The sequence below is a fragment of the Phyllobates terribilis genome, unplaced genomic scaffold (assembly GCF_046119375.1).
Source record: "Phyllobates terribilis strain yellow unplaced genomic scaffold, ASM4611937v1 Scaffold_1__5_contigs__length_1240528914, whole genome shotgun sequence".
Classification (NCBI taxonomy): domain Eukaryota; kingdom Metazoa; phylum Chordata; class Amphibia; order Anura; family Dendrobatidae; genus Phyllobates; species Phyllobates terribilis.
In genome coordinates this window covers 725,289,341-725,361,429 of record NW_027362761.1, presented here as the reverse complement: position 1 = coordinate 725,361,429, position 72,089 = coordinate 725,289,341, and positions in this window count along the sequence as shown.

Genomic DNA, 72,089 nt, shown 5'->3' with positions numbered 1-72,089 from the left:
GACTGGCTGGCAATCCCTGTATGTTCATTGGCTCTGTAAAGAGCGCCAAACGTGCAGGGCGGAGACCCGAGCTCCCGCCCGAGTAACCCGGAAATGCTCGGTGCTCGCCGAACATCTCGAGTAGTGAGATGCTCGGGCGAGTACCGAGTAGTGTCGAGCATGCACGCTCAACACTAATATCTATCTCAACAAACAGTCCTTCTGAGGACTAATCCATCTGCAAAGATATCAGGCTGGCAGTGTATATAGGCAGGCAGGCAGGGTACACAGACTGCAGTGCATATAGCACAAGAGGCTCCATTCCAGTTCTGTCTGCTGCTGCTGTTACATTTCTAGAAATAGGCCCAGGTCTCAGGGGCCAGCAATAATTTTTTTGGGATCTTAATCCTCATTATTTGCTTAAAAAGCAATCCAGAGAGTACAGTTTTTCTGCACCATTTGCTTGTTGGCACTGCAGAATACAGCCAGGTCCTTTCCATATTACAGCGATAAAAATCCAGCTATTTAAAACAGTGTTTTCCCCATCACACAGATCACATATACGTTTTCAGAAAATACTGCCATTTCTGGCCTCCATTAAAAATTTGTTGCAGTGTGTCAGTGAAGCAATTGACACCAGATTGCTGTTCAAAATAGTTACCTACAGGCCAGGTATTTAAAACTGTGTTTTCTCAGTCACATGTATCACATATGCGTTTTCAGGAAATACTGTCACTTCTGACCTTCATTAAAAATTTGTTGCAGTGTGTCAGTGAAGCAATTGACACCAGATTGCTGTTCAAAATTGTTGCCTACAGGTCAGGTATTTAAAACTGTGTTTTCTCCATCATAGTTATCACATATACGTTTCCAGGAAATACTGCCATTTCTGACCTTCATTAAAAATTTGTTGCAGTGTGTCAGTGAAGCAATTGACACCAGATTGCTGTTCAAAATAGTTACCTACAGGCCAGATATTTAAAATTGTGTTTTCTCCGTCACACGGATCACATATACGTTTTCAGAAAATACTGCCATTTCTGACCACCATTAAATTTTTTTTTCAGTGTGTCAGCAAAGTTTTTGACACCAGATTGCTGTTCAAAATAGTTATCTACAGGCCAGGTATTTAAAACTGTGTTTTCTCCGTCACACGGATCACATATACATTTTCAGAAAATTCTGCCATTTCTGGCATCCATTAAATTTTTTTTTTCAGTGTGTCAGCAAAGTTTTTGACACTGGTTTGCTGTTCAAAATAGTTACCTACAGGCCAGGTATTTAAAACTGTGTTTTCTCCGTCACACAGATCACATATACGTTTTCAGAAAATACTGTCATTTCTGGCCTCCATTAAAAATTTGTTTCAGTGTGTCAGTGAAGCAATTGACACCAGATTGCTGTTCAAAATAGTTACCTACAGGCCAGGTATTTAAAACTGTGGTTTGTCCGCCACATGGATCACATATACGTTGTCAGAAAATACTGCCATTTCTGGCCTCCATTAAAAATTTCCTTTATTGTGTCAGTGAAGCAATTCACAGCAGTTTGCTGTTCTAACTACTTACCCTACAGGCCAGGTATTTAAAACTGTTTTCTCAGTCAAACGGATCACATACAGGTTGTCAGAAAATACTTCCATTTCTGGCCTCCATTAAATTTTTTTTTCAGTGTGTCAGCAAAGTTTTTGACACTGGTTTGCTGTTCAAAATAGTTACCTACAGGCCAGGTATTTAAAACTGTGGTTTGTCCATCACACGGATCACATATAAGTTCGCTGCAAATTCAGTCATTTGTTGTGAGCGTGGAAGATATTGTCCACCATTTAAAATGGGCAAGGCACGTGGCAAGGGATGGGGAACTGGACGTGATGGTGATGATGGTGCATGCAGAGGCCAAGGTCATGGGCTAGCTGAAATTGTGCCACAACAAATACCCACATCTTCTCGCTCGACCTTCCTGACCCAATTAATAGGGAACTGCAGAACACCACTATTGAACCCAGAGCAGTGTGAAAAGGTTGTTGGTTGGATAGCAGATAATGCTTCCAGTCACTTAGCCACCACGACCACCTTATCTACCACACGGTCAAGTCTCAGTAGCTGCGAGTCTGGACCGCATATTCCTCACACTGAACCTCCTTCCTCCCACCATGCAGAGTGCCCAGAGACAACTGATCCCACACTTGGACACTCTAAAGAGCTGTTCACTTTCCCATTTATAGATTTGGGCCTCTCGCCTGGTCCACTTGAAGCGGGGCAAGAGGAGATCGCATGTAGCAATGCCCAAATATTTGAGCAGCCACGGTTACATGAAGGCGACTGTGGGAAAGTGTCACAAGAGGTGGACAATGATGAGACACAATTGCCAGAAAGTCAGGAGGAGGACCAGCGTGCATAAGTGGAAGATGAGGTGGTGGATGATATAGTAACTGACCCAACCTGGCAGGAGGACATGCAGAGCGAGGACAGCAGCACACAGGGGGAGGGAGGCAGACAATCCCAACAGGTAAGAAGAAGCAGTGTGGTGGCCACAGAAAGAAGGCAGGCAACCTTCCCCGTAACACCAACATGAAGGAAGCTGCCAGTACAACTGTTAGGTCTTCCCGAGTCCGGTTGTTTTTTAAAGACTCTGCCGATAACCCCAAAAAGGCCTTTTGCACCACCTGCCAGGCCAGCATCAGCAGGGGTGGCAAAACAACCAGCCTGACCACCACCAGCATGATCAGTCACATGGCAGCAAAGCATCCGACTTTGTGGACCGAACCCCAGGGTCCAGGAGCAGTGTCTGCGGGTGGCACCATTGCTTCTTCCCCTGTTGTGCATGCAAGCCAATCCCCTGTCCCTGGTGCATGCGAAGATGCCTCCTGCCCTGCACCTGTCGTTGCACACTCTCAAGTAGCAGCATCAGAAGCACGTCCATGTCCTTGTCCCAGCGCAGCGTTCAGTTGTCCATACCCCAGTCCTTGGAACGCAAGCGCAAATACGCAGCCAACGCCCCACAGGCCACAGTACTAAATTCCCACATTTCACGACTGCTTGCGCTCGAAATGTTGCCTTTTAGGCTCATGGAGACGGAAGCATTCTGCAACCTGATTGTGGCGGCCGTCCCTCGGTACTCGGTCCCCAGCCACCACTATTTCTCCCGGTGTGCCGTCCCTGCATTACACAAGCACGTGTCTGAAAACATTAGCCGTGCCCTCAACAACGATGTTACCGGGAAAGTCCACCTAACCACGGACACATGGACAAGTGCTTGTGGGCAGGGACGGTACATCTCGCTGATGGCACACTGGGTTAACATAGTGGAAGCCGGGACCCAGTCAGACCTTGGGACGGAACACGTCCTCCTGACGCCAAGGATTGCGGGCACTAGGTCAATCAGGGTTGCCCCCACAGTCTACAGCTCCTGCACCTCATCCTCCTCAGCCTCCTCCTCCTCTTCAGCTTCCATCTCCGAAATGACCACATCAGTCACAAGCTGGAAGCACTGCAGCACTGTGTCGGCCAAGAGGCAACAGGCTGTGCTGAAGCTAATATCCTTAGGTGACCAACCGAACAATGCTGAAGAGTTGTGGACAGCTTTGAAACAGCAGGTAGATCTGTGGCTCACACAGCTGAACCTACAGCCAGGCATGGTCGTGTGTGACAATAGCCGGAGCCTGGTGGCGGCTCTGAGGCGAGGCTAGCTCACACACGTACCATGCCTGGTCCATGTGCTTAACCTCGTGGTTCAGCAGTTTCTCAAATCCTACCCGGAGCTGCTGGATCTGCTTGTTAAAATACGCTGCCTGTGTGTCCAATTTAGAAAGTCACCTACAGTTTCCGCCGCCCTTGCGGAGGAGGAGAGCATGGTCAGTCATCCTCTTGGTGAGGACACGCAAGTCTTGCCTGTTAGCAGTCTGGCACGCATGACTGAGTTTATGTTACGTTGCCTTTCCCATGACCCTCGCATTCACAAAATTTTGGGTGACAGTCATTACTGGTTGGTGACACTTCTAGACCCACGCTACAAGGAGAACTTTCTATCGCTTATTTCTGAGGCGGACAGGTCTACAAAAATGGGGCTGTACCAGAAGGCCCTTGTTGCGGAACTAATAAAGAAATTCCCATCTGAAAACTCTGGCGGCAGAGGGCACACTTCGTTCGACAACCAGTGAGTACTGGTGAGAGAGACACAACTTCAATCCAGCAGTGGCAGGGGAACACTGTCAAAGTTCTGGGACAGTTTTCTCAGACCCTTCCACAGGCCCTGAGGTGCAGGGTACTCTCACAAGGAGTGAAAAGTTTGGGAAGATGCTGAGAGAGTACCTTGCCAACCGTACCAACGTCCTCCGTGATTTCTCTGTGCCTTTTAATTATTGGGTATCCAAGCTGGATACGTGGAATGAACTGGCTCTCTACTCCTTAGAGGTCCTGGGCTGCCCTGCCACTAGCGTTTTATCAGAGCTGGTTTTTAGTGCTGCTGGTGGAATTATAACTGATAAGCGCATCCGCCTGTCAACTGAAAATGCTGACAGGCTGACTCTTATAAAAATGAACAAGGGCTGGATTGGGCCAGACTTCTCAACACCACCGAATGATAACAGCATAACATAAACTCAAATCTAGTGTCTTTTTTTGGGAGGTGTATTACCATGCATGGGTATACACTTCCTGATTTTGGCTATTTGCTCTTGTCCTCCTCCTTCTCCTCATCCTCATCCTCCACCACCATATCACCAGGGTGACCGTGGTCCGTGATGCAACACCCACATAATTTTTTTAAAGGGTGTTTATGATGCCCATAAAAAAAAATAAAAATTGTACAGTATGTTCATGTATACCCCCCAGGAGTAAATGTTTGTTAGCCCATACACTTAGTGCAAGGGCATTACAAGTATAGGAGACCCACTCCTTTCTAATGGGAACATTTTTTTGTGAGGCCCTCTAAGTGGCATTGGAGTGCCTCCCAATTTTTGGCAGCTCTTGCATTCACTGCATAGGCGAACACTATGGGAGACCCTCTCCTTTCTAATGAGAATTTGTCATTACTATGGCCCGGCTCTATGTGTCTTTAAATTCTTAGTGGGGTTTTTCTTAAATTTGGTCAGCCGTTGGACTCACTGCATACCCTATAACTGTATATCAGACTCTCTCCTTTCTAATAGGAATTTGTCGTTACTGTGTCCCTGCTCTATGGGAGACCCTCTCCTTTCTAATGAGAATTTGTCATTACTATGGCCCTGCTCTATGTGTCTTTAAATTCTTAGTGGGGTTTTTCCTAAAATTGGTCAGCCGTTGGACTCACTGCATACCCTATAACTGTATAGCAGACCTTCTCCTTTCTAATGGGAACACGTCATACTTGTTACTGTGGCCCTGCTCTATGTGTCTTTAAATTCTTAGTGGGGTTTTTCCTAAATTTGGTCAGCCGTTGGACTCACTGCTAGTGTTGAGCGATACCTTCCGATATCGGGAAATATCGGATCGGATTGGATCGGACCGATACCGAAAAAGTATCGGATATCGCCGATTCCGATACCGGAAACCAATGCAAGTCAATGGGACATAAATATCGGAATTAAAATAAACCCTTTCTTTCCTTGTAGGTTATTTCTACATGAAGGAAAACAACTAAGAATAATGTAGAATGTATTGGGGGAGGTGGGGGAGACAATAAAGGCATAGAGGTTTAGCCCAGTCAAATGGAATAGCAGGAATTACTATTTTTTTATTATGTTCTGAGTTACGGAAATATTAACTATGTTAAGTATTTTTATATTTTGTCAGATATTTATGTTTCACTACTTCCATGCTCTTCACCTTCTTTTTTACTTCTCCCACACTTTCTCCTTCATCATCCTCAGCATCTTTTTCATCCACTTCTTCTTCACCTTCTTCTTCTTCACCTTCTTCGTATTATTCTTTTTTTTACATTCTTCATATTCTACTTCTTCATCTTCTTCATATTCTTCTTCTTCATCATATTCTTATTTGTGACAGGCATTCCTGTAGTTGTTATCTATAAAATGTTGGACATTACACCTTTCGTACTGCCCGTCACAAAAGATTTACAACAGGATTTGTCCGCGTTCAGTTTGGCCTGCAGCAGCAGGTCTTTTCCAGGGGCACCACGAGGAGGAACGGACTCACCCCCATACACTGCTTAGTCATCTTCTGCTTATAATTTAGATATTATCTTTTGCTCTGATTTTTAGTCTTATGCTTAATGTTCTTCCGCTTTTTGTTCTGCAGCTTCTTGTATTTCTGCTTCTTGGTTTTCTGTCTCTTGTTCTTCTGTATCTTGGTGCTTGTCTTCTCTTCTTTGTCTTCTTGGTCCACTTCTTCAGGGTCATCTTCTTGGTCTTCTTCGGGGTGGTCTTCAGGGTCGTCGTCTTCGGGGGTCCTCGTCTTCGGGGTCCTCGTCTTCTTCGGGGTGGTCTTCAGGGTCCTCGTCTTCTTCGGGGTGGTCTTCAGGGTCCTCGTCTTCTTCGGGGTGGTCTTCAGGGTCCTCGTCTTCAGGGTCATTGTCTTCGGGGTCCTCGTCTTCTTAGGGTTGGTCTTCAGGGTCCTCGTCTTCAGGGTCCTCGTCAGGGAGATCCAGAGTGATTACCAAGAACCATTTCAAAAAGCTTGAACTTGGAAATGTAGCAGAAGGTACAAGAAAGCTGAGGAACTACCGAGGACCAGCTGACGGTACTGGAACCCGGATGGGTAGCAGAAGGTACAAGAGCCAATGGAACTACCGAGGACCAGCTGATGTTACTGGAACTCGGTTACTAAGCAGGAGGTACCTGTGCCAGAAAGCACTACCAAGGACCAGCAGACGTTGGTGGAACTTGGATACCGAGAAGGAGGCACCTAATCCAAAGGCACTGCCGAGAACCAGCTGACGGTACTGGAACCCGGATGGGTAGCAGAAGGTACCCATGTAAAAAAAAGTTCAAGGCCGCGAGCCGGCCGCAGTTACCAAAACCCACAGTCCTACAGGGGGTGCTTGTCCTATTGGCACTATGGAACCAGCCTTCATTGCCAGATCCCGCAGCCCACATAGGAGTCACCTAAACTGCAGGCACCATAGAGTCGGCTAACCCGACCGCAACACGACAGGACAACGCATTGGAGGCAAAGTGACGTTGACACTACCCGGAAACAGCTGGCGTGCTGGAACCAGGCTGGGCAGGAGGGAGTACCCGTGCCAAAGACACTGCCGAGAACCAGCTGACGGTACTGGAACCCGGATGGGTAGCAGAAGGTACAAGAGCCAATGGAACTGCCGAGAACCAGCTGGCGGTGCTGGAGCCCAGGGTAAATACTAAAAACAGAGGAGCCAGAGGTGTATTTGGAGGAGGTTTTAAATCCGTAGTACAGTGGATGTGGACAAAGCAGGAGAATTTGCCGGACACACAGCTGGGGATCAGCTGACGTTACTGAACCCCAATAACACTGGAGCAAGCGTTGACTGTGCAGACGGCACTTCTGAGCAGCAACTAGCGGTATTGGAGCCCAGGGTAAATACTAAAAACGGAGGAGCCAGAGGTGTAATTGGAGCAAGTTTTAAATAAGTAGCACAGTGAATATGGACAGAGCAGGAGAAATTGCCGTGAACACAGCAGGGGAACAGCTGACGTTACCGAACCCCAATAACACCGCAGCAAGTGTTGACTGTGCAGACGGCACTTCCGAGCGCCAACTGGCGGTGCTGGAGCCCAGGGATAAGAATGAAAACAGAGGAGCCAGAGGTGTAATTGGAGCAACTTTAAAATGTGTAGTACAGTGGATGTGGACAAAGCAGGAGAAATTGCCGTCCGTACAGCAGGGGAACAGCTGACGTTACCGAACCCCAATAACACGGCAGCAAGTGTTGACTGTGCAGACAGCACTTCCGAGCGCCAACTGGCGGTGCTGGAGCCCAGGGATAAGAATAAAAATAGAGAGGAGCCAGAGGTGTAATTGGAGCAAGTTTTAAATAAGTAGCACAGTGAATATGGACAGAGCAGGAGAAATTGCCGTGAACACAGCAGGGGAACAGCTGACGTTACCGAACCCCAATAACACCGCAGCAAGTGTTGACTGTGCAGACGGCACTTCCGAGCGCCAACTGGCGGTGTTGGAGCCCAGGGATAAGAATGAAAACAGAGGAGCCAGAGGTGTAATTGGAGCAACTTTAAAATGTGTAGTACAGTGGATGTGGACAAAGCAGGAGAAATTGCCGTCCGCACAGCAGGGGAACAGCTGACGTTACTGAACCCCAATAACACGGCAGCAAGTGTTGACTGTGCAGATGGCACTTCCGTGCGCCAACTGGCGGTGTTGGAGCTCAGGGATAATACTGAAAACAGAGGAGCCAGAGGTGTAATTGGAGCAACTTTAAAATCTGTAGTAGTGAGAATGTGGACAGAGCAGGAGAAATTGCCGTCCGCACAGCAGGGGAACAGCTGACGTTACTGAACCCCAATAACATGGTAGCAAGTGTTGACTGTGCAGACGGCACTTCCGAGCGCCAACTGGCGGTGTTGGAGCTCAGGGATAATACTGAAAACAGAGGAGCCAGAGGTGTATTTGGAGGAGGTTTTAAATCAGTAGTACAGTGGATGTGGACAGAGCAGGAGAAATTGCCGTCCGCACAGCAGGGGAACAGCTGACGTTACTGAACCCCAATAACACGGCAGCAAGTGTTGACTGTGCAGACGGCACTTCCGAGCGCCAACTGGCGGTGTTGGAGCTCAGGGATAATACTGAAAACAGAGGAGCCAGAGGTGTAATTGGAGCAACTTTAAAATCTGTAGTAGTGAGAATGTGGACAGAGCAGGAGAAATTGCCATCCGCACAGCAGGGGAACAGCTGACGTTACTGAACCCCAATAACATGGTAGCAAGTGTTGACTGTGCAGACGGCACTTCCGAGCGCCAACTGGCGGTGTTGGAGCTCAGGGATAATACTGAAAACAGAGGAGCCAGAGGTGTATTTGGAGGAGGTTTTAAATCAGTAGTACAGTGGATGTGGACAGAGCAGGAGAAATTGCCGTCCGCACAGCAGGGGAACAGCTGACGTTACTGAACCCCAATAACACGGCAGCAAGTGTTGACTGTGCAGACGGCACTTCCGAGCGCCAACTGGCGGTGTTGGAGCTTAGGGATTACAGTTCAGGTGGTAGAAACATGAACAGAACAGGAGACCTGGATACTGTTGCCAACCAATTATTTATTCTGGAAGAGGACTGGCAAATTCATGAGAGATCCAGGCCTTGTTCATTTTGAGAAAAGTAAGCCGGTCAACGTTATCAGAGGATAGTCGCATGCGACGGTCTGTTAGTACACCACCTGCGGCACTAAAGACGCGTTCCGATAATACACTAGCAGCAGGGCAAGCTAGCACCTCCAGTGCATACTGACTAAGCTCTGGCCATGTATCCAGCTTACAGACCCAAAACTTGAAGGGAGAAGAGCCGTCTGGGAGTACACTAAGAGGGCAAGACATGTAGTCTGTCACCATCTGACGGAAACGTTGCCTCCTGCTGACTGGAGCCGTCTGTGATGGTGTAGACATTTGTGGCGGCGGGGACACAAAACTTTGCCACATTTCGGCCATACTGGTCTTGCCTTGTGCTGAGGCGCTGCTTCTGCTCCCTCTTTGTGCAGAGCTTCCTCCACTGCCTCGACGCACTGAGCTGCTTTGTAAAGCACTAGCAGCACTGCTCTCGGTTGGAATGGAGAACATGATGGAATGCACCAGTGCGTCTTGGTACTCCCGCATTTTACGCTCCCGGTTCAACGGTGTTATGAGGCTTTGTAAGTTGTCCCGGTAGCGAGGATCTAGGAGGGTGGACACCCAATAATCAGCCGTGTTGAGAATGTGGGCGATGCGGCGGTCGTTTCTCAGGCACTGCAGCATGAAATCAACCATGTGCTGCAGACTGCCAACTGGCCAAGAAACGCTGTCCCCTGCTTGAGGCGTGATCTCTGCCTGCTCTGCATCACCCCACCCTCGCTCTAGATACTGACTACTAGAGCATTGTGTACCTCCCTCCTCTGGACAGATGTCTTCCTCATCCATTGACTCCTCCTCATCCTCCTCACAAAGTGTCCCCTGCCTAGGCCTTTGTGAGGAACCACGTTGCGCAGACTGTAGAGAAGCAGATGGCATTTGTGACTCCTCATCCTCCACCTCTTCCAAAACCTCGTCCCTTAGTGCTTGCAGTGTTTTTTCAAGCAGGCAGATAAGGGGGATAGTCATGCTGACTAGTGCATCATCTGCACTCGCCATCCGCGTGGAATAATCGAAGGCACGCAAAACGTGGCAAATGTCCTTCATAGAGGCCCACTCAGTGGTGGTGAAGTGTGAACGGCGCGCACTGCGACTTGTTTGCGCCTGCTGCAGCTGGTACTCCATTACTGCTGCCTGCTGCTCACACAACCTCTCCAACATATGTAACGTTGAATTCCACCTGGTGGGTAGGTCACATATGATGCGATGTTCCGGAAGACATAATCGGCGCTGCAGAGCTGCAATGCGTGATCTTGCATTGCTGGAACGCCGCAAGTGAGCGCACTCTATGCGGACCTTGTGAAGCAGTGCATCAAGATCCGGATAGTCCCTCAAAAAACTCTGCACGACCAAGTTGAGCACATGTGCCAGACATGGGATGTGAGTGAGGTTGCCTAGGCCCAGAGCTGCCACCTGATTTCGGCCATTGTCACACACTACCATGCCTGGCTGGAGATTCGCTGGCACAAACCACACGTCACTCTGCTGCTTGATGGCATTCCAGAGCTCCTGCGCTGTGTGGCTTCGATTCCCCAAAGAAATTAATTTTAATACGGCCTGTTGACGTTTGGCCACGGCTGTGCTCATATCGGTCATCATAACAGGTAACCGTTCACGGGTCGATGTGGAGGTAGACCGTGACGGCTCCTGCAGCGCTGATTCAGAGGAACTGGAGTATGAGGAGGAGTCAATGTGTACAGACTGGATTCCTGCAATCCTTGGAGTTGGCAGAACACGTACAGCGCCACTCTCAAGATCTGTACCCGGCTCCACAACATTTACCCAATGGGCAGTGAGGGAAAGGTATCGTCCCTGTCCATGCTTACTGGTCCACGCATCAGTGGTCAGGTGGACCTTTCTACTGACGGCGTTTTGTAGCGCATGTTTAATTTTTCCCTCCACATGATGTTGCAGGGCAGGGACGGCTTGCCTGCTGAAATAAAAGCGGCTGGGCACGTTGTATTGTGGGACTGCCAATGCCATAAAGTTACGGAATGTGTCAGTCTCCACCAGCCTGAATGATAGCATTTCAAGGGCCAGTAGTTTAGCAATGCCAGCATTCAGAGCCTGTGCTCGGGGGTGGTTTGCCGAGTATGGGCGCCTTTTCTCCCATGCCTGTGCTAACGATGGCTGTAGACTGGCCTGGGAGTGTGAGGATGACTGGGAAAATGGTGCTGTGGGTGGAATTACACTGTGTCTCTGTACAACAGTGCCAGAGATTCTTCCATGGCGATCCTGTGAGGAAGCCGAAACAGCTGTGTGTGAGCTGGAGGAAGAGGCTACAACACGAGCTGAAGAGGTGGTAGGTGGCGCTGTAGGTTGGCCTAGGTCTTCAGTGTGTTTGTGTAACTCCACCACGTGCTTGGTCCGCACATGTTTCCACATATTTGTGGTATTGAGGTTGCTGACACTTTTCCCTCTTTTCACCTTCTGATTACACAGCTTGCATTTGACAAAGCAAATGTCATCTGCAACTGTGTCAAAAAAGGACCAGGCACTGCAAGTCTTGGGAGCGCCCGCTTTGGATTTTGGAAGAGCCATGCTCCTAATGGGTGCCGAAGTGGAGGCTACAGGCAACCAAGTCTGCCCCCTCCCTCTCCCTCCTTTTTGGGCCGTTCGGGGAATCTCTTCCTCAGAGCTGCTCCCACCACCTTCCTGTCCCTCACGCCATGATGGGTCAAGGACCTCATCATCTACACCACCCTCTTCAAACAACTGCTTCTCCTGGGTAGTCTCGACAGCACAGTATGCACCAGAAAGTGGCACCTGAGTCTCATCATCAGATGCGTACTGAGGTGTGCTGCTGACCATAGGCACTGACCCACCCGCCTCTTCAGATTCAGAGAGACAAAACGGTTGCGCATCACTGCATACTACCTCTTCTTCAAATTCTCGAATTCTGCTTGGCTGGCCCCCTCTTTCCAAGCCAAGAGATTCAGAGAACAGAAGTAGAGATGGCTCCTGTCCAGGGCTCTCTGACTGCCTGGGCAATTTGGCAGGTGGTGAAGAGACAGATGGGTGCTCTTCAGTGCTCAGGACCTGAGAGGATCTGGAACTAATTGAAGTCGATGCGTTAGCTGCCATCCATCCGACAACGGCTTCAATTTGGTCCTCGCGCAGCAGTGGGGTACGGCTAGCTCCTAGAAAGCTGCGCATAAAGGACTGTTCCCTGGTAAAACTGGGGGATGCTGAGTCACTGGTGCCCGCAGCAGGCACAGAATCCCCACGTCCTCTCCCTGCAGGCACAGAATCCTCACGTCCTCTCCCTGCAGAAACTCCACGCCCACGCCCACGACCACATGCCTTACTCCCTGCCTTCTTCATCTTGGTAGACTGATAAAGATAGGCAGAAAAGTACTAAGGGCTTAGTGTGCTTATTCCTGAACAGCTGCTAACAGGTATAAGAAACACTAATTTTATAAAGTGTGGACTAGACTTTAATATGAGCTAATGTGGCCTACACAACTGTAAAGTGGAGTGTTTGGTGAACTTTATTTAGGTTTTTTTTTGTCACAAAAAGACACTGGATGTGCCTAAAGATGTAATAACGATAGTATCACAAACTTTTTGTAGCTATTACAATGTAGGAAGGTAACCTACAATGCAATAGATGAGGCTGCAAAAAATAGGCTAATACTAATCTGGCTGGGGCTGCAGGGCCCAAGGCTGCAGAAAGGCTCCTCTATCTACTCCTATATAGTGTGTTTGGAATCAATTTAGCTGAATACGGATGGAACCACCACACTAATAGGAGATATCAGGAAAAATTATGAATTGGCAATAAAGGACAATGTATGAGGCAGTGACACACACTGAGTGCACTACAACCAGACGGGGTTGAAGCACACACTACAGGGTGAGCTACACTCACACACCAGACCTTGCAGACAGCGGTGAACAGTACAGATGCAGAGCACTGTGCACTAGCGCTGCAAGACCAAAAAAATTTCTCTATCTACTCCTATATAGTGTGTTTGGAACCAATTTAGCTGAATACGGATGGAACCACCACACTAATAGGAGATATCAGGAAAAATTATGAATTGGCAAAAAAGGACAATGTATGAGGCAGTGACACACACTGAGTGCACTACAACCAGACGGGGTTGAAGCACACACTACAGGGTGAGCTGCACTCACACACCAGACCTTGCAGACAGCGGTGAACAGTACAGATGCAGAGCACTGTGCACTAGCGTTGCAAGACGGAAAAAAATTTCTCTATCTACTCCTATATAGTGTTTTTGGAACCAATTTAGCTGAATACAGATGGAACCACCACACTAATAGGAGATATCAGGAAAAATTATGAATTGGCAAAAAACGACAATGTATGAGGCAGTGACACACACTGAGTGCACTACAACCAGACGGGGTTGAAGCACACACTACAGGGTGAGCTGCACTCACACACCAGACCTTGCAGACAGCGGTGAACAGTACAGATGCAGAGCACTGTGCACTAGCGCTGCAAGACCAAAAAAATTCTCTATCTACTCCTATATAGTGTGTTTGGAACCAATTTAGCTGAATACGGATGGAACCACCACACTAATAGGAGATATCAGGAAAAATTATGAATTGGCAAAAAAGGACAATGTATGAGGCAGTGACACACACTGAGTGCACTACAACCAGACGGGGTTGAAGCACACACTACAGGGTGAGCTGCACTCACACACCAGACCTTGCAGACAGCGGTGAACAGTACAGATGCAGAGCACTGTGCACTAGCGCTGCAAGACGGAAAAAAATGTCTCTATCTACTCCTATATAGTGTGTTTGGAACCAATTTAGCTGAATACAGATGGAACCACCACACTAATAGGAGATATCAGGAAAAATTATGAATTGGCAAAAAAGGACAATGTATGAGGCAGTGACACACACTGAGTGCACTACAACCAGACTTGGTTGAAGCACACACTACAGGGTGAGCTGCACTCACACACACAGACCTTGCAGACAGCGGTGAACAGCACAAGGAACTGTGCACTAGCACTGCAAGGCACAGCGATTTATAAAGTAGCTTGGGTAAAGCAGTATAGAGCAAATAGGTAGCTAAAACTGTCCCTCAGAACAACAGCGTCCTATCCCTAACTGAATTCACAGCAGAGTGAGATCAAAATGGCGGCGGAGGCTTTTATAGTGCATCATGACATCATTTCAGCAGCCAATCACAGCCATGCCATTAGTTAAGATGCCTACATGCCTAACAGGATGTGCCCACACTTCTTAGGATCCTCATTGGCTGAATAAAATGAAAATGTCTCATTGCATTATGGGAACTTCCGATTCCGGTATACGATATTGCAAAAGTATCGGAATTAAGTATCGGAATTCCGATACCGCGAATATCGGCCGATACCCGATATTTCAGTATCGGAATGCTCAACACTACTCACTGCATACCCTATAACTGTATAGCAGACCTTCTCCTTTCTAATGGGAACATGTCGTACTTGTTACTGTGGCCCTGCTCTATGTGTCTTTAAATTCTTAGTGTTTTTTTTCCCAAATTTTGGCAGCCCTTGCAGTCACAGCATGGCTATTACCACTATATGAGACCCGCTCCTTTATAATGGGAACATTTTTTTACTGAGACCCTCCTCTATGTCTCTTCAAAGGGGTATTGGGTTGCGTCCAAATTTTTGGCAGCCCTTGCAGTCACTGCATACTTAATAACAGTATAGGAAACCCACTTGTTAATAATGGGAACAACAAAGCATAGCCGTCTGATGGCTCTGTAACAATAGCGAGGGACGATTGCTGGCATTTTAAGAATAGTAAGGGCCGTCTGATGGCCCTATGCAAATATGCTTTATGACTTTCAGAGTCCCTCCATCATAAATAAAAAAGGATGTGTCTGATGATGTGTGACGCGCCCCCCTGGGCCATGGGGTACTCGGCAGCCGGGCAGGTCTGTGCTGGGGATGTCACAGTGGCAGTGACCCTGTCCTTGACCCAGGGCAGTCAGTAAAAGGGGAAAATAAAAAGGGAATAAAGTTTTTATAGTTAATGTTCATGACTCCACCTGTGGTATGCGGCTATATGGAGCCGCCGCTGCCGTGCAGATCCTCTGAAGCTGATGGTGATGCAGCAGAGTTGGTTCAGCTCTCCACAGGCAGAGCTTAGCTCCAGGGCAGTGTAGCGATGACTTAATGAGGTAGATGTTGCTGTGCGGTGTGGTGCAAGTGATGGCGCAGATAATAATTCTAGGACACAGTGGGGTGCAGTCTTCAGCTTTTCTCACAGTTCGTCACTTCCCACGTTGTACTGCGTTCACCAAGGAAGGGGTTCAGCAATCCCTCAGGTATTTCAGGAGTACTTAACGGGACCCCATTCTGTGTGCCTTCATCGGTCGTCTTCCTGCACTGGCTCTCACCCTCCTGCCCTGCGCCTCGCAACCAGTGTCCCAAGCCGGTAGCCACGGATTTTGGCGGGCAACCTGCAGTCCCCTGAATCATATGTGGCTACCTTTTTAGCAATTTAGTTGTGGTTGTGAGCAGCTGCACGCAGAAAGTGCAGTACCCTCCAGTTTATAGCTGAGCCTTGTAGTTCTCCACTAGTTAGGGGCCGGTCCCCTCTGCAGCCTGATCCCTCCACGTCCTGGTAGATTCGGGCGCACGGGTGGCATCTGCACTCCCCGTGCCCCTGGGATCCCCTCTGTTCCTCTTGGAGCCTTCCCTCTGCTCCCGTCCTCTTCCAGCCTGTCCTCCTGGGCCTCTCAATCTGGGCCCTCTCCTCTGAGCAGAGCTCCTACAGAGCTCCTGCTCCCCTCCTTCTCCTCTCAGACTGTCTCCTCTGTCTGACTCATCTGTCTCTCCCAAGATGATTCCCCTTTTTTATACTCCTTCTCAAGTGCTCCTCTGAACTACTTCCTCCACCCACACCCACTACATGGTTCCCCCTCTCTCGGTTCCCCACACTTCCAACCAGGGACAGGGCTCAGCATAAGCCAGTGCATCTTGCCCCACCTGCTGGTCTGGAATGGTGTAGTGTTGGATGCAGGTGGGTCAGTCCCGGGCAGTACTCCATCCTTACCTGAGAGTGGGGTACCACACCTCTGGGTGAGAAGCTGTACCTCTGTGGCGACTGAACTGCAGGGGCGCCACATACCCCCCTGGTAAAACACAGCACGTCCGTGGGCTGGAACAGAGTAAAAACAAGGTATTTTAGACATACAAAATTTTTAGAATGTTTTCACATAGAAGAACATCACACAACTTTTTCTTCCCTTAATGGGAGGCTCTTTTCTTAAACGTTACAGGTTTCCATTAGCATACAAAACATTATAAAAGCATTTTTAATAACATTTTTCTTCATACTTATAAAACATTTTTCCATATAAAACACATTTTCAGCTCAATACAGTGAGATGCATAACCGGGTGTCCATCTCACTGGGGAAGGTGCGAATTGGGGGGACCCGTCCACAACAAACCCCCAACGTAGGCCCTGGGCGTGGCTGCAGGGCATAACTAATCTAGTTGTTGGACCACGTCTTCGGCCACGCCAAACGGGTTTTTGTTCGGTGATCTTGATAGAACCAACAAGAAGCACCTTAAGAAGTGCTAACTATGTACAATTTAAAGTTTTTGGCTGTTCAACGTCCACAATCTATAAGTCTTTGTACCTTAATCGGGTACACAAACAAATAGACAAACTTTTTAAACACACACACAATGATCATTGCAATACCCTTCCAGGTAACTATATACAGTTTTAAACTTTTTAAAGGAACAATTTAAGTAGTGGTGCTCCCTCCGGGGGAACATCTGTCCACCACTGGATGGCCCAGCCGTGTCATCAGCTTCAGATGGCAGGGGTGCATTCTCCTCCACTTCCACCCTCTGGACATGTAGGGCGTACCACTCCCGTTCTCCATGGTGACGGATGTAGGTGACTCTGTCTCCGGGGTAAGTAACTGCAGCCGGAGCAGAAGCTGCTTTGTGAGCGGCCAGGGTCAGCGACACCAGTTAGCTGACCGATTAGAATGCTGACCTTCTGCCCTTCGGCCAAGGGGTAAACGTCAAACAGGCTATGCAATCTCTTTTAAATCGCTAAGGGTATGCGACTCCCCTGAGTATTTTGGTAACCAGGCCGCTCCTGGGATGTATGGCATAGACAGTGGCATTATGAGGGCTGCGGCAGCACCCGCTGTTGGAGCTTCTCCTAAGGTGGGCATCTTTCTTCCCCCCTAGTTCACCCTTGCCGGGGTAGGACTCACTGCTCCGAATGTTTATGTTATCGCTCCTTGCACAGCCGGTCACCGAGACTGCTCTGCTGGTCACTGTACAGATGCACTCTTGCTGCACAGCTTCTCACACTTGTGTTGTATTCACAGAGCTGCAGCAGCTGGGATCGTCGGATGAGTGGATGGATTGCACAGCACAGGGCTGCAGCAGATGGATTGATGGGATTACACAGCACAGGGCTGCAGTAGATGGATAGATGGGATCACACAGCACAGGGCTGCAGGAGATGGGATCACACAGCCCTCTGAAGGGGAGGTGACAATCTCCCCCCTCAGTCTGATGCAAAAGGGAAGGCTGGCACCTTTCAGCCTGAGTAACAGACAACTCTGGTACAGTCTATGCAAATGGGAGGGGCCTATTTTGGCACCGTTTCTGAGGCTCCGCCCACGATGGGAAACCCCACATATCATTAACTCTGCATGTGCTACAGTAATGGCTGCAGTTTATACTGTTATACACAGTCTTTGTGGCACACAGGACCCGGTTAACGGATCAGTTTATCCTGTTTGTGACGCCAAAATTACGCGCCCTCTTGGCCGTGGGATACTCGGCAGCCGGGCCGGTCGGTGCTGGGGATGTCACAGTGGGAGTGACCCAGTCCGTGACCCAGGGCGGTCAATAAAAGGGGAAAATAATAGGGGAATAAAGTTTTTATAGTTAATGTTTGTGACGCCACCTGTGGTATGCGGCTATATGGAGCCGCCGCTGCCGTACAGATCCTCTGGAGCTGATGGTGACGCAGCAGAGTTGGTTCAGCTCTCCACAGGCAGAGCTCAGCTCCAGGGCAGTGTAGCGATGACTTAATGAGGTAGATGTTGCTGTGCGGTGTGGTGCAGGTGATGGCGCAGATAATAATTCTAGGACACAGTGGGGTGCAGTCTTCAGCTTTACTCACAGTTGTCAGACTCCAGTTTCCCAGTACCAGGGTAACCTTCCATGTCGTCCTGCGTTCACCAAGGAAGGGGTTCAGCAATCCATCAGGTATTTCAGGAGTACTTAACGGGACCCCATTCTGTGTGCCTTCATCGGTCGTCTTCCTGCACTGGCTCTCACCCTCCTGCCCTGCGCCTTGCAACCAGTATCCCAAGCTGGTAGCCTCAGATTTTGGCGGGCAACCTGCAGTCCCCTGAATCCTATGTGGCTACCTTTTTAGCAATTTAGTTGCGGTTGTGAGCAGCTGCACCCTGAAAGTGCAGTAGCCTCTGGTTTCTATCTGAGCCTTGTAATTCTCCACTAGTTAGGGGCCGGTCCTCTCTGTGGCCTGATCCCTCCATGTTCTGGTAGATTCGGGTGCACGGGTGGCATCCACACTTCCCGTGCCCCTGGGATCCCCTCTGTTCCTCTTGGAGCCTTCCCTCTGCTCCTGTCCTCTTCCAGCCTGTCCTCATGGGCCTCTTAATATAGGCCCTCTCCTCTGAGCAGAGCTCCTATAGATCTCCTGCTCCCCTCCTTCTCCTCTCAGACTGTCTCCTCTGTCTGACTCATCTGTCTCTCCCAAGATGATTCCCCTTTTCTATACTCCTTCTCAAGTGCTCCTCTGAACTACTTCCTCCACCCACACCCACTACATGGTTCCCCCTCTCTCGGTTTCCCCCACTTCCAACCAGGGACAGGGCTCAGCATAAGCCAGTGCATCTTGCCCCACCTGCTGGTCTGGAATGGTGTAGTGTTGGATGTAGGTGGGTGGGTCCCGGGCAGTACTCCACCCTAATATGAGAGTGGGGTACCACACCTCTGGGTAAGATGCAGTACCTCTGTGGCGACTGAACCCGCAGGGGCGCCACATGTGTCACACACCACATTGCCAGATAAGGTTGTAAAATGTTAAAATGACATTTCCCGGTGAATGCATTTGTCAAAACAATAGGATCTTTCTTTAGTATAAAAAACAGCATCACCAGTTTAACCTCAATGTAATCACATTGTTCAGCTCCTGCACCTCCTCCTCCATCTCCAAAATGACCACATCAGTCACAAGTAGTGTTGAGCATTCCGATACTGAAATATCGGGTATCGGCCGATATTCGCGGTATCGGAATTCCGATACTTAATTCCGATACTTTTACAATATTGAATACCGGAATCGGAAGTTCCCATAATGCCTGCGCTCTGCAGTGTCTCTGAACGATGACAAGCTGGATGGCAGCGCTCAGCTGAGATCCAGCCTGTCATCAGAATGCCATCCCAGCGTGAGAGAATTCTCCTGATTATTTAAAAGCCGGCGGGCGGTAAAAAGCCGCCGGCTTTTAAACAATCACACAGCCCCATACTGCTTCCCCGCAGCCTCCCACCCCGATCCTCCGCTCCCCTCGCCACCTCTCATCCCGATCGTAAGTTAGGACCGGGCGGGGAGCGCAGCACCAAGGAGCGGGGAGCGAAGGACCCGGGCGGGGAAGCCGGCAGTGAAAAGACTTCACCGCCGGCTTTCTCTTTCTGTGCTGCGCTTTCCCGCCGGTTATTTCAAATGAACAGCTGAGGTATCAGGTGATGCCGATCAGCTGTTCATTTGAAGTCGCCGCGGTGCCCTCAGAGGGTTCATGTGAGTTCATGCTTCTGACGCGCCCCCTGGGCCTGTGCTGCTTCTGCTGCGCAGGGGGATACCCGGAGCCGGATCTGCTGGGGATAGTAGTCCTCGTGGCGGTGACCCGGTCCGTGCCCAGGGTGTCAAACTAAGCGGCGGAGTTTAGTATAAGATGTTATAGTGTTCGACTACGCCACCCGTTGAATGCGGTTATGAAACCGCCGCTGCAGGGCAGACCGCTGAGGCCGGTGGTACGGTTGTGCAGCGTGGATAGTATAACCCCCAACGGGAGGGGTATGGCCTCAGGGCAGCGGACGTGGATGATGGGGATAGTGGAATTGCTCGCAGGCACCAGGAACCACTCAGAGACGGTGCGGTGTAGTTCAGGGTCTTTACTGGTGGCAAACGTAGACCCTCCCGGGAGTACTGGCTAGCGATCGGGGCCTGGTCAGTCCGTGAGCAGATAGGATCTCCCCTGGCCAGGCGGAGTTGTAGGCCTCCCCACTAATTGTACTCTTCCTGGCTACCTTGCTAGAAGCGGGTAAAAGTAGCCCACGTCCCTGAGTGTACCGTGTGGTGCTCACCCGTATGGCCGGTGACTCGGGGCCTTCTGGTAGCCTCCGCTCCACGACAGCGGTGCTGGTCCCTTGCGTGTGACCGTGCCTTCGGGTTTCTTGGCCAGAGGACCTGAAATCCCCTGCCGGTCGGTTTCTGCTGCTGGGTATGGCTCAGTCCCCACAGCCTCGGACTCCGTGTCCGGTGAGATCTCTTCAGTCAGGACGAGCTCTACAGCTTCCAGTCTCTGACCCCTTTTATCACTGCTCCCACAGAGCTCCTGATCTTGCTCTCCCTGTATCAGCTCCACTCCAGACCAGACTGTGTCTCTGTCTGGGACTCCTCTTCTTCTTCCTAACCCCGCCTCAGCCCCAGTTTATATAGGGGAAGTTCTTCCCCTCCCAGGACTGGGCAGGAGATGTTGCATGCTTAGGATTCCTGACCAGGAGACCTCCCACCTGCTCACAGACGTAATATTGCTATTACTGTGGTAACCAGACCCCTGGGGTTCCACACTTCACTGCATTGCATGAACTCACATGAACTTTCCCACAGCCGCACAGGTCAGCCTCACCTCCCAGACCATCAGCCCGTCATGATTGGTGTGTGTGGGTGTCTGTGCGATATGTGCGGTTGTGCGCGATGTCTGTGCGATGTGTGCGGGTGTGCGCGATGTCTGTGCGATGTGTGCGGGTGTGCGCGATGTCTGTGCGATGTGTGCGGGTGTGCGCGATGTGTGCGGGTGTGCGCGGTGTCTGTGCGATGTCTGCGAGTGTGTGCGGGTGTGCGCTGTGTCTGTGCGATGTCTGCGAGTGTGTGCGGGTGTGCGCGGTGTCTGTGCGATGTCTGGGGGTGTGTGCGGTGTCTGCGAGTGTGTGCGGTGTCTGTGCGATGTCTGCGGGTGTGTGCGGTGTCTGTGCGATGTCTGCGGGTGTGTGCGTGCAGGCAGACATAGGCCGATGTGACACTACTACTCCCATCGGCCTATGTCTGTCCCCCGTCCACTCCTGCCAGCAGGATCAGCTCGATGGGAGCAGTAGTTCCCATCAGCCTGATCCTACTATTTAAATTGCCCTACTGTGTCCCCAATAAATTTTAAATACATGTCATTGGTGGCCAGTGGTTGCCTACAATAAATTAGTTCATACATTACCTGTCCCCGCCGATCGCCACCTAAAATAAAGTAAAAAATAAAAAACTACACCTATACTCACCTAGACACCTAATTCCCCAAAGCCATCGATCTCCTGTAATAAAATATAAAATAATAAACCACAACCTTATCCTTACCCCTCCGTAGCAGTCCACGAGTGTCCCACGAAGATCTCCAGTTCAGAGCAGCCACATAGAATGTGACCGCTCTGAACCGCTGCCGCCGCTAGAATGCTGGGGCCGTAAAGCAGCCCCGTCATTGCATAAGGGGGTTCACCGGAGTTCAGGCAGCGCTGCTCCGGTCAGCTCCTTTATGGCCCTGCTGTATCGTGAGAAATTCCCACGGTACAGCAGTGCCGTAAAGGAGGTCTCCGGAGCTACGCTGCCTGAATGCACTCCGGTGACCTCAGCCAGTGGCTCCCACTGCCGGGAGCGGACGTGTTCCCGGCAGTGTGAGCTTACAGCAGCCATGCACAGCTGTCACCATCTCCAGATGTGACAGCTGTGCATGGGAGATCAGCGCAGGAACGTGGACAGGTAACTATTTTTTTTTTTAGTAAACTAAGAATTAAATAAAATGGTGTGTTTTATTTCAAATAAATTATTTTTTTCTGGGTGTAGTGTGTTTTTTCTTTTTAACACTTTGTAGGTTAGTAATGGGGGTGTCTTATAGACGCCCATCATTACTAACCTGGGCTTCATGGCAGCTGGCGCTGACATGAACCCCAGCCCTATTACCCCCTGCCACCGCACCAGGGCAGCGTGGAAGAGCGAGGCTAAGTGCCAGAGTTGGCGCATTCTATGGATGCGCCATTTCTGGGGCGGCTGACGGCTGGTGTTTCTAGCCTGGGAGGGGGCCAATATTCATGGCACCCTTCCTGGGCTATTAATATCAGCCCCCAGCTGTCTGCCTAGCCTTTGCTAGCTATTAAAATAGGGGGGACCCCACATCATTTTTTTGGGGGGGTCCCCCATTTTAATAGCTAGTAAAGGCTAGGTATTCAGCTGGGGGCTGATATTAGTAGTCTGGGAAGCTCCGTGGGTATTACCCCCTTCCCAGGCTTCAAACATCTGCCCCAGCTGTCTGCTTAACCTCCGCTAGAGACTAAAATTATGGGGGATCCCACGCCAATTTTTTTTTTAAATAAATCCTTTATTTTAACACTAAATGACATTTGAGGAGTTAATAAAGATGCAGTCCCTAAATTATTATTTATTTTTGAATTAATTTTTCCCAAAAATTTTGACGTGGGCTTTGCTATATTTTTGTATGCCAGCCAGGTACAGCATCCAGCTTCTATGAACGCGCCATTTTCCGGGGTGGCTGCGGACTGCAATTTGCAGCAGGGGGGGGCACAGAAAGCTTGGGCCTCCCTGCGCTGCAGATTCCATCCCCCAGCTGCCTAGTTGTACCTGGCTGGACACAAAAATAGGGAGAAGCCCCACGTACTTTTTTTTTAAATTATTTCATGAAATTCATGAAATAATTAAAAAAAAATTGATGTGGGGCTTCGCCCTATATTTGTGTCCAGCCAGGTACAGCAGGCAGGAACGGGCTGCCCCCAACCACCAGCTGCCTATTTGTACCTGGCCGGACACAACAATATAGGGAAGCCCTTTTTTTAAAAAATTATTTCATGAAATAATTAAAAAAAAATTGACGTGGAGCTTCGCACTATATTTGGGTCCAGCCAGGTACTGCAGGCAGGAACGGGCTGCCCCCAACCACCAGCTGCCTATTTGTACCTGGCCGGACACAACAATATAGGGAAGCCCTTTTTTTCTTAATTATTTCATGAATTTCATGAAATAATTAAAAAAAAAAATACGTGGAGCTTCGCCCTATTTTTGTGTCCAGCAAAGGTACAACTAGGCAGCTGGGGGCTGGAATCTGCAGCGCAGGGAGACCCAAGCTTTCTGGGCCCCACCCGCTGCAAATTGCAGTCCGCAGCCGCCCCAGAAAATGGCGCGCTCATAGAAGCGCCATCTTCTGGCGCTGTACCCAACTCATCCAGGGCCCTGGTGCGGTGGCTCACTGGGTAATAAAGGGGTTAAGGCCAGCTTGGCATTATCAGCTGGCCCTAAGCCCGAAATTCATGGGGTCACGCCAATATTAGACATGACCACCATGAATTTCTAGTAAAGTATTTTAAAAAAACACAACACCCAGAATAAAGTCCTTTAATTGAAATAAAGACACAATTCTTTATTGTTCTAAATTAAACTATACTTACCATCACGCCCATTCCAGCTGAAGCCAACGATCTCCTGCAATAAAAGAAAAATAATAAACCAACATCATCCTTACCTTTCCATGGTTCCCACGACAGCTTCAGCTCTGCTACATCGGGATGACAGGCTGGACCGCAGCAGAACGCTGCCATCCAGCCTGTCATCCCGCAGACACTGAGAAGCGCAGGCATGCTTGCGCTCCTCAGTGTCTCTCTGTGACGGCATCCAGATGAGCCGAGGTCATGTCCAATGAACTCGGCTCACCTCATGCACGTCACTGACAGCGTGGGAGAATTCTCCTGCACTCAGCGCTTCAGCGTGAGAATTCTCCCACGCTGTCAGTGACGTGCATGAGGTGAGCTGAGTTCATTGGACATGACCTCACCTCATGCACGTCACTGACAGCGTGGGAAAATTCTCACGCTGAAGCGCTGAGTGCAGGAGAATTCTCCCACGCTGTCAGTGACGTGCATGAGGTGAGCTGAGTTCATTGTCGGCTCATCTGGATGCCGTCACAGAGAGACACTGAGGAGCGCAAGCATGCCTGCGCTTCTCAGTGTCCGCGGGATGACAGGCTGGATGGCAGCGTTCTGCTGCGGTCCAGCCTGTCATCTCGATGTAGCAGAGCTGGAGCTGTCCTGGGAACCATGGAAAGGTAAGGATGAGGTTGCTTTATTATTTTTCTTTTATTGCAGGAGATCGTTGGCTTCAGCTGGAATGGGCGTGATGGTAAGTATGGTTTAATTTAGAACAATAAAGAATTGTGTGTTTATTTCAATTAAAGGACTTTATTCTGGGTGTTTGTGTTTTTTTTTTAACTTTGACTATGGGGTTAGTAATGGGGGTGTCTTATAGACGCTTCTCCATTACTAACCTGGGCTTGATGTCAGCTGGCATTATAAGCTGACATCAACCCCAGCCCTATTACTCCACTGCCACCGCTACAGGGCAGTGGGAAGAGCGAGGCTAAGTGCCAGAGTTGGCGCATCCTATGGATGCGCCATTTCTGGGGCGGCTGACGGCTGGTGTTTCTAGCCTGGGAGGGGGCCAATATTCATGGCTCCCTTCCTGGGCTATTAATATCAGCCCCCAGCTGTCTGCCTAGCCTTTGCTAGCTATTAAATTAGGGGGGACCGCACGTCATTTTTTTGGGGGGGTCCCCCATTTTAATAGCTAGTAAAGGCTAGGTATTCAGCTGGGGGCTGATATTAGTAGCCTGGGAAGCTCCGTGGGTATTACCCCCTTCCCAGGCTTCAAACATCTGCCCCAGCTGTCTGCTTAACCTCCGCTAGAGACTAAAATTAAGGGGAACCCCACGCCAATTTTTTTTAAATAAATCCTTTATTTTAACATTAAATGACAAGTACAGTAATCAACACTGTCACTGTACTTCATATATATGTGACTGACATGTTTCTATCTATCTAATCTATGTATGATTCTCTATTCCTTCTATTCTAAATTGTCTGGTACAGATGCTGAATTGCCGGCCGGCTTTCTTAAAGAGACAGTGCATGAAAACACTAATATTTTTTTAAATAAATCCTTTACACTAATTGACAAGTACAGTAACCAACACTGTCACTGTACTTCTTATACATGTGACTGACATGTTTCTATCTATCTAATCTATGTGTGAAGCTCTATTCTGTCTGTTATAAATTGTCGGGTACCGCTGCTGAATTGCCGGCCGGCTTTTTTAAAGAGACGGTGCATGAAAACACTATTATTTTTTTTAATAAATCCTTTACACTAAATGACAAGTACAGTAAGCAACACTGTCACTGTACTTCTTATATATGTGACTGACATGTTTCTATCTATCTAATCTATGTGTGAAGCTCTATTATTTCTGTTGTAAATTGTCAGGTACCGGTGTATGCCGCTGATGAATTGCCGGCTTTTCGCATAATACATTCTACATTATTCTTAGTTGTTTTACTTCATGTAGAATTAACCTACAAGGAAAGAAAGGGTTTATTTTCATTCCGATATTAGTGTCCCATTGACTTGCATTGGTTTCCGGTATCGGAATCGGCGATATCCGATACTTTTTGAGTATCGGTCCGATCCAATCCGATACGATATTTCCTGATATCGGAAGGTATCGCTCAACACTAGTCACAAGCTGACAACACTGCAGCACTGCCTTGGCCAAGCGGCAACAGGCTGTGCTGAAGATAACATACTTAATGCTTACGTGACAAACCGCTCAGCTCTGCAGAGTTGTTGAAAGCTGTAACACAGCAGCCTGATCTATGGCTCTCACCGCTGAACATACAGCCAGGCATGGTCGTGTGTGAAAATGGGCGGAACCTGGTGACGGAGAAATGACAGCCGGAGTAGATACGGTTTCCCTCTATGCCAGTCCTTTCACCGAGCTAAAGAATATGGCTGTGGTGAAATACAACTCCCACTGAGAAGCTGTTTCAGATTGAAAAACATTGTGCCCACCAGAGGATTTGATTCTGAGGGCTCACCTTTCTCCTCCGCTCAAGAGCCCAATAGCAGCTGCAAAGTTAGCGCTATCATGAACTCTCCTGAGGTAGAAGCCAGGGCAGACCAGAGGATTCTCTGATGAGACCGGGCCAAGAAGCAGTCCTGGCTAAGAAAAGTGTGGGAGACGGTTCCCGGACACTCTATGGCTGCTTTTTTAATGTGGATCGGACGTGCTTGTGCATGTTATTTCTCAAACCGCATTTCAGATCAGGCCATTGCCAAACTCTGGGAGAAATGACACCCAGAGTAGATACGGTTTCTCTCTATGCCAGTCCTTTCACCGAGCAAAATACAACTCAGCAAAAAAAGCTGTGGACTGGCTCCGTACCGTCCCTGGCCACATTCACCTGTCCACGTGTTTGTGGTTAGGCGGTCCTTCCCAGTAAGTGCACTGGGGAGGGCACGGGTAATGTTGTGGGACCCATGCTTGTTGAAGGCGGAGACGATACTGGGAGAAATAGTGGCTGCTGGGGACCGAGTATGGATACCTGGTTGCTGCCGCCATAAGATTGTGGACAGCTTCCGGCTCCACGAGCCTAAAAGGACACATTTCAAGAGCAGGCAGCTGTAAAAAATTTGGCAGTATAGTATTGCAGCCTGTGGGAGGGTGGGTGGCTGGCTGCATACTTGCGCTTACATTCCAAGGAATGGGGTAGGGACAACTGAACGCTGCACTGGGACAAGAGCGTGTACGGTGATTGTTGCAAGTCTGCAATGACAGGTGCATCTTCGCATGCGCCAAGGATCACTTATCATGGGCACACTTTTAGGCAGTGACCTGGGAGTCATAAATGCTTCCAGAGGTCTTCCCCATGCTGTTCCCATGTCTTTTCAGCACTGTATGCATGTGTCTGATGATGTGTCACACACCACATGGCCAGATAAGGTTGTAAAATGTTAAAATTACATTTCCCAGTGAATGCATTTGTCTTGGTTGAAAGCAATGCAAAAGTGCAAAAACGCATCAAAAATGCTACATGTAAACATAGCCCAAGGTAAGGAGGAGTATTTGGTTGTTTATTTTGCCTTATATACAAGTCATTACCCTGTAAAGGATGTTCCTTAACATATTTCCCAGGAATATTCATTTTGGTATAGTTTTTGTATGTTTTATTGTGAGTTCGCAAAAGTGGCGTAATACTCTGACAACGTTGTTGACAGCAGTGACCTGGGAGTCAGAAATGCTTCCAAGGGTCTTCCCCATGCTGTTCCCGTCGATTTGGGCAATTTTTAGGCCCTCTGCAGACCGTCGGGGGTAGCTGCCTGAAAAATACTCGAGTTTCCCATAGACTTACATTGGGCTCGTTGCTCGGGTCGAGCACCCGAGTATTCCAATTTGCTCGACCCGAGCAACGAGTACCCGAGCATTTTAGTGCTCGCTCATCACTAGTGGCATATTCTTGAGCAAATCGAGTAAAATGGTCCATCACCACCATGATTTATTCATAACCACCCTTGCACGTCTCGAGATGTAGAAAGACTATTGAGACCATCTCAAACGGATACCTAGTTTGGATGTTGCCCATAGGTGCCCGGGTTGATGTGTTGGGATGTTTATCTTTCAGACACCCACACTCCCTGGCCACGTACCTCTCAATATCTCTCTGCATGTACGGCCAGAAGAAACATTCACGGATCAAGTTGGTTGTCTTTTCCACTCCCAGGTGTCCCATGTTTTCATGGAGTTCTTTGAAGACCAATCTATGGAATACTCTGGGTAGTACCAACTGCCGGTTTTGTCATCCTTTACGATACAGGATACCATCTTCACTGAGGTAGAGCTTCGTCCATTCTTTAACTAAAACAGATACTGCTGGTAACTCATTATCTCTCTCCCGTTTACTTGGAAACCGATTTTGGTCTACATAAAGTAGTATTGTACCAATTATCTGATCTTCCCATTGTGCTCTATGGATTTTTCCTTTTGGTAGTTGTTGAATGGACAGGGGGTGATCTTTTTCGCTCGCTTTTATGGTGGTTTCCACCATCAACGGACACCACAATGGTGTGTCTTCCTGTTGATAAGCTTGTACTGCTTGGGTAGTGCTCTCAATTGCTTCCAGACTGACTTCCTCCGAGCATTCTTTGATTTACTCCTCATGCTCTTGTGGAATTCTTGACAATCCGTCAGCATCCGCATTCCATTTTCCTAGCTGAAATTTAACTCAGCTAGTTCAGTGACCCATCTCTGACCCGTTGCATTCAGTTTGGCTGTACTGAGGACATAGGTCAAAGGGTTGTTGTCAGTGTATACCTCAAACTCTTTGCTGTAGTGGAGATAATCTCTACTACAGATAGCCCATTTCAATGCCAGGAACTCCAACTTTTCAGAATGTAGACGGTAATTCTTCTCGGCATCTGTCAACCTCCTAGAACCGCAACCGATAACTGTCAATTTTCCATCTTGATGCTGATACAGGGCAACTCCCAGTCCAACCTGAGAAGCGTCACAATGAAGAACAAATGGTAAGTTGAAATCAGGATATACCGAGATGGGTGGTTTTACCAGGTAGTCTACTAGTTCTTTCAATACCTCCTGGTGGTCTGCTGTCCAGGGAATGGGCTGTTGGGACTAAATGGCGTTGTTTCTTTTAAGCCCGGTCCTACCCGCTTTCTTCTTTTTCTCCGTGGGTGTTGTGGACTCTGTCGTCGTCCCCAAGAGGAGGTATAGTGGGGTGGAAATCGTGGAGAAGTTCCAAATGTAAGTACAATAGTAGGAGAGGACTCCTAAGATCTGCCTCAACTCCCTGACAGTAGAGGGCCGCTTGTCTTTTCAGGTCAGTACCGGAGCGATTTCTGCTGGGTCCATTGCATATCCTTCTCCAGACACAATTTTCCCTAGAAATTGGACTTGCCTTTTGAACAGTTCACACTTCTTTGGGGTCAACTTAACTCCATGTTGTTGATACCGCTGTAATACGGTCCTCATGTGTTCAACATGCTCCTAGAAGGTTTTGCTGTGTACCACATTGTCATCCAAGTACGGCTGGCAGATTTCGCCCCTCCATCCTTTTAAACAGGTCTCCATGCTCCTCTGAAATTCTGCTGGAGCTGAACTGAGCCTAAACGGTATGCAGATCCACTCATATAACCCCCACGGTGTGATGAATGCTGTCAAAGGTCTACTGGACTCTTCAACAAACCCTTGATGGTAGGCTTTACCCTGATTGAGGACAAAGAACCAGGTACTTCCTGATAGGCTCTCCAGCATATCTTCAATCTTTGGTATCGGGTGCCGATCAGGTACTGACTTTCGGTTTAGTTCACGGTAATCACAGCAGAGTCTCAACGTACCATCCTTCTTCCTAACACAGACAATAGGAGAGGAATAAGACAACTTTGACTTTTGGACCCAACCTCTGTTAATTAGGTCTTGTAAATACTCTTTCACTTCACGGTGTAATGGTTTCAGTACAGACATGTAACTTCTGGTTACTGGGGTCGTGTCTTTCAAATTGATTTTCAACTGCATCGACGAGATACAGCCTATATCAGAGTCATCTTTGGAGAATGCATGACACTCTTCTCTGAGCATCTGTTTTGCTACCGCTTGATCTTCAGCACACAAGTGTTCCAAGGGTACTGGGGGACCCGAGATGGGTCGTGCAATTTCCTCCCCTGGGCAACTCCTGTTCCTTGGTGGGGAGACTTAATTCACGGTAGACCCCTGGGCTAGTCTCACAGTGGCTGGATATACTGTTTAAATGGTTTCGATGTGACCTAACACAGTCTTTGGATCCAGTCTAATTTTGTGTTTCGTAGTATTCATCACCGGTACTGTCACTCGAGCAAACCCACCAGTAGGAATTGTAAGCACAGTCTCACCTTGAACTAGGCCTTCCGGAAGTTCTAAGGAGTCTTTTGGCACGAACAGTCTTTTCTGGACTTTTCTTCCCAGTTGGTTTGCTGGGATGATGGTTGGGCGCCAGCCTACCTTGACTTCTTTTAGGTCCATTGCATTATGTGCTTTCTTTACTCTACGAATCACATTTTCCGCCACAGAATTGGGTATGTCAAGCAATGTGGCAATTGCATCCACCACCAGTGTCCCTGACTTGTGTTTCGTGATGACCTCACTGATTACATTATAACCCAGGATAGGATCCTCTGCCACGTTCAGATCACTGGTCACGAGAAAAGGTACTAAAAGCTCAATGGTGTTGCTGTTCTTCGTGGCCCTTAGTTGGAAAGTCACTTCCACCCAGGCTATGAAAGGGATTTCGGTCTGGTTGACAGCTTTGCCGTGGAATTCCACTGGTCCTAAGAGTTCTTTTAGCGACTGAAGGCAGGTATGTGGCAGGTAGCACCATCTCCATTCTTCATTTAAAAGGCTCACTTGGGCTCCTGTGTCCCACAGTGTTTTTACCAGGAGTCCATCTTTCTGGCACTGTATAAAGCACCTTTCACCGATTAGGCTGAAGAGGCTAACTTTACTGACCAAGGAATCCTCCTTCCAGGAGTACATCGTTTGACCTCCACACTGTGCATTAAGTAACTGATGCCCCTGTCTCTCTTGAAGCTGTTGTAGACGAGAAACACACTTGGGGATAGTACTGACGCAGCCGTTTTACTTCATGCGCTGTTCTGGGGTTTGATGTGATTTGGATTTGCTTCTGGGGCCTCCTCCATGTCGCGGTTACCATTCGCCCCGCACTGGCAACCTCCTGTATTTTAGCCCAAACTACCGCGACCATTGGAACTTCTTGGCATAATGTCCTTCCTCACCACATCTTAGACAGTGGACACATACCGTACTCTGATTTGATGAATGGCACGCTTCACAAGCTGGGTATCTTCTGTTTTGGAACCCACTCTTGGGTCTGAGGGATACAGGTTCTGGCCTGCAGCGAATCAACTTTTTCACCTCAATCAACTCGGCTCGCAGTTCTCCTATTACTTCCTCCCAGTCAGCGCTGGTGGTCCTCTCTTTTGTTGGTGATTTAAAGTTTCCTCTCAGAGGTGACACTGGAGGGTCTCCATGATGATCTTCGGACTGGCCACCGAGGGTCTCCAAGTTCAGCTGACTCATTTTGGTGATTTTAGGAGCAGAACCTTTCTTTAACTTCTGTTCGCTCTCTGAAAAAATGAATGAGGCAGCTAGTTTGGAGTCAATTAGGACTTAGTCCAGAATGACAGAATTTTATAGATACTATTTCAGCTGCAACTTGATGTCTTTGCTGATTAACCCCGTTCCCAATGATCTCAAGAACTTCTTCTGAACTAGTCCAGTATCAAACTTCTCCTCCGCTTCTACGTCTCTGGATGCAAACAACAGTCTATCAGTTCAATTGCTCTGAACAAGAAACTTTGGGGTGATTCATTATTTACCTGTGAGATGTTAATGAGTCGGTGTAACAATTCTGAAATACTCTCTTCTTTATAGTGCCCTTTTAAAATAATTTTCAGCTGTGGCAAGGTCAATTGACTCTTCATTTCTAGCATACTACGGAGGTTCAGTCCTGGACTGATCGCTTTCACCACCCCCTCAACGATCTCATCTGGCTGGTAGCCTTTCATCGATCTGGTGCAACAAGTTTATATAAGACAGTTTCTCATTCTGTTCACACTCTCCAATCTGTCCCAGGATCTTGAATTCTTTCCTTATGGTGATTTGTGGTATTAGAGAGGACTGTCTTCCTGATTTATCTAACCTGGGCAGGTTAAAGGTTCTGTCTGAGTCTGTCACCCATTCAGAGGTTTTGGTCTATTCCTGCCGGGCTGTTGTTAGGGCATTGAAATGTTCTTTCAATTCCTGTAGTTCTGTCTGCGGACGGAGATTCTCACTTTTGGTAATTGGTGCCGCACCTCCAACTTTAATCCAGTTAGAAACTGTGTTAGCTCCTGAAGGAACGTCCCCATGACATCTTCAGCTTCTTTCTCCCCCAGCTCATCCATGGAGATGGAGGGGGGGCTTATGAGAGGAGATGATCCCTGTGACACAATTCCTTCTAGTCCTTATCTTCCTGCCCAATAATACTCTGCACTGTTAGTTCAGGGAGTGTATCTGACCTGTGTTTAGTTTCTCTCCTGATCTGAATCCTGTTCAGCTGTCTTCTGTCAGATACAGATAACACACTACCTTTCTCTTTGGCTTCAGCCAGACTACAATAACAAGTCCCCCACAATCCCCCTGGGGCTCTGCTAAAACACTCCCTTTCTCCTGTGACTGTGTTAGCCCCTCTAGTTGCTGAATGCTTCTGAAGCACAACACTTACTGTCTCTTGTGACTGTGTTAACCCTTTCTAGATGCTTTTGAAGCAACATCACTACTTCTGCATGTCACATACAGTACAGACCAAAAGTTTGGACACACCTTCTCACTTAAAGATTTTTCTGTATTTTCATGACTATGAAAATTGTACATTCACACTGAAGGCATCAAAACTATGAATTAACACATGTGGAATTATATACTTAACAAAAAAGTGTGAAACAACTGAAAATATGTCTTATATTCTAGGTTCCTCAAAGTAGCCACCTTTTGCTTTAATGACTGCTTTGCACACTCTTGGCATTCTCTTGATGAACTTCAAGAGGTAGTCACCAGAAATGGTCTTCCAACAATCTTGAAGGAGTTCCCAGAGATGCTTAGCACTTGTTGGCCCTTTTGCCTTCACTCTGCGGTCCAGCTCACCCCAAACCATCTCGATTGGGTTCAGGTCTGGTGACTGTGGAGGCCAGGTCATCTGGCGTAGCACCCCATCACTCTCCTTCTAGGTCAAATAGCCCTTACACAGCCTGGAGGAGTGTTTGGGGTCATTGTCCTGTTGAAAAATAAATGATGGTCCAACTAAACGCAAACCGGATGGAATAGCATGCCACTGCAAGATGCTGTGGTAGCCATGCTGGTTCAGTATGCCTTCAATTTTGAATAAATCCCCAACAGTGTCACCAGCAAAGCACCCCCACACCATCACACCTCCTCCTCCATGCTTCACGGTGGGAACCAGGCATGTAGAGTCCATCCGTTCACCTTTTCTGCGTCGCACAAAGACATGGTGGTTGGAACCAAAGATCTCAAATTTGGACTCATCAGACCAAAGCACAGATTTCCACTGGTCTAATGTCCATTCCTTGTGTTCTTTAGCCCAAACAAGTCTCTTTTGCTTGCTGCCTATCCTTAGCAGTGGTTTTCTAGCAGCTATTTTACCATGAAGGCCTGCTGCACAAAGTCTCCTCTTAACAGTTGTTGTAGAGATGTGTCTGCTGCTAGAACTCTGTGTGGCATTGACCTGGTCTCTAATCTGAGCTGCTGTTAACCTGCGATTTCTGAGGCTGGTGACTCGGATAAACTTATCCTCAGAAGCAGAGGTGACTCTTGGTCTTCCTTTACTGGGGCGGTCCTCATGTGAGCCAGTTTCTTTGTAGCGCTTGATGGTTTTTGCAACTGCACTTGCGGACACTTTCAAACTTTGCCCAATTTTTCGGACTGACTGACCTTCATTTCTTAAAGTAATGATGGCCACTCATTTTTCTTTACTTAGCTGCTTTTTTCTTGCCATAATACAAATTCTAGCAGTCTATTCAGTAGGACTATCAGCTGTGCATCCACCTGACTTCTGCACAACACAACTGATGGTCCCAACCCCAATTATAAGGCAAGAAATCCCACTTATTAAACCTGACAGGGCACACCTGTGAAGGGTTTTCACTTCACAGGGCACACCTGTGAAGTGAAAACCATTTCCGGTGACTACCTCTTGAAGCTCATCAAGAGAATGCCAAGAGTGTGCAAAGTAGTGTTGAGCCACCCCCGTAGTGTTCGAGTTCGGTTCGGTTCGTCGAACACCCGTGTGTTCGCCGAACTGTTCGTCGAACACCTTCGAACACCGTTAAAACCAATGGCAGGCAAACAAAAACACATAGAAACACATAGAAAACACCTTCAAAGGTGTCCAAAAGCTGACAAACTGCTCAGAAGACATAACTAACACATGGAAAAGTGACAAGTACATATAGTCATGCGAAAATAAAAGAGGTGGAGGAGTAAAAGGAGGGGGAGACTCAGATATAGGCATGTCATGCCCTTCTAAAATCCAAAAAGTGAGAAGCCGACACGGCCAGTCCGCTCCTGCCCGTGCCACCTCCGTGTCGCCGGGTTTGTGCCAGAGCCGCGGTGAACCCTGACGGCCAGCCCCCCTCTCCCAATACTGGTGCCTGTCCGCTGGTGGGTCGAGCGAGCCCCCCTGTGGTGGAGGCAGCTCTAAGCTTTTTAATTTAAATTGTCTCTCTAATTTGAATGAATACACTTTAAATCCATTTACAAGGATCTATTGGAGGGCAAGTCTCATGCCAGCAGCCGCGGTAATTCCAGCTCCAGTAGCGTCCACTAAAGCTGCTGCAGTTAAAAAGCTTTTATAAGGATCGAGCTCGGCTGTCCACCGCAAGGCATCCTACTGCCAGTCCCAGCCCCTATGCCTTGGGGTGCCTCCTGATGCTCTTCACTAAGTATCCCATGGTCCCGAAGCATTTCCTTTGAAAAAATTAAGTGTCTAAACTACAGGTGGTGTAGCTTGCTTAACAGCCGGGATAATCCGCTGACTAGCAGACACTGCTACTAGGCACAAAGTATTTCCTGGGCTAGATGCAGTTAAAAATTTGTAATTAGATACTCTCGTTGGATGCTGAGAAAGCATTCCATAGAGTCTCCTGGCACGCCATATATGATTCTCTTAAAAAGCTTGGGGTAGGGGTCTAGGGGACCCTTTTATAGCCAAAATCACGGCCCTGTATCGCAATACGTCACCTAGGCTGAAGATAAATGGAACTGTAGCACCCTGAGGGCTCGGTTGCTACAGACGTATTGCACCTCACCCAGAGGTGTGATATCTCACTCTCAGGTAAGGATGGAGTGTGGATCAGGACCCGACACCTGCATGCATTACACCACATTGCCGTGGGGCAGGGCGACCAATATGCCCCTGAGATGGGCACCACAGTCCCTGTCCCTGGCTGGAGTGGGGGGAGGGAACACTGAGGAAGGGGAACCCTGTAGTGCAGGAGCAGGGAGGAAGCAGTGACTGGGTGCATTGAGAAGGGAGTATAAAAGGTGGGCACCATCTTAGTTCAGTGCAGAGAAGTCTGAGCAGAAGTGGCAGGGAGCAGGGGCTCTGCATGAGCTCTGCTCCGGAGGCGGGCCTAGTAACAGAGGCCCAGGCCTGGAAGAGGGAGAAGGAAGGAAGAGGAGCGGAGAAGGCTCCAGGAACGAGGAATGAAGGGATCCCAGGGGTGCGGACGGGCGAGTCGCCACCGCACGCCCGAATCCACCTGCGTGGAGGGGTCAGGCCAAAGGGGGAGACCGGTCCCCGAACTAGTGGAGGCAGGAAACGACCCTCAGCTAGAAACCGGAGGCTCTGACATTTTATGTGGCGCAGCCCCTCGCTACACCCGCTAGGAAGGCACCACATAGGGTCAGGGAAACTGGCGCCAAGTTTACCAAGAGGAGGCCCGAGGCAGCCGGACAGAAGTGTTGGTAAGAAAGGCCAGACAAAGGACACACAAAGGGGGTCCTGTGAAGTGCTCCAAAGTTATCTGGGAGTTGTCTGAGCCCCTCACCTGGTGAGCACAGTACGACGTGGGCAGCCGTTACCTGCAGATGTGGTCTGGATAATAAGAACTGTGAGTAAAGGCCCTGGACTGCATCACTGACTCCGTGTCGTTACTGCTGCTGCCCTGCACCATCACCCCCATCCTCCGCATACACTGCCCTGAGGCTATACTCCTCCCGTGGGGAGTTATGCTACGCTCTGCTGCACCCACAACACCAGCCTCAGCGGTCTGCCCTGTAGCGGCGGTTCACTCTGACCGCAATCCACGGGTGGCGTAGTCGGACATTTAAACATCAAAACCACATAAATAGTTCCGCCACTGGTTTGACCGCCCTGAGCCACGGAACCGGGTCGCCGCCACGAAGACTACAACCACCAGCATCCACCAAAAAGGGTCCGGCTCCGGGTGTCCCAAGGCCCAGGGGGTGCGTCAGAACATTTTCATCACCTTTCACAATCACCAATGGGACAAGGCAGGGATGTCCTCTGTCCCCTCTCTTATACATCCTAGTGACGGAGCACCTGCTCTCATCAATTCGCCATAACCCCAATATTAGGTGGATTGAGGTGGGAGGCACTGAATACAAGTGCTCTCTATTTGCTGATGATGTCCTAGTATATATCACTCAATCACATATATCCATCCCTGCTGTTATTGCTGAAATAGATCACTTTGTTACATGGTAAAATTTTAAAATCAATGCAGCGAAGTCTGAGGCCCTCGATGTCTCCCTCCCCAAATCCATATAGGATTCCATCCAGTCCAACTTTCCCTTTGCCTGGCCCTCACAGGGTATCAAATACTTAGGAATTCCTATTCATAGAGACCTCTCCCATCTATGTTATCTTAATTTTGGGCCCTTTATTGAACAATTCCATACAGACCACGGTTGGCAAGTTAGAACTGTAAGATTCACTACGTGAACCACTGGTGTTTTGTGGAAAAGCACATGTACACCGCGTTCCAAATTATTATGCAAAAAGTGTTTAGGAGTGATAAGGGAAGAATTTGTTTGTTTGTCAGTTAAACTCATTGATGGTGATGTGTGTCAGGGCTCTTTATATCACTGTAAGCAATTGCAGACACCTGTGCTAATTAGTTTGGCAGGTGTGTCCAATGAAAGGCAAGACTACTTAAGAAGGCTCTCTCACATTATTAAGCAGCCTACATTTTCTGCCAAAATGGGAAAGAAAAAGGATGTGTCGGCTGCTGAGAAGCAACAAATTGTGGAGTGTTTAGGTCAAGGCATGACTACAATCAACATTGTGCGATGATCAGGATGAAGTGTCTTGGCAATCAAGAAGTATGTAGCTGATTCACAGTACACACGTGTGCGTGCTGATAAGGGCAAATTGAGGACTCTTTCCTACAGGCAATTACGTCAGGTTAAAAGAGCAGCGGCAAGAAAGCCTTGTCATAGCAGCAGACAAGTTTTTGAAGCTGCTGGTGCCTCAAACGTCCCCCGAACAACAAGATGCAGGGTCCTTCAGAGGTTTGCAGCTATGCATACGCCATCCTGTCGCCCTCCTCTATCCACTTCACACAAGCAGAAACGGCTCCAGTGGGCCAAACATTACATGAAGACTGATTTCAAAACTGTTTTGTTCACGGATGAGTGCCGTGCAGCGCTCGATGGTCCAGATGGATGGAGTGGAGGATGGCTGGTTGATGGACACCCCACGCAAACACGGCTACAGCGCCAACAAGGAGGAGGTGGAGTAATGTTTTGGGCTGGAATCATGGGGAGAGAGATTGTCGGCCCCTTTAGGATCCCTGAGCCATAATGTATATGGATTTTCTCAAACAGCACTTCCTGCCATGGTTCATGAAGAAGAACCGTGTATTTCACAGCAAGATCATTTTTCTGCATGATAATGCACCATCTCATGCTGCACATAAAACATCTGCATCTCTGGCTGATATGGGCATAAAAGGGGACAAACTTATGGTGTGACCCCCATGCTCCCCTGACCTCTACCCCATTCAGAACCTTTGGAGCATCATTAAAAGGAGTGTCTATGATGGCGGGAGGCAGTTCACATCTAAGCAACAGCTCTGGGAGGGTATTCTGTCCTCATGCAAAACAATTGAAGCAGAAACCATCCAAAACCTGACAAATTCAATGGACGAGAGAGTTCAGAAGCTCCTTTCGAACAAGGGGTCCTATGTGAAAATGTAACATCACCTACAATAAAGTTTTGAGTTGAAAACTGTTTGATTTCAGTTTCTAACAACCTGCTAATGCTTATAATTTCAAAAATGACCATTTTTTTGGTCTTTATTAAAATGAAAAGGTTGATCGAAAAGTTTGGGGGATCTAAGAGTGTGGCAACCCAGTAGTCATGATTACTTAGAATTCTGACAATATGAGGGTCATGCTGCAGGTAGTGCAGCAAGAAGGCACTTATGTGTCTTGCGCATCTCGGAGCCCCAAAATTATTTTCCGGGCTAGATGCAGCTAAAAATTATTTTTAATTTTAAATCTGGTGGAGCTTATTATAGATGGCCTAATAGGATCAGTGCTGCACACTGCTACAAAGCCCAAATTATTTTCCAGTCAAGATACAGATAAACATGATTAGTAATTTGAAAGCTTAAAACGGTTGGTAGGGTGATTTTAACCAATCATCAAGCTTTTACTCTCCCCAGGATGACACAGGGGTAGAAAAGTCGTTTCGGATCCATGATTTGTTCATCTTTATGAACGTGAGTCTGTCTACATTATCAGTGGAGAGCCGGGTGCGCTTATCTGTCAGCACACCACCAGCAGCGCTGAACACACGTTCAGACAGAACGCTGGCTGCGGGGCATGACAAGATCTCCAAGGCGTAAGTGGCTAGCTCCGGCCATTTATCCAGATTGGAAGCCCAAAAAGAGCAAGGGTCCAGTGACACAGTCGTGGCTTCAATGTTTACTTGGAGATACTCCTGTACCATCGTCTCTAGGCGTTGACTATGTGTCAGACTTCTTGTCTCCTGTGGCCTTGCAAAGGATGGGCTAAAAAAGTGGTGAAATGATTCCGCAAAATTGATGTTACCAGCAGATACTGTGGTTCTGTTACGGTTTGAGTGCTGAACACTTGACGGTCCCACGGTTGGCAAGTTGGAACTGTGAGATTCACTACGTGCACCACTGGTATTGTGTGGAAAAGCACATGTAAGATTCTGCAACAGTCTCTGCTGATACTCCTGCATGCGTGCATCCCTTTCTATGGCAGGAATAATTTCTGCAAATTTACTTTTGTACCGGGGATCTAACAGTGTGGCAACCCAGTAGTCAGGATTATTTCTAATTCTCACAATTCGAGGGTCATGTTGCAGGTAGTGCAGCAAGAAGGCACTCATGTGTGTTGCGCATCCAGGAGCACCAAGTCCCTGTTGTGTTGGTGGCGAGGTAACAATCATGCTTCCTTCCTCTGTCCTCTCCCCCCAACCTCGCACAACAGAAATGTGATCAAGGTCTCCCTCATCTGATGAGTCTTCCATCAGTTCGTCCTCCACTTCTTCCTGGGCTCCTGCACCTTCCTCACTAGTTTGGCTGCTACCATGCGCCCTGGTAAAACCATCTCCCCCACCCTCACATGCCTGCCGCCTTGGTGCTGCCGACCGTCTGGACCTTGCAGATGTTAGCCCTTCCGCATACAACTCCTCCTCCTCTACTTCCTCCACCTCCTCTTGTGCCACCACCTGACTCTGAATTCTGTTTAACATGTGCTCCAGCATGTAAATCACCGGAATAGTCATGCTGATAATGGCATCGTCAGCACTAAACATCTTCGTCGCCATTTCAAAACTGTGCAGAAGGGTGCATAGGTCCCTGATCTGAGACCACTCCTCCAGCGTGATTTGCCCCACCTCTGGATCTCGTTGGCCCAGGCTATACGTCAGAACATATTGCACCAGGGCTTGTCGGTGCTGCCACAGTCGCTGCAACATGTGCAGAGTTGAATTCCACCGGGTAGGCACATCGCATTTTAGCCGGTGAAGTGGCAGGCCCAACGACTTCTGTAGAGATGTAAGTCACTGAGCTGCGGGATGCGAACGGCGGAAGTGAGCACACAGCGACCGTGCCCTCTGCAGAAGGCCATCTAGTCTGGGATAGTGGGCTAAAAATTGCTGGACAACCAGGTTCAACACGTGAGCCATACAAGGCACGTGTGTGACATTGCCCCGGCGAAGGGCCGCACCCAGGTTTGCAGCATTGTCGCACATGGCCTTCCCTGGTTTCAGGTCCAGTGGAGACAACCATTCATGAAATTGGTTCTCCAGAGCTGACCACAACTCCTCAGCTGTGTGACTCACATTTCCCAGACATTTCAAAGTAAAAACCACCTGATGACGTTGAGCCCTACTGCCAGCATAGTAAGGAGGTGTGCAGGATCCCTTCTGCGCAGTTAGAAAGCTTGTGGCATGACCAGACAGGCTTTGGGTGCAGGTGGAAGACCGAGAGGAGGTTGAGGAGGCAGAAGCAGTGGAGGAACTTTGACATAAAGAGGATTGACGCACAACTCGTGGGGACGGCAAGACTTGGACAGCAGCCCCTTGTCCTGCTGTCACCATAGTTACCCAGTGCCCAGTCAGCGACATGTAACGCCCCTGTCCATGCCTACTCGTCCAAGTGTCTGTGGTGAAATGCACCCTGTCACACACAGAGTTTCTCAAAGAAGCGGTGATGTTGTGTGCGACATGCTGGTGGAGCGCAGGCACACCTTTCTTTGAGAAGTAGTGCCGACTGGGCATCTGGTACTGGGGCACTGCGACGGACATAAGGTCTCGAAAATCCTCTGTGTCCACCAGGCAGAAAGGCAGCATTTCTGTAGCCAAGAGCTTGCAGATGGTGAAATTCAACCTCTTAGCTTTCTCATGGCTAGGAGGAAATGGTCTTTTACTTGTCCACATCTGAGGGACCGAGGGCTGGCTATTGTGCTTAGACGGGGTTGATAAGGGTGTCCCCGGCAAACTGCCGGTCTGTGAGGAAGATGCAGGCGGACGTGTTAGGTTGCCTTGATCCAAAGGTGGTGCTATCGATGTCGGACAGCGCTCAACACCAGCTGGTGTTACCACCTCCAAAGAAAATGATGACCTGCCAATCACGCTGGCTGTTGCGGGTAAAGAGGTGGCAGGTCTGCGCCCCAAAACAGGTGTGACTGCTGTCCCCCCAGTCACAGAGGATGAAGAGGCCGCGGATGCACAAGATATGGCAGACGGTGGTTGGCCCGGCCGGCTAGGCCGCATTGTAGCACACTGAGCTTCCCACTGCAACTTATGCTTCATGTCCATGTGCCGGTTCATGCATGAAGTACTCAAACTATGTATTTTTTGGCCTCTACTTAGCTTTTGCTGACAAATGTTACAGATAACACGAGTTGGGTCATCTTTATCGATCTGAAAAAATGCCCAGGCTATGCAAGGCTTAGCACCCATGCGACCTGAAGAGCCACCACGACTTGTGGTGAGAGGCAGAGTTGTGTTTGAGGATGCAGTTGTTGACGTGCTTCCAGTACTACGTCTCTGTCCAGGAAGGCGCAACCTGACCTCGTCGTCACTAGCATCTTCCTCCACCTCCTCTGCTGACCTCATCTCTTGGCTGACTGTGGGTTGACAGTAAGTGGGATCTCCAACCTCATCATCATCACCCTGTGTGTTATCACACCCGTCGTCCTCAGAGCCAACCTGTTCCTGCCCTGACAAAAAACTAAAGTTGTCGCTCCAATCAGGTATTTGAGTCTTATCATCGTCTTCCTCATTGTCTCCACCAACAGGAGTTACAGTTTGGGAATGAGGGTCTACATTATGGTCAGAACCTTCTGCGTCTGGTCCTGGATCCGACTCATAAAGATTCTGGGCATCAGTGCAGATCATTTCCTCGTCTGGATTCACAGAAGCGCTGGAGTCGACCTCTGATTCCCAGGCTATAGTATGAGTAAACAGCTCTGCAGACTCAACCATCTGTTCTACCTCATACTCAGACGGGCAGCTGGAGATTTGGGAGCTGTGAGGAAGCAAGTGCGATTTGGGTGACACCTTTGAGGACTGGAGTATTTGTGATGTTGAAGTTGATGTGGAGGAGAGCCCACTTAAAGGAGCACTTGATATCCATTGAAGCACCTGCTGTTTTTGCGCCTCATCTGGAATTTGTAGCGATTGGCGTGGCCGTAAGAAAGGGATCTTATCACATTGTCCGCTAAAAGAAGTAGACATTTTAGTTTGGCTGGAAGATGGTCTTTCTTCTGCAGATGTTACTGTTGCTTTAACACCTACCCCACGGACACAACCTTTTTTCCCCTTCCCAACACGCCTATTCCCCTTTCCACCAGCAGCAGGCATTTTTCCACTCATTTTGGTGGTTAACTAATTCACAACTCTGGAGTTGTTTGCACAAAAAAACAATGGATGGTAACCGAGCAGAGCTGAGTGGCCAAACTGTGGTATTAGGCCAAAACTATTGGCTGGGTTAGATGCAGAAAAAAAGTATATTCAATTTGCAACCTGATGGAGGTCAGTATAGATGGACTAATACAACAAGTCCCACACACAGCTAGAAGCCCAATATTTTTTCAGAGGTAGATGCAGAAAAAAATATATTCAGTTTGCAACCTGATGGAGGTCAGTATAGATGGACTAATACAACAAGTCCCACACACAGCTAGAAGCCCAAATATTTTTTCAGAGGTACTGTAGATGCAGATAAAAATTATTTTGAATTTGCAACCTGATGGAGGTCAGCATAGATGGACTAATAGAGAAAGTCCGACACACTGCTAGAAGGCCAAATATTTTTTCAGAGGTACTGTAGATGCAGATAAAAATTATTTTTAATTTGCAACCTGATGGAGGTCAGTATAGATGGACTAATAGAGAAAGTCCGACACACTACTAGAAGGCCAAATATTTTTTCAGAGCTAGATGCAGAAAAAAATTATATTCAGTTTGCAACCTGATGGAGGTCAGTATAGATGGACTAATACAACAAGTCCCACACACAGCTAGAAGCCCAATATTTTTTCAGAGGTAGATGCAGAAAAAAATATATTCAGTTTGCAACCTGATGGAGGTCAGTATACATGGACTAATACAACAAGTCCCACACACAGCTAGAAGCCCAATATTTTTTCAGAGGTAGATGCAGAAAAAAATATATTCAGTTTGCAACCTGATGGAGGTCAGTATAGATGGACTAATACAACAAGTCCCACACACAGCTAGAAGCCCAAATATTTTTTCAGAGGTACTGTAGATGCAGATAAAAATTATTTTGAATTTGCAACCTGATGGAGGTCAGTATAGATGGACTAATAGAGAAAGTCCGACACACTGCTAGAAGGCCAAATATTTTTTCAGAGCTAGATGCAGAAAAAAATTAGATTCAGTTTGCAACCTGATGGAGGTCAGTATAGATGGACTAATAGAATGATGCTATGCCCAAAAGATTTTACTTCACTAGGTGCAGTAAAAAAATTGGTATTCCATACACAGGTGGTATATCTTGCAACACAGATAGGCTACTCCACTGACTTACACACTCTGCAATAGGCCAAAAAGGATTAGCTTTGCTAGATTCAGCCAAATGCTGTGAAAAAAACTTGCACAGCACTGGCACAGACCTGCCTGGCAAAAACTGATAGGAACTGATGTAACCTAGTCCTGAAAAGGACTCCAATTACAATTAGTCTTTACTCCCACAACCTATCTATTTAAGAGCACAGACCTGCCTGATAAAAGCCGTAGGAAATGCTGTAACCTAGTCCTTAAAAGGACTGCAATCACAACTATTCCCTACTCCCAAGCTATCTGTATATTTGTGCGAAAATTGGCTTGAAATTAACAAGGTATAGCGCACACAGCAACAGCGGTGCCGTCTAACACGCAGCTGCAGCAGTGAGAAAATGGTGGCGACGGGGAAAATGGCTTGGTCTTATAGGGCAAGGACATGTGACATACACTGCCAATGACACATGCCCTTGCTTGTGTGAAAAAAAGCACTTCGCTCCGTGTGTGCGCTGCTGATAGGCTGACAGATTGCACCTCCCCACTGTAAATGCGGGAAAGAGAAAAAAAAATGGAGATCTTCATTGTTCCTGCAGAGATCCATCCCCTGCCCCTCCCCCCACCCCGCTGTACACTCAAACTGCGTATTAACATTAATTTTCATCATTACTGAGAAAAAATCCAGTTATGATTTTGGTGCACGAACAGTTATCGAACATAACCTCGAACAGCCGAATTTTTCTCAAATTGTTCGTGTTCGCCGAACGGCTCGAACACCGCCCAAAACAGCTCGAATTTGAGATTGGCGAACAGTTCGAGTAGAACAACGCTCATCTCTAGTGCAAAGCAGTCATCAAAGCAAAAGGTGGCTACTTTGAAGAACCTAGAATATAAGACATATTTTCAGTTGTTTCACACTTTTTTGTTAAGTATATAATTCCATATGTGTTAATTCATAGTTTTGATGCATTCAGTGTGAATGTACAATTTTCAAAGTCATGAAAATACAGAAAAATCTTTAAATGAGAAGGTGTGGCCAAACTTTTGGTCTGTACTGTGTACTGCAAAAAAAAAGGTACAGAGTAGTCTAGTTGACTATATTATTCCACATAGTAGTGTCTAAAAAAAAGGCACACAAATAAAAAGGAGTCTGTCACCCCCAAAACTACTTATACAGTCCTATAGTAGACTTAACCCCTGAGTGAAGTGCGGACACCAACCTTCATGATGGTAGGGGTTGGTCTGTGCCGGGGACAACAGCCTTCACAGGGAGGGTCTGTGTCACAGATAATTGCCTTCACAGAGGGTTGTGCACTCCTTTCATGTCGTTCCACGGGGTGCGTTTTAGGGAAGAAGAGAGAATGGTGTTAGAATGTAAAAATATTGCATTAGCCAAAGTTACTATAAGAGGTCAGGAGAGAGCCCCTTATACAGTGTGGTACTTCAGCTCACTCGGCTGCTTAACAAGGTAGTCACAGGAATGCGTCTCGTTTAAATTTTCAACTGGTTTATTAAAGACAGGCTTCATAAGCCAGTCCAAACAAAAGAATTACACCTATTCCATCTTCTTGACATAAACAAAACAGCACTCACTATAGCACTTATAACTGCGGGGTCCACCCGCTCAGGAAACAAGATTCAGCTCTATTTACCAAGAGCCCAGCTCTGGAGATCAGCTCCCCTCTGGAGTCCACACACACTTAATGAGTCCAAAGGCTCCACATTTACCTTCTGGACCACAACCTGGGGTGGAGATATGGTGAACAGCCTCCCATCCACTCTTTAGCTGTTCACAAAAACTCAACGCTTAATATGGCCAATTATCCCCTCTCAGCACTTAGTATGCTGGAGCATTTTTCCAGGTTCATATCACTGAGGCTAGCATCCCCAGTAACACATATCTCCCCTGCAGTATTTTATCAGTGTCCTTATAACAGTCTGTTATAAGATTGTACAGTTATGTACAATCTGCAGTGCACACAGTGACACTTGTGCCTCATCCCATCAGTCAATCACAAACTTCACTTTGTAAGCTCATCTGTGATTGGTTGACAGTTGACAATGAAGAAACGTTTGATTTGCCTTGATGTCACGGCTTGGAGCGGGAAGCTGCAGCAGAAGAGGACTGTGGACAAGTTTGATTGAAGAAGGAAAATTGCAACCTCTCTTTTGTAGAAGATTTGTAAGAATCTTGCTTTACAAAAATATAAATTAATTTATATTAGTTAAAGGGGTGGTCCGATACATAAAGTGCACTTTATAAATTTCTTGTTTTAAGCCCTAACCACTTTTGTAATTTGTACAATTAAATTATCTGCTATTCTACCTATCCTTCTATTCCCTATATCTGTTTTTTTTCTTTTCTTCCTGTGACATTTTGTTTGAGGGGAGTCTCAGATGGGATGTCACAGGAGGATGGCCTTCCAGTCACTTACCCGCACTTACCACAGCTTCCGTCACCGCCATCCCCTGATGATGTCTGGAATCAATCGCTGTAATAGAGGCAGCCACACAGCTTCTTTCACAAAAGCAGGATGTCATCAGGGGGCGGTGAGAGAAGCAGGGTGAGTGACAGCAGCAACCTACCTGATGATGCTCCATTTTTAGGCGGTGATAGAAGCTGTGAAACCCACCTGATGATGATCCATTTTGGGGTGCTGCTGTTACTCACCCTGAAACATAGAAAGGTAAAGTTGGAAGGAACCTCCAGGGTCATCTGGTCCAAACCCCTGCTCAATGAAGGATTCACTAAATCATCTCAGACAGATGTCTGTCCACCCTCTGTTTGAAGACTTTCATTGAAGGAGAACTCACTGTTATGATCTGCAACAAGAACTAAGGAAAGAAGGGGACTCAGCTGAATCCCTACGATGTAGCGGGCTGCCTGTTCCTAGCGAACAGACCCGCCTTAATCCTAGGCTAGTCTGAACAAAGACCTATAGAGTAAAGGGAAGGGGTCCCTAAAAGAACTAAGGACTGGAACAAAAAAGGGACACCTCCTGAACAGAGAAAGTTGTTGCAGAACAAAAAAAGACAAATAGACAAAAAAGTACTAAAGGTCCCAAAGGACCAAGCGAACTGAGAGATATGCACAGAAGCACCTGACTAGCAAAACAGTCAAACAACACTGAAGTCCAGCAGAGCCAAAAAAGTCGGAGCTGGAATATAACGGCAGATGGTCACGTGACCGCAAAGCACATGATGGAAAAAAACAAACAGGAGGGTTCTAACACTCACCCCCTCTCGTGGCAACCTGTTCCACTTGTTGGTCACCCTCACTGTCAATTTTTTTTTCTAATATCTAATCTGTTTCTTCTCCCATTCATTTCATCCCATTGCTTCTAGTCTTTCTTTGTGCAAATCAGAATAACGCTGATCCCTCTACAGTGTGACAGCCCTTGAGATATTTGTAGACAGCTATTAAGTCTCCTCTCAGTTTCCTCTTTTGCAAGCTAAACATTCCCAAACTGTTCCTCATAGGACAATGTTTGCAGACCGGTTACCATTCTGGTCGCTCTTCTCTTAACTTGCTCCAGTTTCTTGTGTCTTTTTTAAAATGTGGTGCCCATAACTGGACACAGTATTCCAAATGAGGTCTGACCAAAGAGTAGAGGGGGATATTTACTTCACGTGATCTAGACTGTATGCTTCTGTTAATGCAACCCAGAATTGTGTTTGCCTTTTTTGCTGCTGAATCACACTGTTGACTTATGTTCAGTCTGTGATCTATTAGTATACCCAAGTGTTTTACACATGTGCTGTTGCTTATCTCTACTCCTCCCATTCTGTATATGTTTTTTTCATTTTTCTTGCCCAGATGTAGGACTTTGCATTTTTCCCTGTTAAAAACCATTTTGTTAGTTGCTGCCACAGTTTCAATTTGTTTAGATCTTTTTGAATTCTCTCTCTCTAATCTAGTAGAGCCTTGTGGTACCCCACTTGAGACATTCTTTCAAATGGATGTGCAACCATTTATGACCACTCTTTGGGTCAGATCACTAAGCCAGTTATGAATCCACCTAACAGTTGCCTTGTCCATTTCATAGTTAGTCATTTTTTCAATAAGGATGGTGTGAGATACTTTGTCAAATGCTTTGTTAGGCAGTCCCCGAAGTTGTGGTCACTTTTATCTCTCACAATTGATCCTGGACATCATCAGAGGACAGTGGTGACAGAAGCTGAGGTAAGTGACCACAGCATCGCCCCCTGGTGACATTCTGTTTCAGCAGGGGGGCTGATAGAAACTGTGAGGAAGTGACTGTATGGCCATTCTACTGATGACGCCTCATCTGAGACTCCCCTCCGAAATGTCACAGTAAGTAAAGTTTAAAAATAGATAAAGGGATTAGGTAGAATGGTAGGGAATGTCATTATAAAGCAAATTACAAAAGTGGTTAGAGCTTAAAAGTATGTATTTATACAGGACATTTTATGTATTGGACAACCCCTTTAACATGTTGGCTGTAATAGATGTCACCTGAGGAAAGTGCCAGTCATGTCTGCAAATTACATACCTGATTGACTCTGTGTGCATAGCAGGCAAGGGCAACAGCGACCTGTTATTCACATGCACTAGCCTGGTCTGCAAAATGAACAACATTTCTACATGCTTGAATTTTTTTTTCACACACACCAAACTATGTTGCGGTGTGAAGGTGGCTCCAAAAACACATTCCATGCAAAGGGGCCCTCAGCAATCTATATCCGCCCCTGCAATCAATATGTCCCTCTGTATGACATCCATTTTTTACATGAACAATTTATTAAATCAAAAAGGACAAATACAGTTTCCTATGTTAATAATTGTAATGTATCCATGAAAAACGTAAGACAAATAGACGGTAACCTGTTTGTGATGCTTTTTTTATGCACCTAGTGACTTTTGCAGCTATTGTGCATCTTTTTTTTTATCAACATGCTTTTGCGACTCTATTGACTTGATGTAGGAAGGTTGAACTTGATGGACCTAGGTCTTTCTTTAGCTTATGTAACTATGTAACTACAAGTGCTTTTCACTAAATTAGAATATCATTTATTTCAGTTCTTCAATATAAAAAGTGAAACACATATATTATATAGAATCATTACAAACAGAGTGATCTATTTCAAGTGTTTATTCCTGTTAATGTTGATGAGTATGGCTGACAGCCAATGAAAACACAAAAGTCATTATCTTAGTAAATTAGAATACTTTATAACTACAGTTTGAAAAATGTTTTTAAAATCCGAAATGTTGGCCTACTGAAATGTATGTTCAGTAAATGCCCTCAATACTTGGTCGGGGCTCCTTTTACATCAATTACTGCATCAATGCGGCGTGGCATGGAGGTGATCAGCCTGTGGCACTGCTGAGGTGTTATGGAAGCCCAGGTTGCTTTGATAGCAGCCTTCAGCTCGTCTGCATTGTTGGGTCTTGGGTCTCTCATCTTCCTCTTGACAATACCTCATAGATTCTCTATGGGGTTAAGGTCAGGCGAGTTTGCTGGCCAATCAAGCACAGTGATACTGTTGTTTTTAAACCAGGTATTGGTACTTTTGGCAGTGTGGACAGGTGCCAAGTCCTGCTGGAGAATGAAATTTCTATCTCCAAAAAGGTTTTTGGCAGAGGGAAGCATGAAGAGCTCTAAAATTTCCTGGTACACGGCTGCACTGATTTTGGTCTTGATACCTACACCAGCAGATGACATGGCTCCCCAAACCATCACTGATTGTGGAAACTTCACACTAGACCTCAAGTAGCTTGGATTGTGGCCTCTCCACTCTTCCTCCAGACTCTGGGACCTTGATTTCCAAATGAAATGCAAAATTTACTTTCATCTGAAAACAACACTTTCGACCACTGAGCAACAGTCCAGGTGTCATGAAGTATTAAATGATTTGTGACGGCCCTGTCATTTTTGCTTTTTAAATGCTGTTTTTTCCTTTGGGCAATCAGGGGTTAATGTCAGTTTTCCTTACTAAGCTTAGTGTGTTGATTGTTCAGCTGAAGTGGGTGGGACCTCTTGCTCCACCCCAATAAGAAGTCACATGCCCCTTCAGTTGAGGTTGGTGTTCAGTTCATTCTGCCTAACCTGGAGTGAGGAGAAGGAGTCTGTTGTCTGGAGTAGTTGGAGGTTTACCTTGGGATTGCTGCTTGCTGTTTGGCTGTGTGTTTTCCTTTTCTCATTCCCATTTAGTTTTCCTACCTACTCTTTCCCTGTGTTTTCCTTTGTGGCTGTGAGTGTATTTTTGATGAGCTTGCTATTTCCGTTTACCCAGTCTGTTTTCCCTATCTTGTTACAGTATCATTCTATTTGTACTGTCTTCCTCCCTGGGGGAGGGGGGTCACTGACAGGGCCTGTGCAGGAGATAGGGAGATGCTGGCGGCTTGGGACTCCTCATCTTCAGATGTACCCCTGAGATAAGGGAAAGTCAGGGCTCCCCTATTGTGGCAGGGACAGGTCCGGGTCCCAACTCCCAGCCATTTCCCATTTTCGCCATTTACGGCATGACACCAGGTCTTTTTTGCCTTGGCCCAGGTAAGATGCTTCTGCCGTTGTCTATTGGTCATGATTGGCTTGACACAAGGAATGTGACACTTGTAGCCCATGTCCTGGATACGTCTGTGTGTGGTGGCTCTTGAAGTAATGACTCCAGCAGCAGTCCACTCCTTGTGAATCTACCCCAAATTTTTGAATGGCCTTTTCTTAACAATCCTTTCAAGGCTGCGGTTATACTAGTTGCTTGTGCACCTTTTTCTACTACACTTTTTTCTTCCACTCAACTTTCCATTAATATGCTTGGATATTGCACTCTGTGAACAGCCAGCTTCTTTAGCAATGACCTTTTGTGGCTTACCCTACTTGTGGAGTGTGTCAATGACTGCCTTCTGGACATCTCTCAAGTCAGCAGTCTTCCCCATGATTGTGGAGCTTACTGAAACAGACTAAGGGACCTTTTTAAACGCGTAGGAAGCCTTTACAGGTGTTTTTTGTTAATTATTCTAATTTACTGAGATAACGACTTTTGTGTTTTCATTGGCTGTAAGCCATAATCATCAATATTAACAGAAATAAACACTTGAAATAGATCACTCTGTTTGTAATGACTATATAATATATGAGTTTCACTTTTTGTATGGAAGAACTGAAATAAATTAACTTTTATATTCTAATTTAGTGAGAAGCACTTGTATATGTAACAAAACTTTTGATGGTTCTGTGATCTCGTCCCAATATCCTAGCAATTTCAAGAGTGCTGCATCCCTCTGTATGACGTCTAAGAATTTTTGACATTTCAGACTCAGTTAAATCTCTTTTTTGGCCCAGTTTTTGTCTGAGGTAAACATGCTGCCTAATAATTCTGCACACTTTGATAAAGTGTAATAATATCTTTAGGCCACTCCCTACCTCATTACACACATACACATTACCTGATCTTCTTCAAATCAATAAACATTCAAGTTTATACAACATGGAGTTTGAAAATATGCATAAAAATGATGATGTGTTGAAAATTCTCACTTGCCTAAAAATTGTGTAGAGAATGTACTGCCCCCCGGTGAGGGAAGAGTGTCTCAGAATGTCTCAAGGGAAAGTCTGTCAGTTTCTACTAGTTAGGTCAGTTACCAATCTGCCTCATGCATGCAGTGTCACAGGTCAATGTTTCCTATATCTTCAAATACTGCAAAAATTGCCAGGTTTCATGACAATAGCAAATAGACACACTGGGGACAAAACATAGAACTGTCTAAACACTTAAAGGGGTTTTCCCACAAATGAAAGTTGATTTTAATCAATAGATCTTGGAATAATAATAATTTCCACAATTGGATGTGTTTAATTAAAATGTTCCTGAACTGAGATAAATGTTCCCCTGTTTAATGGCTGTGTCTGACCGTGTACAGGAACACAGTCTGATCATACAACATCTCCTGGGCAGGGGAGGAAGCAAAAGAGTATACAGATATTTCAGCACGGGATCACAGAGGATTCTTTCTGTGAGGTAAAACATTTCCCTGCCTGTTTTTAAACAATGTTTTACTTCAAAGAAAAAATCAGTTGCAATCCCCTGCTGTAATGTCTGTATACTCTTTTGTTTCCTCCGACCATGTTCCATACATAGTCAGACACAGACATTGATTAAAATGAACTTTTGTTTGTGGGAAAACCCCTTTAATGTTCCCGTAAATAAGGATGTCTCACATGGGTCCCTATCCCAATTCAATGGAAAGATTTATACACTAAGGCTATGTGCCCATGATGCAGAAATGCTCCGGATTTTTTCCTGAGCGTTTCTGCATCTCCCTGGCAGAAAAAACGCATGCGGATTGTACATGCGGATTGTACATGCGGATTGTACATGTGTTTTCCTGCCAGGGACAAGCGGAAGTGAAGCGTTCTTCACATGCATTTCCGCATGCGGGTTTTCAAGCGCTTTCCATTGATTTTAGCATCACTTGGAAAGTGCTTGACAACTTGGTCACACTATATAAATCCATGCAACCGGCATGGATTTATATAGTGTGACCCGAGAGAATGTCAAAAAATAAAAAATAAATCTATACTTACCTTCCGATGGCCCCCGCAGTCTTGCTTCACCGTCCTGGCTGCCATCAGATCGCGGTACACTGAAGGACCTGCCGACGTCAGCATCGCGTGACCCGTCACATGACTATGACATCAGCGCAGGTCCTTCAGTCCATTGCTAGGTGCTGGCATTGGAGGACGAGCGCACCGGGGGCCATCAGAAGGTAAGTATCATATTTATTTTTTATTTTATTCTTTTTTTTTTACAGTTTCTATGGTACCCGGGTCCGGAGGAGAGTCTCCTGTCCTCTAGACCTGGGTACCATCCGCACATTAGAACGCGTGGAATGAGCATCTACATATGCAGTGATGCGTAATCCATGCGTTCTAATGCAAGTCAATGGCGGCAAAAACCAGCATTTCCGCAAAATAATTGGTAGTGCTGCGTTTTTTTCCGCAATAATAATCCGCAGCGGAAATTTCCGCAGCATGTGCACAGCACATGCGGATTATCATTGGGGAACATGGCAGGCCTTCTACCATGCATTTTTTATGCGTTTCTGCAGCGTTTGCCGCTGCGGAAACGCTTAAAAAACGCATCGTGGGCACACAGCCTAACAGTTCTCACTGTTTATTAAGTTAACTATTGTCAATCTTATCTTCAGATAGTCATGGATGTTCAGGGAATACCAGCATGTCAAGCCTGTTGCTCTACCCCAGGCAGGGCTGGCTTCAGGTTTTTGTGGGCCCTGGGCGTAAGAGTCACAGTGGGCCCCTTTAACACATACCACGATTCATGATGCACAGATACCACAGAGAAATATATATATATAGTACAATGCCAAAGATTTGACTTCTTACATTACATGACCGATATCTATTGTAAATTCCACAATAGCTCAGAAACCGGCGAATCGCTCCATACAGAATACTGGCCCCCATAGAATGCTCCATACAGGATACTGACCCCCATATAATGCTCCATACAGAATACTGACCCCCTTATAACGCTCCATACAGGATACTGGCCCCCATATAACGCTCCATACAGAATACTGGCCCCCATATAACGCTCCATGCAGGTTGTTCCCCCCTTATGCTGCCCCATGCAGGATGTCACTCCCCCCCTTTTAATGCCCCATGCAGGATGCCACTTCCCCCTCCCTTATAATGCCCCTTGCAGGATGCCACTTCCCCCCTTATAATGCCCCATGCAGGATGTTACTTCTCCCCTTTTAATGCCCCATGCAGTATGTCATACCCCGCTCCCTTATAATGCCCCATGCAGGATGGCACTTCCCCCCTCCCCCCTTATAATGCCCCATGCAGGATGTCACCTGTCATGAGGTCGGCGTGGTCCCGGATTTGTTGCACCCAATCATCATAGGCCGGGAATTTGTGTTGTTTTGGAACTTGTCGGGGAGGGGTGGAAACATGGGTTACTCAGGTAAGAAACGGGTTGGCCCTAAAAAAGTCTCACTAACCCCAGTGTCTGACGGGTTTCCCTTCTGTGTATTGGGAAAAGAGGAGAAAGTAGTATTCTCTGAGGCAGACATTCCTGAGATGGGGTGACCAGAGAAAATTTGGGGTTCACCCAACATAGAGACCTATCGCTAAAAGAAGTGTTCAATAAGGTAACTGTCATAAACGGCATAGCAAAGGAGTTGGGGGGCTGACACCAGGTTTCGCTATTTTATGTTGAGTGGGGACTTATTGTACCGAGTTAATAAAGTGAGTGAGGAGATAGTGAAGCAGTTTTTGGTATCAGCACCCTATAGACAAAGAGTGTTGAATAGTTCCCATTCACATGTCTTAGGTGACCATCTGGGGGTGGACAAAACTCAAGAATGAGTCATGCAGAGGTTCTATTGGCCTATATGTCACAGAGAAATCCTAAGATATTGCAAGTGCTGTCCCACCTGCCAGTTAACTGCTACCACCTCTCTCGTCCCAAATCCTCTTATACCGATATCCATCAAAGCAGCGCAACAGAAGGATCCCATTGAACCTCCATGTGGGCTGGACAAGCCAGAAGAGGACACTAAGGATGTCACAGTGCCGAGAACTGCTTCAGCGGAACCGGGACCTGTTCTTGAAGTTGCCAGGACGTACGCAGGTGGTTGAACATGAAATCCTGATGTAAACACATGTACGGATGCCTGCGGGAGAGTCTCGCTTCTGCAACAACCAGAGAAAATTAAATGTGATGTCGAAATGTGATGCATATCCAATGCCCTGCATTAATGATGTCATAGAGAAGCTAAGGTCAGCTAGATACATCACCACCCTAGACCTAACGAAAGGTTACTCCCAAATCCTTCTCTCTCAAAGTGCAAAGGAGAAGTTGGCCTCTTCTACACCTGTCGGGTGCTTCCAGTATACCACAATTCCGTTCGGGCTGCAAGGAGCCCCAGCTAGATTCTGCAGTGCCATTGACTGGACCCTAGCCCGTCACAAAAAGTATAATCTTGATAGTAAGTCCCGGCACTCACATGTAGATTACATTTCCTTTAATAAACATCCACATAAAAAACATTTCAGCCTTCCCAGGCTTTTGTCAACTGTCAATTGACAAAAGCCTGGGAAGGCTGAAAGGTTTTGTACGTGGATGTTAATGAAAGGAAATTTAATCTATATATGAGTGCCGGGACTTACTATCAAAATTATACATATTTTCTCCACGTGCACCACAACGCCCAGCGGAGTGCCAGCTCTTTACTATTTACTGGACCTCACAAAAAGTATTCCGCAGCTTACTTCGATGATATTGTGATATTCAGCCCGGATTGGGGAAGTCATCTGCAGAAGGTCCAGGCCGTGCTGGATAGGCTGAGGAAAGTGGGGTTTACCATAAACCCAAAGAAGTGTACCATTGGGAAAAAAAGGGAAAATATCTGGGCTACATTGTTGGAAGAAGCAAAGTAAAGCCGCAAGTCAATAAGGTGGAGGCAGTACAAAGTTGGCCAAAACCAGTCTCCAAGGAAGAGCTTCAGGCATTTTTGGGAATGGTGGGATACTATCAGCAGTGTATCCCGAATTTCGCCATTATAGCCGCACCCCTGACCGACCTTTTTAAAAGCACAAAGACATCAATGGCCAAATGGTCTCTTGAAGCAGAGATAGCGCTCCAAGAGTTGAAACTTAGAGCTACAGGTCTTTATCATTCACGTGAACACAGGCCTGGGAAGCTGCGTAGTAACACAAATGCCAGTTTAGACTCCCCTGTTTGGTGACTGAAGGTGCCAAAACTTACAGCTTTGGGCAGAGGGGGGGGGGATATGTGACAAAGTCACTGGCAAAGTACTGGAGGGGAGATATGTAGCAATGAGATTAATAGCTGGAGTAATTATACATAGGAAAAAGGGTCCAGTGGGGTAATCAGCTATCTTAGTGCTAGGATGATCGAACACCTGTAGAAAGGAAGGAACTCAGAGAATAAAATCACAGCCTTTCAGAGCATTTGGTTTGGGGAGGGCCTGGAGACACAAGCTTTGGAGCTGTGGTGTGCATGTTAAAGAAAGCTAAACCTTGTGTTGTTTTGTTCCTGAAGCGGGCGGTTACCCGTAGCAACAAGGACTGTGCCATACATTATGGTTATGTTTTGTATATCCTGTTAGGCCAGGAAGGTCGTGTTTGTTTTGCTAACATTGCTATAGTTTATGCAGTGCTCTTAATAAACTCAGTAGATTTAAAGAGACAGTGTTCCTATGTGCCTCTATGTGCAACCAAGTGAGCCAATCTACCACAGTATTTTAAAATATTAACTCATACTAAAAAACTTTCCCATACCAACCTTTCAAGAATGACTGGGAAAAGCTTTCCCAGAGAAGGAGAAGTGTGTAAGTGAAAAGTCTTACATACCACTTTTTTTTTCTTTCCAAATCTGAGAAAAATCACTTTTTCAGGTCTTTGAAGGTGTTAGGGGATCTCAGCAGTGCCTCCAAAACTGTTAGCACAGACATAACTCAAGCTTAAAAGTTTATGGCAAATGTAAATGAGAAATATACAGTTGATGATTTTCATCAAACTCCAAATGCTGTCTAGTTTATAACCTTCATAAATATAGGCATTCCGTTCATTAAAGTAGATGGTTAATACATGATAGCAAAGAGCAGAATACATAACTGCATAATACGTAAAAACACTCCCTGTGTCCACCAGCTCAGTCACACTCCTCCATAAGTCTTTGTTCAGTGTGTTCTCCTGAGATTTACCACATACTATAAGATTTGGCAGGCCTGAAGACATTAACTCTTTCCTTACTCTAACAAAAGCACACGGTCTGACGCTGATTTCAGATATTTTTTCTGTAAAATGAACTGTAAAATTTGGCAAAGCTGGAAAATTTTCAAAAGATTCACTCATCTTTTGAAAATTTTCCAGCTTTGCCAAATTTTTCCATGAAATTCAATTTGAGGTAAATTCAATACTGCAAAGCCTCTAATTGCCTGGAAATTAGATGTCCAACACTCAGAGGGTTCCTATGTCTACACTGAACCACTTTTGAGCTCTGTAGTGCAAACACAACCTTATTAACCCCTTTCTGACATTGTCAGTAATAGTACATCCCTGTGCCTTGGGCCTATTGGACCAGGTACGTACTATTACGCACAATGTGATCGCGCTGGGCGCCGCTCACATTACCTCCCAAAATGCTGCAATTGAAGTTGATCGCAGCATTCCGGGAGCAGGATGAGATAAGAGCGCCCCTCTTACCTTGAAGAGAAGACCCCGCGCACACACTGATCGTTGCAATGATGACCCGATGTCGTCAAGATGACATCTGGGTCACCAGGCATCAGTGCATGATCCATCTAACTTGTGTCTGCAGGGCTAATAGGCTGCATAGCATAGAGATGCTATGCTATGCAAGCGATCAGCCTGCAAAAAATGAAAGTCCCATAGTGTAAAAGTGTAAAAGTGAAAAACAGTGTCAGAAAGTGCAAAAAAAATTGCAAAAATATTTTTTTTACAAATGAAAGAATAATCAAAAACAAATTAAAAAATATACTGTTACCATAAATAAATATTATTATGAAAAAAAAACAAAAACCAAACCAATAAAAGTACACATATTTAGTATTGCAACGTCCGGAACAACCTGACCTATAAAACTGTCCCACTAGTTAACCCCTTTAGTGAACAGGGTAAAAAAATAAAATAAAAAACGAAGCAAAAAACGTTGATTTATCATTATACCGCCAAACAAAAAATGAAATAAAATGCGATCAAAAATACGAATGTAAATAATATAATACCGCTGAAAATGTCATCTTGTCCCGCAAAAAACAAGCCACCATACAGCTCCATCAGCCAAAAAATAAAAAAGTTATAGGTCTCAGAATAAAACAACACAAAAAAATATTTTTTTCTATAATATAGTTTCTGTGGTGTAAAAGCGGTAAAACATAAAAAAATATATATATGTAATATCGCTGTAAACGTACTGACCCAAAGAATAAAGCTGCCTTATTAATTTTACCACATGCGGAACGGCATAAAAAAAACAAAAAATTCCTGAATTGTTGGTGTTTGTTTATTCTGCCTCCCAAAAATCAGAATAGAAAGAGATCAAAAAATATCACATACTCGAAAATGGTACCAATAAAAACATCAACTTGTCCCGCAAAAAACATGGCCTTACATGACTCTGTTGGCCGAAATATGGAAAATGATTGCAAAAACTAGTCTTTGCAAAAAAACGCGTCTTTTAGTGTGTGACAGCTGCCAAACATAAAAACCTGATATAAATTTGGTAGCGCTGTAATCGCACCGACCCGAAGAATAAAGTCATCTAATCACTTATACCGCATAAGGAATGGCGTAAAAAATAGACTCTAGGGTTGGGGTTCTGTTGGGGTTAGGGTTATGCTAGGAAAAGGGTTGTGTTAGGGTTAGGGTTGTGTTAGGGTTAGACTTGTGCTTGGGTTAGGGTTGTGCTAGATAGTGATGAGTGAATGTTTCAATGTTTGGTTCAGATTACGATCATCAAATTTGCACTATTCGCCAATTTATTCGTTGAATATTCGCCGAACATAGCCAAATGCCATTGGATTCAATGGGGGGCAAAAATAAACGCATACACATTACCTTGAAATGGGCCCAAAAGCTGCCAAAACACATCAAATTAGGGGCAGACACCAGGAAAGTGCCATCAATTGACCCAGAGTGCAAGTACTATAATTATTATTATTATTACAGCGACATTTATTTTGTGGCGCTTTACATGTGAAAATGGTTCACTGACTGGTACAAGAGGAGAGAGGACGCTGCCTGTGAGGGCGCACAAACAATCTACAATGGATGGGTGAGGATACAGTAGGTCAGGGTACAGCTGGTCATGTAGCGGTATGCTGGAGCGAGGGTTACCGCAGATTGTACGCTTGTCAGAAGAAGTTGGTCTTCAGCTTCTTTTTCAAGGTTTCCACGGAAGGCGAAAGTCTGATGTGTTGGGGTACAGAGTTACACAGTAGGGGAGATGCACAGGACAAATCTGCTGAGAGCCTAAATGAAGGTAAGCTTCCAGTAGCTCACAACTGAGCAGATTCACCCCTGCACCGATTAATATGAAGGCGAAAGGCTTCTAATGAGTGCAGGAGTGGGAAGAATCAGATGCTGCGGTCTTCTGTTTCCTCTCTGTCATGGTAAACCCATGACACCTTGCAAGCTTCAACACAATGTTCACAAGGTAGACAGCAGCAGTGGTTGGTCTCCTAGACAGCGAGCTAATTCCTTCATGATAGTAGAGGCCACCATCTCCTTAGCTTGCTGCTGGTACTTTTCTGTGGGAGTGAGCTTGTCTCCAATCAGCCTGGAATATTCTCAGTGAATTATGGCATACCATGGTATTAGCAGTGCAACCAGTACCAGAAGCAAAGCCATTCACAATTTCCTTCTCAGGAATTTTATTTGGTAGACTGAGTGGCTGCTCAAACCATAGTTTCTCGCAAAGGATCTGAAGATACTGAGTGGCAGTAGGTGCAAGTTTCTCCAGCATGCTAGATATCAGAGGGAGAACAGAGAGCGCAGCACAGTGGCTCAGTCGTTGGCACTGCAGCCTTGCAGTGCTGGGGTCCTGGACTGGGTTCAAATCCCACCAAACACAACATCTGCAAGTAGTTTGTATGTTCTCCCCATGTTTGCAGGAGTTTCCCCCAGGTTCTCTGGCTTCCTCCTCAGTAAAAAAGCAGCCATACAGTGTCCGGGAACCTTCACACAGATCTTTCTTAGCCAAGAGTTGCTTCTCAGCAGGGTTGGATGGGCCAACCAGAGAACCGGAGAATCCTCCGGTGGGCCCTCGCTTCTCCTTCAGGAGAGTTCATAGCGCAAACCTTGCAGATGCTATGGGGCTCTTCAGCGGGGGAGAAAGGTAGGCCCTCAGAATCAAATCCTCCAGTGAGCCCAATGTTCTTTAGTCTGACACTGCTTCTCGGTGAGAGTTATATGGTGAAAATTACTGGCATAGAGGGAAACCATATCTACTCCAGCTGTAGCAAAGCCACAGTTTAGGCTACTGAAAGTCATCATTAAGCAAAACTCATACAGCTTTCCCACAGACTGAAAGAGGGGTATCAAGACTTAAAGACAGCGAAGACTTCCCTGTCCTCACCAAGAGGATGACTGTTCATGTTCTCCTCCTCCTTCTCATTATCACCCAATCCACGTTGAGTTGAGATGAGATGAGATGAGGCTGGGCTGTGTAGCATCACCCTGTATAGATCCTTGCTATGCCTGCAATGCCTCCTCTTTAATTGTGAGCAGCGAGCGTTTCAGTAGACAGAGAAGCGGGATGGTGACGCTAATTATGGCGTCATCACCGCTCACCATCTTGGCGGAGTCATCAAAGTTTTGGAGGATGGCACAGATGTCAGACATCCATGCCCACTCATCAGCTCTTATGTGCGGATGCTGACCTGAATTCCAATGGGCATGTTGAAGCTGGTTCTCAACAACTGCCCTCTGCTGCTCACAAATCCTTCCTAACATCCGCAACGTTGATTTCCAATGTGTGGTCACATCGCACACCAGTCGGTGAGCTGGAAGCAGCTGCTGAAGCACTGCCAGGGTGGCGGAGGCTGTAGCTGGCTTTCTGAAATGAGCACACATGTGGCATACTTTCACAAGCAGCTCTGGCAGATCCGGGTAGGTTTTGAGAAACCGCTGAACCACTAAATTGAGCACATTTAGTGCTCGCTCATCACTAATGTGTACCCCTGTATGGAGAACAATATCAGCAACAAAGAATTAAAAGATGAAATGTAGCCTGCTTTATATACCAATTTTGATTATATCATGTGTAGCCCTGTGACAACAATATCTGCACCAAATAAATAATTTCATTACAGTAGAACTAGTATAACGGGGACCGACAACTCTTCCACTACAGCCAACCCAGCAGATGGAGACCCAACCAGGAGTGATCACATTTCAAAAAATTAGGGCCTGGCACCACTATTTTCGTGGCCAACAAATTGGAGATGGTGGAGTTCAATCTCTTAGACTTGTCATGTGTAGGAGGAAACAATCTTTTACATGACCACAACTACGGGACCGAGGGCTGGCTACAGTGCTAAGAGAGGTGCAGGCGGAGAGGTTATGATGGATTGATAAATTTGTGGTGTGCTCATTCTCTGAGATTGGTCAAAAATAGCAGGCATGTCCGCTTCCATTACAGCTGACAGGCTGACTCAGCCTGACTGCAGCGGGTAGAGAACCAGAGGTTTTTCGGTCGGAGACCTGCATGACAATACTTGGCACGGTAAATGAGGAGGAGGAAGAAGCAGCAGATGTGATTGATGGGGCGGCTGATGGTTGTTGAGGTCTGCTGGTCCGCATTTTATCGCACTGAGATTTCCAGTGTAAAGCATGTTGATTGCACATGTGAAAGTTCATGCATGTAGTAGTCAAATTATTGCACTTTTTCCCTCTACTGAGCTTTTTTTTGCAAAATTTGCAGATAACGTGAGTTGGCTCATCATTTGCAGTCTCAAAAAAGGCCCAGGCTAGGCAACCCTTGTCGCCCCTGCGAGCTGCAGACCCATGACCGCTGCTGGCCACAGCCACAGTTGTGGCTAATGTAAAGTAGCTAATCGTCGCATAGTTGATGGGAGGTATGTGTCATAGAGATGGCTGGTCTCTGTGATGTAACCCGGAGTGTTTCTCTAGTGCATGTAAGGTTCCACAAGCCTCTACGGGGTTCTCACCATTCGAACTCCTGTATGGCCGACATCCGTGAGGTCTCCTGGATGTAGCCAAGGAAATCTGGGAAGCCAATGTCACGCCCCACAGAAGCGCCATCAAGCATATGGCACTGATGCAGCAGAGGATTGCGAAGGTGATGCCCATCGTAAAAGGACATGTCCTCCAGGCACAAGAAGCTCAGGCCAGTGTCTACCACCGGTCAGCCAGAGTGAGGCAGTTCAATCCGGGAGACTGAGTCCTTGTGCTAATTCCTACTGTGGAGAGCAAGTTCTTGGCCAAATGGCAAGGGCCGTATGAGGTGGTGGAGAAGCTTGGTGATGTGAACTATAAAATTCATCAACCAGAAAGACGGAAACCATATCAGATCTACCATGTCAACCTCATCAAGCCATGGCAAGACAGAGAGCCGGCTGAAACTCCGTGCTTGCTGGGCAAGCCAGAAGGCGAGGTTGGTGGTGTCGCCATAGCGGAGACGCTGAGGAAGGCCCAAAAACAGTAGTGCCGTGAGTAACTCCAGAAGAACAGAAGGGACCTGTTCTCAGAATTGCCGGGGTGCACAAAGGTCGTAGAACACGAAGTTCTGCCGCAGCCATATGTGCACGTAAACGTGAAGCCCTATCGAATTCCGGAGGCCCGACGAGAAGTGATCTCCAAGGAGGTGCAGCGTATGTTGAAACTCGGGGCCATTGAGGAATCCAAGAGCGGCTGGTCGAGCCTGGTATTCCTGGTCCCAAAGCCCGATGGGGAATGGAGGTTCTGCGACGACTATCGGAAGTTGAATGAGGTCTCAAAGTTCGAAGCATATCCCATGCCAAGCGTCGATGAGCTAATCGAGAGACTTGGGCCAGCAAGGTACATAACCACCTTAGATTTGACAAAGGGATATTGGCAGATCCCCATGTCACAGGGAGCCAAGGAGAAGACTACGTTTTGTACGCCGGACGGATGCTTCTAGTATATGAAAATAACCTCGGCACTCAATTGTGAAAAATAGATGTGAAATTTATTATAGTCCAAACAAAAAACAGACATTGCGGCCTTCATCAGTGTGGTCTAAAACCAAGAACAAGATAACGATCAAGTTACAAAGTACAAGTATAGGGATATAAACAAGTGAGCATATGAGAAAAAATAAAATAAAATAAAAATCAATGTCACATGTAGAATGCATTCAATACATATGGGAGAGGACTTCAGTAAAGGAAACCTACCAAGTTGTTTGGAGTCAGGTGTGAGGGGAGAGTGGGCAGATGCCTCTAGGAACATATGTCAATCCTGTGAAAGTACACGGGTCATTAGGTCAGGTGTCAAACCCCAAATATACTCAGGTACTGTCAGACAACCTAATTAGGGCATACCTGTTCATCTGTAAGGGAGGTCCTGATGTCCAAACGCTGTGTCCACCGCTGGTTTATGCGAGGTGACCCTGTGTAGTGGTCCATGGCGCTATTTAAGTGCGCAAGGGGAGGGGGCGATTGGCTATTAGGCCAATAGCGTGCGTCCAGTGTGTGGCCTGAGGGTGGTGGAACGCAACTCTGCGTGTCAGCAGGGTAGCGTGCGTTCCGAAATAACGGATGTGATGTTACCGGATGTGACGTCACCGGATGTGACGTGCGCGAAACAGGAAGTCCTATGCGTTCCACAGTATAGGAAGTGTATCTCAATACATAGAGGTATGCGTTCCACACGCGGAGGAGGCGGTTTCAGTCATAACGATCGTCAGTTATCTTGTCACATAGTTGGGAGTGTATGATGGTGAGCTGTGAGAGTGCATCCAGGGCTGCAAAGTCCATTCCTTTGTAGTGGATCAGTGATTAGTCCATAGGAGGTGTCCCACACAACATAATATAGTTAGAAATTTCATCTGCAATATAAAATCAATTGTTAAGACCAATCATTTCTATAGGGTGATAACAACGACTTGTAATGTTGTCAATTAACTTATAAATACATTTCCATGCAGGTAAATCTCGCCCATAGAGTCGGCCACCTGGTCCACTCGCGGTGGATGTCAATCAGATAAAGGAGATCAGGTCATAGTCCCTATTGAGACCCCTGGGGGCAAGGGACTGTAGTTCGTGTATCCAGTATGCCTCCCTCTGTTTAAGGAGGCGTACACGATCGCCACCTCTCCGTGGTGGTAGTACCTGTTCTAATACTTGGAATTTTAGTTGTGAGACCTGCTGTCCTGCTGTGTTGAAATGGAATGGGATGGGTAATAATAAATTTTTGCAACCGATAGTGGATTTATGCTTGGAAATTCTGTCCTTGATCGGTTGGGTGGTCTCACCGACATATACCAGGCCACAAGGGCATTTAATCAAATAAACAACAAATGATGTGTCACAGGTAAAGAAATGTTGTATTTTGTATCTCTTCCCAGATTGTCGATGATGGATGGTATCGCCCCGTAGAACATTATTGCATTGCCTGCATTGTAGGCAGGGAAATGTCCCTGTCCTGGGATTCTGTATAAATCTCTGTTTCGGGCCTGGGTTTGCACTCCCTATGTCCGCGCGTATTAAAGAGTCCCTAAGGTTAGATGGTCGTTTGAAACACGGTAAAAATGGCATTTGGAAGGATGAAATGTCTGGGTAACCTGTACCTAGTATGTTCCAGTGTTTCCTGATTGCTTTGTTAAGTATATAAGCGTATGGGTGGTACGTATGTACAAAAGGAATGCGATCCCTGGTGGGAGTGCATTGGTGTGCGGGCGTTATATGCTTCTGGTCAAGGACGGATGCGGGGTAACCCCTCTCCAGAAACTTTTCTCTCATTTCCTGGAGTCTCGTCTGTTTGAGCTGTTCATCGGTTACTATTCTGTCCACTCTTTTGATTTGGGACTTGGGGATGGAACTCTTCATAGCTCTGGGGTGGTTACTAGTAAAGTGCAACAAACTGTTGCGATCGGTTGGCTTAGAGAACAGGTCTGTGGATAGAGTGCCATGTTGGTCTTTCATTACTATGGTGTCAAGAAAACTGACCTGATGGAGGTCACTGGTCATGGTGAAATTAAGGTCGGGCCAAGCTGTATTTAAGCAAGAAAAAAGTTCTACCAGGGAATCCTGTGGGCCAGCCCATATGCAAAAGATGTCGTCAATATATCTTTTCTACATAATGGAATATCTTTGAAACAGCGGGTGTGGGTAGACGACATCACTTTCAAAGGCTGCCATGTAGCAGTTTGCGTAAGGGGGGGCCACATTCAATCCCATAGTGGTCCCTCTTACCTGGAGGTAATAAGTAGTGTTGAGCCACCCCCGTAGTGTTCGGGTTCGGTTCGGTTCGTCGAACACCGGGATGTTCGAGGAACTGTTCGTCGAACTGTTCGTCGAACACCTTAGAACACCGTCGAACACCGTTAAAACCAATGGCAGGCAAACAAAAACACATAGAAACACATAGAAAACACCTGCAAAGGTGTCCAAAAGCTGACAAACTGCTCAGAAGACACTCTCTTTAAAAAAGCCGGCCGGCAAATTCAGCAGCGGCATACACCGGTACCCGACAATTTAGACAAGAAGGAATAGAGCATCACACATAGATTAGATAGATAGAAACATGTCAGTCACACATATAAGAAGCACAGTGACAGTGTTGGTTACTGCACTTGTCATTTAGTGTAAAGGATTTATTAAAAAAAATATTAGTGTTTTCATGCACCGTCTCTTTAAAAAAGCCGGCCGGCAATTCAGCATCTGTACCCGACAATTTAGAACAGAAAGATAGAGCATCACACATAGATTAGATAGATAGAAACATGTCAGTCACATATATATGAAGTACAGTGATAGTGTTGGTTACTGTACTTGTCATTTAGTATTAAAATAAAGGATTTATTATTAAAAAAATTGGCGTGGGGTTCCCCTTAATTTTAGGCTCTAGCGGAGGTTAAGCAGACGGCTGGGGCAGATGTTTGAAGCCTGGGAAGGGGGTAATACCCACGGAGCTTCCCAGGCTACTAATATCAGCCCCCAGCTGAATACATAGCCTTTACTAGCTATTAAAATGGGGGACCCCCCCAAAAAAATGACGTGGGGTCCCCCCTAATTTAATAGCTAGCAAAGGCTAGGCAGACAGCTGGGGGCTGATATTAATAGCCCAGGAAGGGAGCCATGAATATTGGCCCCCTCCCAGGCTAGAAACACCAGCCGTCAGCCGCCCCAGAAATGGCGCATTCATAGGATGCGCCAATTCTGGCACTTAGCCTCGCTCTTCCACGCTGCCCTGGTGCGGTGGCAGGGGGTAATAGGGTTGGGGTTGATGACAGCTTATAATGCCAGCTGACATCAAGCCCAGGTTAGTAATGGAGAGGCGTCTATAAGACACCCCCATTACTAACCCCATAGTCAAAGTTAAAAAAAACACAAACACCCAGAATAAAGTCCTTTAATTGAAATAAAGACACAATCCTTTATTGTTCTAAATTAAACCATACTTACCATCACGCCCATTCCAGCTGAAGCCAACGATCTCCTGCAATAAAAGAAAAATAATAAAGCAACCTCATCCTTACCTTTCCATGGTTCCCACGACAGCTTCAGCTCTGCTACATCGAGATGACAGGCTGGACCGCAGCAGAATGCTGCCATCCAGCCTGTCATCCCGCAGACACTGAGAAGCGCAGGCTTGCTTGCGCTGCTCAGCGTCTCTCTGTGACGACATCCAGATGAGCCGAGTTCATGTCCAATGAACTCGGCTCACCTCATGCACGTCACTGACAGCGTGGGAAAATTCTCACGCTGAAGCGCTGATTGCAGGAGAATTTTCCCACGCTGTCAGTGACGTGCAGGAGGTGAGCTGAGTTCATTGGACATGAGCTCACCTCATGCATATCACTGACAGCGTGGGAGAATTCTCCTGCACTCAGCACTTCAGCGTGAGAATTTTCCCACGCTGTCAGTGACGTGCATGAGGTGAGCCGAGTTCATTGGACATGACCTCGGCTCATCTGGATGCCGTCACAGCGAGACAGTGAGGAGCGCAAGCATGCCTGCGCTTCTCAGTGTCTGCGGGATGACAGACTGGATGGCAGCGTTCTGCTGCGGTCCAGCCAGTCATCTCGATGTAGCAGAGCTGAAGCTGTCGTGGGAACCATGGAAAGGTAAGGATGAGGTTGGTTTATTATTTTTCTTTTATTGCAGGATATCGTTGGCTTCAGCTGGAATGGGTGTGATGGTAAGTATGGTTTAATTTAGAACAATAAAGAATTGTGTCTTTATTTCAATTAAAGGACTTTATTCTGGGTGTTGTGTTTTTTTTAAATACTTTACTAGAAATTCATGGCGGTCATGTCTAATACTGGCGTGACCCCATGAATTTTGGGCTTGGGGCCAGCTGATAATACCAAGCTGGCCCTAACCCCTTTATTACCCAGTGAGCCACCGCACCAGGGCCCTGGATGAGTTGGGTACAGCGCCAGAAGATGGCGCTTCTATGAACGCGCCATTTTCTGGGGTGGCTGCGGACTGCAATTTGTAGCGGGGGGGGCCCAGAAAGCTTGGGCCTCCCTGCGCTGCAGATTCCAGCCCCCAGCTGCCTAGTTGTACCTGGCTGGACACAAAAATAGGGCGAAGCCCCACGTACTTTTTTTTTAATTATTTCATGAAATTCATGAAATAATTAAGAAAAAAAGGGCTTCCCTATATTGTTGTGTCCGGCCAGGTACAAATAGGCAGCTGGTGGATGGGGGCAGCCCGTTCCTGCCTGCTGTACCTGGCTGGACACAAATATAGTGCGAAGCCCCACTTCAATTTTTTTTAATTATTTCATGAAATTCATGAAATAATTAAGAAAAAAAGGGCTTCCCTATATTGTTGTGTCCGGCCAGGTACAAATAGGCAGCTGGTGGATGGGGGCAGCCCGTTCCTGCCTGCTGTACCTGGCTGGACACAAATATAGTGCGAAGCCCCACTTCAATTTTTTTAAATTATTTCAGGAAATTCATGAAATAATTTAAAAAAAATTGACGTGGGGCTTCGCACTATATTTGTGTCCAGCCAGGTACAGCAGGCAGGAACGGGCTGCCCCCAACCACCAGCTGCCTATTTGTACCTGGCCGGACACAACAATATAGGGAAGCCCTTTTTTTCTTAATTATTTCATGAAATAATTTAAAGAAAATTGACGTGGGGCTTCGCCCTGTTTTTGTGTCCAGCCAGGTACAACTAGGCAGCTGGGGGCTGGAATCCGCAGCGCAGGGAGGCCCAAGCTTTCTGGGCCACCCCCGCTGCAAATTGCAGTCCGCAGCCACCCCGGAAAATGGCGCGTTCATAGAAGCGCCATCTTCTGGCGCTGTACCCAACTCATCCAGGGCCCTGATGCGGTGGCTCACTGGGTAATAAAGGGGTTAGGGCCAGCTTGGCATTATCAGCTGGCCCTAAGCCCGAAATTCATGGGGTCACGCCAATATTAGACATGACCACCATGAATTTCTAGTAAAGTATTTAAAAAAAACACAACACCCAGAAAAAAGTCCTTTAATTGAAATAAACACACAATTCTTTATTGTTCTAAATTAAACCATACTTACCATCACGCCCATTCCAGCTGAAGCCAACGATCTCCTGAAATAAAAGAAAAATAATAAAGCAACATCATCCTTACCTTTCCATGGTTCCCATGACAGCTTCAGCTCTGCTACATCGAGATGACAGGCTGGACCGCAGCAGAACGCTGCCATCCAGCCTGTCATCCCGCAGACACTGAGAAGCGCAGGCTTGCTTGCGCTCCACAGTGTCTCTCTGTGAGGGCATCCAGATGAGCCGAGTTAATGTCCAATGAACTCGGCTCACCTCATGCACGTCACTGACAGCGTGGGAAAATTCTCCTGCACTCAGCGCTTCAGCGTGGGAGAATTCTCACACTGAAGCGCTGAGTGCAGGAGAATTCTCCCACGCTGTCAGTGACGTGCAGGAGGTGAGCTGAGTTCATTGGACATGAGCTCACCTTATGCACGTCACTGACAGCGTGGGAGAATTCTCCTGCACTCACCGCTTCAGCGTGAGAATTTTCCCACGCTGTCAGTGACGTGCATGAGGTGAGCCGAGTTCATTGGACATGAACTCGGCTCATCTGGATGTCGTCACAGAGAGACGCTGAGCAGCGCAAGCAAGCCTGCGCTTCTCAGTGTCTGCGGGATGAGAGGCTGGATGGCAGCGTTCTGCTGCGGTCCAGCCTGTCATCTCGATGTAGCAGAGCTGAAGCTGTCGTGGGAACCATGGAAAGGTAAGGATGAGGTTGCTTTATTATTTTTCTTTTATTGCAGGAGATCGTTGGCTTCAGCTGGAATGGGCGTGACGGTAAGTATGGTTTAATTTAGAACAATAAAGGATTGTGTCTTTATTTCAATTAAAGGACTTTATTCTGGGTGTTTGTGTTTTTTTTAACTTTGACTATGGGGTTAGTAATGGGGGTGTCTTATAGACGCCTCTCCATTACTAACCTGGGCTTGATGTCAGCTGGCATTATAAGCTGACATCAACCCCAACCCTATTACCCCCTGCCACCGCACCAGGGCAGAGTGGAAGAGCGAGGCTAAGTGCCAGAATTGGCGCATCCTATGAATGCGCCATTTCTGGGACGGCTGACGGCTGGTGTTTCTAGCCTGGGAGGGGGCCAATATTCATGGCTCCCTTCCTGGGCTATTAATATCAGCCCCCAGCTGTCTGCCTAGCCTTTGCTAGCTATTAAATTAGGGGGGACCCCACGTCATTTTTTTGGGGGGGTCCCCCATTTTAATAGCTAGTAAAGGCTATGTATTCAGCTGGGGGCTGATATTAGTAGCCTGGGAAGCTCCGTGGGTATTACCCCCTTCCCAGGCTTCAAACATCTGCCCCAGCCGTCTGTTTAACCTCCGCTAGAGCCTAAAATTAAGGGGAACCCCACGCCAATTTTTTTAATAATAAATCCTTTATTTTAATACTAAATGACAAGTACAGTAACCAACACTATTACTGTACTTCATATATATGTGACGCGCCCCCTGGGACATATTCCTTTTTGAGGGGAATACCCGGCACCGGATCAGATGGGGGGTTGTAGTCTCCGAGCGGCTGTGACCCGGTCCCGTGCCCAGGGCGTCAAGCTCAGTGTTATGTGGCAGTCCTACAGATGTTATTAAGAGTTCTTTTGTGTCGACTACGCCACCCGTTGTGATGCGGTCACTGTGGCCGCCGCTGCAGCAGGGTCCGCTGAGGCTGATGGTGGATGTGCAGCTTGGTGGGATAACCCCCAACGGGAGGGGTATAGCCTCAGAGGGGACAGGCGCAGAGGATGGGGGTTGTGGTGGTGCGATGCAGCCGGCAATGAAGACAGACTCGGGTTGTGCAGTTAAGGGTGTTTACTTACTGCTGATGTTGTACTGGTCACTCCAGCTGCTAGTGACCACCCGAGCCGTGCTGCGTCCACCAGGTCCTGGATCCAGCCAACCCCCAAACAAGTCCGGAGCGTGGCCCTGAGCTCTCCCTCTGTCCTTTCTTCAGCCGTCCCCACCAGTGATTCACCTAGGTCCAGCTCCCTCGGGCCTTCTTTTGGGACACCCTTGGCCCTGGGTTCCCTGACCCTTCATGTGGTGTGCCTTCGGGGTGAATGTGGTGGGTGACCGTGACAGACACTGCCCACGGTCTCCGGTCTCTGGCTGGGGATTGTTTTTGCCCCCACCAGCTTGGGTTCCGGTACCCTCTTGCTGACTCCTCACCCGGTGCTCTAGTTTGGGTTCTTGGGTCCCTTCAGTCTTCCCCCTCTGGGTCTTTCTCTGCTCCACTCTCTCTCTCTCCAGGGCTGCTGTTTCCTTCTCTCTCCTCTCCAACTGACTTGTTCTCAGCGTCTGACCCTGATCTAAGTTGGTGCCCTCCTTATATATCCCTCTATGTGTGAGCTCAGGTGACCAGCACCCAATGAGCTCCTATCACTACCCAGACTGCTCCCCCTATCTGCCCCTACACTACATGGGATGTACCACCCCCCTCCCACTCCAGCCAGGAACAGGCTCGGTTGTACCTGCACATTTCTAAGTGGGAGTACCGTCGGCCTGCTCCTCTGGAATGGGATGTATGTAGTGCATGCAGTCTATCTGAGCTCAGTTCCACACTCCTTCCTTACCCGGGAGTGGAATATCACACCTCTGGGTTGAGGTGCAATACCCCTGTAGCAGCCGAATCCTCAGGGTGCTACATATGTGACTGACATGTTTCTATCTATCTAATCTATGTGTGAAGCTCTATTCTGTCTGTTATAAATTGTCGGGTACCGCTGCTGAATTGCCGGCCGGCTTTTTTAAAGAGACGGTGCATGAAAACACTATTATTTTTTTTGATAAATCCTTTACGCTAAATGACAAGTACAGTAAGCAACACTGTCACTGTACTTCGTATATATGTGGCCGACATGTTTCTATCTATCTAATCTATGTGTGAAGCTCTATTCTGTCTGTTATAAATTGTCGGGTACCGCTGCTGAATTGCCGGCCGGCTTTTTTAAAGAGACGGTGCACGAAAACACTAATATTTTTTTTGATAAATCCTTTACGCTAAATGACAAGTACAGTAAGCAGCACTTTCACTGTACTTCGTATATATGTGGCTGACATGTTTATATCTATCTAATCTATGTGTGAAGCTCTATTCTTTCGGTTCTAAATTGTCGGGTACAGGTGTATGCCGCTGCTGAATTGCCGGCTTTTCATGTTTCACTGTTGGCACTGTTCCCATCGATTTGGGCAATCACTGTAATGCCACAACCACCATGGCTGTGGCATTACAGTGAGTGGCAGACAATCCCTGCATGATTGGTGCTCTAAATAGCGCCAGACATGCAGGACATGCTTTTGGTGCACGAACAGTTATCGAACATAACCTCGAACAGCCGAATTTTTTGCAAATCGTTCGGGTTCGTCGAACAACTCGAACACCGCCCAAAACAGCTCGAATTTGAGATTGGCGAACAGTTCTAGTCGAACACCGCTCATCTCTAGTAATAAGTGTCTTAAAATAGAAAGAAATTTTTGGTAAGGACTATGTTGAGGAGGTCTATGCAGAGACTGGATATGCTGGAGTCTGTTCCAGATTGTGACAGTAATTGTTGGACCATGGTGATGCCCCGTTCATGGGGTATGGATGTGTACAGGTCCTTTACGTCAAAGGAGGCTAAGATGGCATTGGGGGAGATTTGCCCCGTATCTCTTAAGCCTTTCAAGAAGGCACCCGTGTCCAACAAATAAGATGGACTGCGCTGGGTCAGTGGTGTGAGAAAATCGAGAGTGGGGATAGTAATGAATCAGTGGAGGCTACTATGGGTCTGCCAGGGGGTTGTTTCAAATTCTTATGTATCTTGGGCAGAACATAGAAGACCGGGGTGATAGGAATCTCTTGATAAGAAATTTGCTTGTTTTGGAATCTGACTCCTGCTGTTTGGTATCCCTGGACCGTAGTCTGGATTAGTGTGTTTAAATGTGGCGTGGGGTCACTCGGTAAGGGCCGGTAGGTTGTTGTGTCTCCTAAGTGTCGTTCTATTTCTTTGATGCAATCAGTTTTATTCGTCACTACGATTGCTCCCCCTTTGTCAGCTGGTTTGATTATGAGTGATTGGTTGTCCCTTAGTTCCCTCAAGGCTTGTTGATCTAATGGTGTCAGATCAACGATCTGGACGATATTGTTATCTTCAACCCGGACTGGGAGAGTCATCTGGAAAAGGTACAGGCGGTGTTTGATGCCCTAAGGAAGGCGGGGTTTTCAATAAACCTGAAGAAATGTGCCATGGGGAAAGAAGAAGCCAAATACTGGGGTTATGTAGTGAGGAGAGGCAAGATCAAACCCCAAATCAGTAAAATGAAGGAAATCCAAACCTTGCCGAGACCACTGTTTTTAGCCCTACAGGATTTCAACTTCCATGTAGAACATAGAG